The sequence below is a fragment of the Magnolia sinica genome, chromosome 15, assembly GCF_029962835.1.
Source record: "Magnolia sinica isolate HGM2019 chromosome 15, MsV1, whole genome shotgun sequence".
NCBI classification, from domain to species: Eukaryota; Viridiplantae; Streptophyta; class Magnoliopsida; order Magnoliales; family Magnoliaceae; genus Magnolia; species Magnolia sinica.
In genome coordinates this window covers 17,952,152-18,024,240 of record NC_080587.1, presented here as the reverse complement: position 1 = coordinate 18,024,240, position 72,089 = coordinate 17,952,152, and the positions used below count along the sequence as shown (strand labels likewise).

At 40.3% G+C, this 72,089-nt stretch overlaps 1 protein-coding gene across 1 annotated transcript; it reads left to right on the top strand.

The window, feature by feature from the left end:
- Positions 1 to 29,858: 29,858 nt before the first annotated feature.
- On the top strand, positions 29,859 to 71,758 carry LOC131227515 (65-kDa microtubule-associated protein 5). Its single transcript, XM_058223297.1, has 11 exons — positions 29,859 to 30,316; positions 32,004 to 32,207; positions 36,427 to 36,681; positions 36,780 to 36,995; positions 39,381 to 39,536; positions 39,643 to 39,802; positions 40,525 to 40,676; positions 52,962 to 53,049; positions 55,988 to 56,061; positions 56,157 to 56,231; positions 71,312 to 71,758. Exons 1-11 carry the CDS (start codon positions 30,242 to 30,244, stop codon positions 71,603 to 71,605), a joined length of 1,749 nt encoding a protein of 582 aa, XP_058079280.1. The 5' UTR covers positions 29,859 to 30,241; the 3' UTR covers positions 71,606 to 71,758.
- The last annotated feature ends 331 nt before the right edge of the window (positions 71,759 to 72,089 follow it).

Here is a 72,089-nt window from a genome sequence, read left to right as displayed (position 1 = left end):
CGACCTCACGTCCTTCCCTACATCACTCTCTCTCACTGGAGTTTGATCTTCCCTATTTTGTACAATATTTTGTATTTGCCTGTGTTATAAATTGTAATCAATATAAAAGCCTCACAATTAGTGATACATTTAGATAATTAGTTTATTCTCTAAATAGTATTAGAGCAGGTGTTATGTGGATCTCACTCATAAAAAAGAGAAGAATCAAATCCACTCAACTGTTGTGCACCTTTGATTATTTGTGGTTCATCTGAGTTGATCTGTTAGGCTATCCAAAGCTTTGAACTAGGTTGAATAGATCAGTTTCTCCTTATTCAACTGACCAACTTGATCACCCCTTCTCTGCTGCTTCATTTTGATCGGTCGACCTCCACACGCTTCCTGATTCGATTGCCTGAGTTTCCTGTGTCGTTCAGCACTACCCAACTTGATCAGTTGAGTTCCCTGTTCCCTGTGTTGATTGGCTTCCCATATGCTACACAATTCAATCATTCGTGATCATTTGCATTTGCATTTGCATTTATGACTTTGTGATCTCGTTGCTCGACGCAGTGTCGTGTATCATCTCCCGTCCATCTCTTTGTGTGGTGTCTCCACAGTAGTCTGCATTATCTTTGACAAACTGTCTTGGACTAATCTTACTATCATTGCTGTGACATCTAATAACAAGTTGCCCTCATTTGAATCTCTCAATGGTAATACTTCTCAGTCGAGAGAAGCGCTTGGAGCTATATCATCAACCCTCTCCAGATCACGCCCGTCATGCCTTTATCACATCTCAGAGCAGAGGACATTGTCAACCCCAAGGCTCTGAACAAGGTAGTAGTTATGGAAATGATTGAGGCAATACCCCAGGTGGTGGTCCTGGCAATCAAAAGGGTGGTTCAACTAGCTTGTGTGACAAACGTCTATGTATGTTAGATTTGTAGCAAAGCAGGTCACAGTGTCCTGAAATGTAAGCATTGTCATAACTATTCTTATCAACCAGATGATCTTCCTGTTGCCTTCTCAGCCATGAACATCTCCTCCAATCTGTAAGATAACACATGGTTTTAAAGCCCCTTGATATGCATTGATATGCCATCCTCAACGGCTTGAGCTTTTTGAGGAAGTGGTTACTTAACATGATATCAGAGCAGAAGGTCTTATATTCGAATCTCTGAGAGCAGAGCGAAAGTTTCACCCCACACGTATGTGACATGTGATGAACCTCACCTGAGAATTTACTGATACTGGATAAAACCAGCTAATACAACCGTTTGGACAGGCCCGATAAACAGAAACCGGACCTCACCTATAACAAAAAACCTAGCCCACACGGGAAATAAACAAATACTTGTTAGAAACAACAAGCACTGGACCAAAAACCACCCCATCCGGACAAATCATGCTGGACCAACCAGAGGGGCACTATCCAAGCTTCAAGGCCCAGCTGCCAAGGCTGCCCCAAAACCAAACCAACATGATGCCTACTAATTACAGCACCTGAAACAGACCCAGCCGCTCCAAAGTTGAACAGCCCCTAGCGCAGAGGCAGATGAATAGCATGCAGCACCAGCAACTTGAGCAGAAACGCTACGAAAAGCCCAAATCCCTCCACAAAGCCAAAACCATGAGGTATCCCCAATGCACACTTTTACCATGTAGCCTCACACAACTCAACTAAACAACCCAACACTACCAACCCCACCTCTGATCCAAGATTCGAAGCTCCAATGCAAGCCCCGTGACGGAGGGATGGATGTGATGAGGTCGATCACCAACTTCCTCAAGGGGAAAATTACTCCGAATCTACAGAGCTTCTCTGAACTCCTCAGAGAGATTCCTCGAATCTGCGAGGGAAAATAGGAAAATAGAAATATATTCTAAAAATTTGAAATTTTAATTGATTGATGATAAAAACAAATTTACTTCCTTTAAGTGGTAATAACAAACATAGGAAGAAGTTTCAGAATCAAACTCCCTAAAATTTGTGACTTAATATTTTATAGATAGTCATGATTCCTACTAGACTACATGGTTTTCAGCCAAAAATAGTAAGTGTCCGATTTGGCCAAGCCACGTTATTTTACTAATATTTCTAAGCCCTTTTCATGTTGGACATGACTCCTAAAGCACAAAGGATCAAGAGTCATGATCGAACTAAAACTTACTATAAATAGTAAAAACGAAATTAAAAAGGATTTTCGACAGTTGATCTGATGGAATCTCGCAAATTCTGTAAGTAGCTTCTCCTATCCCAAAATCATATATGGTACATCAAATAGCTTATTTTGGTTTGCGAGATATGCTTGTTTTAGGATTCTGACGGTCTTGATCACTTCTGCTTTCGATCGGACCCTCTCTGGTCCATCTTGGACATGAAAGTGTCCGCGACCCTCTCTACATCACCCGGCCTGAGAAAGTCGCATAAATTCCAGATAACCAAGACAAACAAAGAAACCTATAAGCCATCAAAGTTTATAACAAATCACCCAAGCCTCCACCTCAGCCCATGCGACCTCACTGGGAGAAGACTTAATCTGAGAACACATTTAGCTAGGATACCCTTCATAGGCAATGGACCCTGTTGTGCAGAAGGCTGGTAGAATACAATGAAGGATAATTTAAACTGAACCCTCTGATAACAGTTGCTAATGATAACATTCTTCCTATTCTAGTACTAGCGGTATGCATTTATCTACATATTCCTCTACCTTTCCATTGAAGGATACTGTTACATGTGCTGTAACTTCAAGCCAACCTTATGGGTCATTTGGATGCATGTATATTTGATGTAGAGTGGGTCGCGGACAGTTACATGGCCAGGATGGATCAGAAAAGGCCCGGTCAACGACAGAAGTAATCTAGACCATTGGACCTTAAATCAGGCGTATCTCACAATCCGGAATGAGTTATCTTATGTGAAATATATGATTTTGGGGTAGAACGAGCTACTTTATCCAACCAACCCTGCTATGCTGGGTTGCCCAAGCTGGATTTGTGAAATACCGCCAGATCGACGGTCATTTCCCTATTTTAATTTCGTTTTTACTATAAATAGTAAGTTTTAGTTTGATTATAACTCTTCATCCGTTGGGCTTTAGGAGTTGCGTCCAACATGAAAAGAGCTTAGAAAAATCAGGAGAACGGTTTGGTGAAGCCAAACAGGACACTAACTATTTTTGGCCGAAAACCTTGCGCACTAGTAGACATCATAGCTGTCTATAAATAGTAAGTTTACCATTTATAGTAAGTCTCGAATTCTAGGAGTTTTAGCTGTAGTTTGATTCTGATTTCTTTCCCATTGCTTAGTACCCCTATTTAAAGGGTTGTGAACTCGTTTTTATTAATTCATTAATCAATTTCAAATTTATTAGAATTTATTTCTATTTCCTGTTTTCCTTCCTCATGGATTCGAGAAGTCTCTGTGAGGAGTCCAGAGAAGTACCGTGGATTCGGAATAGTTATCCTCTTGAGGATGACGGTGCTCGACCTCACGTCCTCCCCCTACATCAATATTGGGCTAGCTGTAAATGAAATACAAGTAAATGATTTATAGGCAGTGTTTGGATGTTGAAAATGCATGTAAATCATTTGTAGCTTTTAGTTGCAAATGAATTCCTTTTGAATAGGTGTAATTTCATTTACCTGCAAATCATTTACAACCTAAGGGCTCCCTATAAAGAGTCTTTTGGATGCCTGTAAAATCCTTAAATTGTAAAGGGATTACAGCTAATCCGATTACAACACATGTTTGGATGCATGTATTTGCCAATAAAGCTATGAAAAGTTTAGCTGGGACATGATTAGCTACTGAATCGATAGTAGCTTCATCTTGCTATCAAAGTGGTGTCACCATGTTATGTGGGCCCCACCATGATGTGTGTATTGTATCTACACCATCCATCCATTTGCAGAGATTATTTTAGGGTATGGGTCAAAGAATGAGGGAGATCCAAAGTTCAAGTGGACCCCATCACAGAAAAAAGTGGGGATAGTGACGCCCACCGTTGAAACCTTCTTATGGCCCACGATGATGTTTGTTTGAGATCCAACCTGTTTACACGTTAACATATACATGAAATGATGAAAAACAAAAATATCAGCTTGATCGAAAACTTCTGTGTTCCAAAGAATTTTTTAATGGTAGGCGTTAAATCCCCACAGTTTTTTGTGGTGGGGTCCACATGAGATTTGGATTTGACTTATTCTTTGCCTCACTCTCTAAAATGATCTCTCCAAATGGATAGACGCTGTGGATACAACACATACATCATGTTGGGGCCCACAGAATATGGTGACATCTACTGTCTAGTCGAGTAGCTAATCCTCCTCAATTTGGTTGTAATCATAACCTTATCAAAAAGCCATTTTGATTACAGGTAAGGTCTTTATATCTAAAAAGGTATTATACATATTAGAATACAATGGTTGATATGCACTCCACACTCGTGATTAATGAGCCTCACCATAATGTGTGTTGATGCAAAAACTGGTGCGTCTCCTTCCGTCGTCTCACCTGCATAAGAAGGAGACAAAGGAGACCCTGGCTAGAGCTGGGGAACCTCCAATGCTTAAGTCAGAATGATGGACGTAGTAGGAGGTTTTTAAGAGAGTTTTCTGCATACCTTTCACCTTGGAGATCTCCTATATTTATAGGAATGGGAGGGTCCCGGCGTGCAGGGATTCTTCTCCTGATTTCTCGAAAATTTAGTGTCAATCCGTTTTTGGACTCCATCCGATCCCGAGATCTTCAGGATTAAGGATCCTTTTACTAGATTTCCAGGACGGTATTTCCATTTACACCATCTTTTCCTTGCTTGGCTCGGTCCTAACCGACTCTGCTGACGAGTGGGCCTCGGCTGGCTACAAGGATAAAACTATTTGCCTTCTATCGAATGAAATGGAACAGATCCGTAATCGATATCCTTTCTTAATCCGATAGCCGACTCTGTAACCGACCCAAACATGGGTCGGTTTTATAGTCGATCAGGTGGCTTCTAAGCTTTGAGCCTTGATCGGCCTCTTTAGATGTTGCTTCCTCGTTTGCCGAGTCAACTTTATGCATCTTATGTACTTCGCTTTGATGGCTCATGACTTTGTAAGCCTCGGCCAGGATTCGTTTCCCACAACCGAGCTAAGTCTCTCCTTTAGGCGTTTAGTTTACTTACCTCGGTCCGGCTTATTGCCTCGGATTCTTGGGCAGTATCAGTAGAGTTGGTCCATTCCATAGCTGAGCCTTCAGACTTGTGTTATTTTTTCCCCAATAATGTGTATGGGACATCTAATCTATTCATCATGTACTTCCTTAATGCTCTCTTATGACTTTAAAAAAAAAAAAGCCATTGATTATCAACTGGACCATACGAGAGAATGATGGGACATCCACCATTAAAAACTTCTAAATTACATCTGGGGCAGACAATATTGATGGGTGGAAGACATCCAATCTGTTTAGTGTGACCACATGAGGGAAAGATGGGACGTCTGCCGTTAAAAACTTACCTATTGCATTTGGACTTCTTGTCCTTTTAGTGTGCGCATGTTTTAATGCTCTCTTAGAGCCTTAAAAAACCATGTCCTTTTTATGTGGTTTGTAGGTTTTGGAAGGTTCATCACCCCAACTCTATGGTATGAATACCTACTTTATCCATTGTAAACACTTTACAAGCTAGCTAAACACACAGCCACACAATTTGTTTGCATGTAAACATATTACCATTTAAAAGTCAAACAGAATAGCTTGTAAACCGCTTACAATTAAAACTCTTTTAAGGAGTTGTTGTACCATATTTTTGGCAATTCTGAGAGAGCCAGTAGGAGGGTGACATGTGGCATTGTATGATGATTAAGAAGTGGATAAAAAGATTTTTAAAGATTTGGAGCATTTTTTATTTTTTATTTTTAGGTGTATAGCTAGCATAAGTTTAGTTCTAGACATCAGTTGATGGTTGTCGGAGTAATGCGGTCGATATACAAGAAGCACAGTCGAGTTGTTTAAGATATAAAAAGTAACCAAAGGCAACCAAAACAAAACCTTGATTGACATAAGTGAAGTAAGTGGCCAAGAGATGTTCGGAAGAGGAATCATTGTAAGTGGAACCATCGCAAAGAGATATGCACTGAAAAAAGTTCTAAAAAAAAAATCTACAAAGGATTTTGGATTGTTGTAACCATTATAGCAATTAAAGAAGAATCTGAAGGAATAAGCTACAACAGAATTCTATAGATAGCAGAGGAAATCAATAGAGAAATGAGTCTTACACCAATCAAACCAAACAAACAAATCTATCAATTTACTTTATCTCAGCTTATCCTAAGAGTACCAGTAATTCTTAGCTATAATCTTTAGTTGTAATCCAAGTCTACACTCATATGATGGATTCGATCTTTATCCAATATCAAACAGTTCTTTCAAGAGACGCATTCTTGCAGTTGCTCTTAGTGACCAATTATGAGTTTTTTCTTTCATTTGATTTATACAGGTATTCTAAAAGTCCTTCCTTGTGAAAGGCACAAAGTAATACATCTTTGGATGAAGAACCCCACCCTCTAATTATCGCTTGATTGTTATAAATTTCTGCAAGTGGCTAAGTAAGTGACCGATCTTCTAAGAATTTAGACATATACGTTCATATTAGATGTATCTACTTATTTTAGTGCTTGGGGTCAAAGTTGATCGATTTGGATCGAGCCATTGTATCGATTCTAACATGCCCACATATTTGAAAACAAACCGAGTAGCCAACATTTATTGGCATGCCTAGTTGGACTAAAAAAAAAACTACTTAGTTGCTGAAAATATTCACTAAACACCAATCGTGCAATAATTTTGGCAAGTAACCAACATTTTTTGGCATGCCCGGTGGGACTACAAGCTATTTAGTTGCTATAACATTTAGTTAACTCAAGTATATTTTCCAGTGCAGTAATCATTCAGAATCATGAGCCGAATGAGTGGTCATAATACTTCGACATCCGTTGTTGTGGCTAATCCTACTCAGAAGGAGGAGGTGCAAGTCCAACAAGTGTCTGAGAAAGGTGATCCACCACCTAGTCTGATGCCTGTTCCTCCAAATTTGGACAGACCATTGACATCTCAGGTTGAACCTCTTGATATTATGTCAACCGGGATGGTTGATATGCAAAAAGAATTTCAACACATTGTAGAGCTATCTTGAGTTCAAGCAGAACACTCACGAGTTCAGGCTGAGGCTTTGATGGTCATCAACACCGAGAGCATGAATCGATCGGTGGCTTTGTTCATTGATAGAGCACTTATTGCACCTCAGCAACAAGTTGATGTAAGTTCTGTTGGAAATCATGCAATTATACCACTAGTCCAGCCAATGCCACGAATAATTCCATTACAGTGAAACACACAACTTATTCCTATCCCTGGACCAATTCAGGATGGGTGGAATTCACCGATATCGGTAGATTTCAAATGTCCTGAACGTATTCCTATCCAGGACATGCGAAATTCACCACCACCAGTAGATTTCATATGTCCTGAGCGTGAAAATAAGAACATAATTTATGAAGTCATGAATCAAGGGATGCCTTATGGCACCCCTTACCTAGAAATCAACCATATAATGAAGAACAGTAACAGGATAGTCTTAAAGTACCTCAAGTACTTCACAACAATACTGGGAGCATAACCAAATTGTTCAACTAGCTAAGCAGGCCAAGTTCTTGGATAAACTACTACTCCAGTTTGTCATAAGCCATATCTTGATTAGATCGACCAACAATATCCATTGTCGAGGAACTGTCCACCTGACTTTACATTGTTTACAGGTGATACAAGCCAATCGACCGTAGAATACATAGGTCATTATACAATGTAGATAATTAGCCAATAATGAGTACTATAAATTACAATTATTCAACCATTCACTCATCATGATAGCCTTTACTTGGTATTTCAATTTTCTATCGAATTCTATATAAAACTAGCAAGAAATGGAAGAAAAATTTTCATGCTCAGTTCTTTTATAAGGATAAAGAAAATTCATGGTCGATCTTATGTGCTTTGGTAATTACCAAGGGAATTGATCAAGAATTACATTGCTCAATTTAAAAGATGAAAAATCCTATGCAAGGTAGTTACAACCCGGGAAGAATTTGTCCAGTTGGCCCAAGATGGCATAGAATTCAAGCTTCGAAAGAAATTTATCGGAACTAAATTCACAGATCTTTACAATCTGATCAGGAAAGTATCTCGATATGAGGCCTGAGCACTTGACCCCCCATGACCGTTCACCCAATGGGGAATAGACATCATCGATCCATTGCCAATGGGTAAAAGTCAAACCAAGTTTGTCGTCGTTATCGACTACTTCACCAAATGGGCTAAGGCCGAGCTGCTAGCCAAGATTACTGAGAAAAAGATCACTAATTTCATCTGAAAAAATATCATTTGTCGATACGGGATTCCGTATACAATTATCTCGAACAATAGTAAACAGTTTGATAATGATCAATTCTAAGGCATGTGTGAGAGGCTCAGAATTCGTAACGCTTATTCGTCACCTCAACACCCTCAAGCTAACGGCCAAGTAGAGGCTATCAACAAGATCATTAAGAACCACCTTAGGACTAGGCTCAAAAAGGCTTAAGGGGCTTGGGCTGAGGAGCTTCCTTATGTCCTCTAGGCTTACCGAACTACTTCTCGGACGTCTACAGGAGAGACTCCATTTTCCATGGCCTTCAAGGCATAGGACATTATTCCCATCGAGATAGGGCTCCCCACAGCACAAATCCGATCATACAACGAAGTTCAGAATGTCGAACAAATGGCATTGAGTCTTAATCTGCTACAAGGGGAGAGGGAATGAGCACAACTGAAGATTTCGACTCGCCGGCAGCAAGTCGCCCAATTCTACAACGCTCAGGTTAAGGTGAGGAGATTCCGGGTGGAAGACCTGGTCCTCCTTGAAACCTTTCAGAATACCAAAGAGCTCGGTTTGGGAACCTTTATGGCTGAACTATGAAGGGCCCTACAGGATACAGGATAACGGGTAACACCCGACCAGGAACATATTGACTTGAAGATATGGATGGATGACCTCCACCACACTCGTGGCATGCGGAACACCTGAAGATCTACTATCTGTGAAGCTTGATCAGGTCTCAGATCAGGAGTGATCGGCATATTGGGCCAAGAACGTCTTGTTTATCCACTCCACAGAATCTAAAATAAAATTTCTTGAGGTCGGGAATTTAAATTTCTACTTGTTTTAGCTACTCGGACTACATGACCTACTGTGAGGGTTCCCTGAGGAGGTTGCTCGATTTCTTGCGGAATCGATTCCTCGGTAGCCATGTCTTCTAGGCCGCTCAAGTCAAGATCATGGTATTTCCCTTTGATATCCTCGAGGCATTTATCATAGCCATAGCTATAATATACCTCTAGTTCGTCTGCTCTCTCCTTCGAGGCCTTGAATTCCTCCGCCGTCGTTGCTCGAGGCAATGGGATGGACGCCTCGACCTCGGCCAACTTTACTGTTGAGCTAGCCAACTTCACTGCCAAGCTAACCTTCAACTCAGCCGGTTTGGCCTCTAGCTTTGAGGCCTTTACCTCCGCCGAGTTAAGGTGAGACCACTTCACCTCCAGCTCGGCCTCCACCTAGGCTGCCCTCTTCTAGGCCCCCTCCATCTGGATCTTCAGAGTTGTCTACTCTTCCTAAGATTTCTGCAACGCAAGTCGAAACTTATTGGCCTCGACAGTCTTGGCTTAAAGCTTCGCCTATGATTCCTCGCATTCCTCCCCGACACGTATCATTGCTCGACAAGCGGATAAAATAACATGGGTGAACTGAAGTGAAAAACAAAGACGTGCATTAGATGGCATCAAATTACGAAAGCAAGTATAATGTAAGGAAAGAGCTCTACCTTATAAAAAGTCACGGCCACCTCACCTAGAAAGGTGACCAGATGAGTCTTCATCAAGGATGTAATGGTGGCCTCAGGAATGTGTCGAGCCACCCAGGGTTGAGACTCTGGGTGTAGTACTCCTGTGGAAAAGGGCCCTCCTAAGCTTCACCCGCCTGTTGACCAGACAAGCTATCCTCCTGAACCTGGGCCGTGGGGGGCTGACTAGACCCCGACATCAACCTCCCTTCCACGAATGTGGAAGAGCTCGCCCTCTTGGCTGGAGGTACAACCACCCTCATCTTCAAAGATGTTTTCTTCTAGGCCAGTTCGACCTCTGAAGGGGCATGACTCCTTTTGCTATGGCAAGGGAGGTTAGCTATTCCTGCGCAACAACAAATACCGATCAAAAATAAAAAGAAAAGCTACACGAGTTCAAAAAAGTCAATATGTTTACCTGTAACACCCCGAACGTTTCAATACCCGAGTATTGAAAGTCCTTGAGTGTTACCATAGAATTTGACTTAACATGTACACGTGCATAATACCAACCTAGCTATCCTAACCTTACATCTATTCTCCAACGCGAATATGACCATTGGGAATAATCTCCATTCATAGATCAGGTCATCCGACCATTGATTTTAAGACTAAACCATCCATCATGTGATTCGATATAGATTTAGATATATATATATATATATATATATGTATGTATGTATGTATAGTGGTGAATAATTGTCGAATAATTCTCTATCCATAATGATTTAGATGTAAGCCCTTTTGTAAGGATGGTTTAGGAATGTGCATGTAACCATGTAGGACCACTAGGTCTGAGATCGGCAATAATTATGGAAATGCCATTAACCTATACCCTTAAATCCCAAATCACATAGTTCTCCTGATCCGTTTCATGCGAAATTATATATCAGGCCTAATTATCATAAATTAACCATACACGTCAAATTCCAGCCCTTGAATCAGCAAGATCAATGGCTAAAACAAACATTCACCTAAGATGACCCACTTAAGAGTTGCATCCGCTGCATACTCTGATGTGGGCCCTGATCTGAGCTGAAAAAATTATTGAACGGAGTAGATTTATCCTGAATATCATGTGGACCCCACATCAAGACAGTGCGTGTGCACAGTGAGTGCACACCCGCACCGCACCCAAACCCAAGGCGCGGTCAAATGTTGTTTGACTGGACCCCTCCTAATCTCTCCCTCCTTTCACGTTCCCGCGCAGGGAAATTCGAATCCAAACCGCAACTGTGGATGGAGATGGGACCCACCACCAAAGGACGATGGGTGGATCTGAACCATCCATCAGAAGTAGACCCCGCAATAATTCAAAACCTATCGAACCTCACCAAAAACGAATTGGAAACATGCCCGCCCATTCGGGCGATTAGTGTCACGCCTCAAACCTGAAAATCGGGCTCACAAAATTCTCGATCACTGAATCCGGTGCCGACAGCCTCCGTAGTATCCCATTCTCGGCTACCAATGTGTATATGCCAGATTCCGATCCTAGGATCCTACGAGGAGGATTTTTCAACGTACATTTAACTCATAATGAGCATAACCACAACTTTACCCAAATCACAAAGGCAACATCATCATCATATATCCACTAATATAAATGTTTAAATACAATGCTGAAAGGGAAATACATATATCGAAATCAAAGCTCCCGAAGACAGTTGCATGCTCCAAGCTCAACGCTATTGGGACCTAACGCCACCTGCACGCATCTATCGTGCATAAGTTTATAGAAAGCTTAGAGGGTGGTGAAAGGGTGTGTGCGAGATAAGTATCAAGCATACAAATACAATGGCATAATCATACAATGTCGAAAATTCTGGCAAGATCATGAATCATACGATATCAGAGTAAGCGAAAACATACTGGTAAGTCCATGAGTCATAAAATATCAGAGTACGGAATGCAAATCAAAATGAGCTAAATATCAGATGCCGAGTATGTAATACAATATGCAAATCCTGACGAGCCACGAATACCCTCAACCTCATCTAAGCCATATAAATGCAGAAATATAGTATCCCAAAATATTAAATGTTGCTAATGCAATGCAATATGCAGTGTGAATGAAATGACTAAGCTGGAGTGAAGTCGGGATGATAGTACGTAGTATCGCAGGCTATGGGGTCCATCACAAGGGACTTCTATCCAAACCAGTCCCATACCTAAATTTGGATAGCCGGACTCAATGTGGTAAACCTCTGACCTCAGGTTAGTCGCGTGCCCCAACTGAAATTCTTACCATTGTGAAGGTACACAACAATTAGTTGCGCACCACCAGCCCGAGTAGATAGTGAATGAATGAATGAATGAGTATGCAACTTCTGTTCAATAAGTCCACGTATCAGTACTGTACATTTTTGGGATCATCACCGGGGTCTAGTACACTCCAAGCTGGCTACCGCCCCGACTGGCCGCGTAGCCCAGCGAGTGGAAAAGACCTCACTACCCGCTTGCTAGTAGTATACCAATGCCTACCCGGCTCGTCGATAGTGGACCCATTTGGGAGTTGGTCAAACTCAGCCTAGCTAACAGCCCCCTCACTCGGGCAGATAAGGCCACATCCCCTCCCAACCGACCACGACATAGTTGGAGACGTGACCTACTGGTATTCGGTACTCGGGCGCTCATGCATCCATTCGGTCTAGACATTGAGATGTCTCCTGGCCACAGAGGTTAAGAGACTTTCACCCACGGACATCCAAAGTGTCCAGATGCTTGAACTAAATATTTTCGGTGTCCCATCTAGCTATCCACGACATGCCTGTGGAGGCTACGACCCTGATGTCGCTAGGGCGTACAGTAATCACAACACACAATATAAGGTGCATGAGTCATACAATCTAGTCATGCATCAATCTTGCGCATACCATGCGCTCATGTGAGACAATCTCGGCCCATCAGGGAGTCTCATAACAACCTGCCCAATGACATATGTAATGGTCAACCACATCTCATAATAAACATGCAGATGATGCGTATGGGCATGTACATGATGCTATGCTATCACATACTCATAATCGGTATTGACAATTGACACTGATAATTGGCATCAATAATCAGCCTCGACAATCGGGATCAACCTCCATAATCAGAATCGGCCTCAACAATCGGAATAAACCTCGATAATCGGAATCAGCCTAACAAAGGGCTTAAGGGAAGGTCACAATGAGGACATTAAACCATCATTGTCCATTAATGTGGACATTTAACCAACATTGCTCCCAAGGAGTAGCCCACATAAACATCATTACATACATTATAGTGAAATTACATATTACATCGATCCGCACATTCATCGCCTTGGGCCTCACTCATGGACCTCATGTACATCACGATGGGCCGAAAAATACATCTCATTGGGCCTTACTAAATGGGCCGAAAATACATCACAATGGGCCTCATCGTATGAGCCGGAAATATATCACTAGAGCTGTTCACGAGTCGAGCTAGCTCGAATAACTCGCTCGACTCGGCTCGAGTCAGCTCGGATTGACTCGGCTTGAATGACTGAGTTGGGCCGAGTCAAGCTGAAATACTGTAGCTCGAGGTGAGTACGAGCCGAGTTCGACCATGACCCATTTTAACTCGACTCGACTCGAACTCGAACTCGTGCTCAACTCGGCTCGTTAGAAATAGGTTTATATATATATATATATATATATATATATATATATATATAATCGTAAAAATTAAAAACCCTACCTCACGTCCCCACCCCACCCGCAACTGCCTCCCTTTCTGTTTCTCCCTATTCTAATTTTCTTCTCTTTCTCATCTCTACCCCACGGTCCCCACCCAGCCCGCTGCCCCTGCTCGCCGCACGCCCACCCGACCAACATCATTAAGGTGAGTTCTTCTTCTTCTTCTTTTTTCCTCTTTCTTGATTCCGTTGGAGAATGGGGTCCACCTGATGAGTGGCTTGGATCTCAAATCGGGTTCTGTGATGGCCCGCCTGATGAGTGGATGGATTAGATCTCTCATGTATCTGCCTAGCGTAGCGTGGGTATAAGAACAATGGTAGGATGTAGGAGGTTGGAGGTGAAAAGGATGGAATGGATTGGCTACTCCCCGGAGAATAGGGATGCAGGATAGGGATGCAGGTTTTTTTTTTTTCAGAGAACGGGATACGGATTGGCTACTCCCCCTGACACGAGCCCCAGAGGTGGTGGTGGGTGCTCTATGGGCCCCACCATGATGTATAAGTTTCATCCATTCTGTTTGTCCATTTTTAAATATCATTTTAGGTTTTCATCCCAGAAATTAGGGGATATAAATTTCAAGTGGACCACACCATAGGAAAACAACATTGATTGGATATCCATCATTTAAATCCTCCTAAGGCCCACTGTACTGTTTATTTGACATCCCATCTGTTGATTAGGTCATAAAGACCCAGATGAAGGGAAAAAACAAAGATCAACTTAATCCACTACTTTTATGGCCCTGAAAAGGTTTTTAATGGTCGAAGTTCATTCAACACTGTTTCTTGTAATGTGGTCCACTTGAGACCGGGATGTATCTCATTTTTTGTGTATTACCATAAATTAATCTAGAAAAATAGATGGATGGAATGGATGAAACACATACCTCATGATGGGGCCCACAGAGCACCGACCACGAGTAGCCCATCTATTTCAAAATAAGTCAAAAAGAGATCTGTCGAAATGTCATCTCAAGCATGGCTGTGAAGCTCCTCCTTGGAATCTACGCTAGAGGAAAGGATTTTGTGTGCCCAGTGGTTGGTGCTACTTGGGGCCCACCATGATGTATGTGTTTTATCTATGCCGTCCATCCATTTTGAAATATAAATTTAGGGCTTGACCACAAAATTGAGGTAGATATAAATCTCAGGTGGACCACACCGTGGGAAAACAGTAGTGATTGAACTACACCATTAAAAATCTCCTTGAGCCAACTGTAATGGTTATTTGACATTTAATCCGTTGATTAGGTAATAAAGACTTGGAAGAAGGGAAAAAATATTTATCAGCTTGATCCAAAACTTTTGTGGCTCCCACAGGGTTTTTAATGGTGGGCGTTCAATCAACACTGTGCGGTCCACTTGAGATTTGGATCAAACTCATTTTTGGGCTTATATCATAAAATGATCTGAAAGAATGGGTGGACCGTATGGATGAAACACATACATCATGGTGGGGCCCAGAGTGCTTGGGCTCCACAACCTACCATTATATTAATATGCCTGGATCTCTCACCGAGAAACACCTTTGATACTCTGGCGAAGTATCATAGACGATACGCATGCACTTGAGACATGCATACATGGCATAAAATTAGTTCAAATTAAATCGTCTGAATTATGGGTATCAGTTTATATTTAGGAAAAAATTATGCCCATTTGATCATCTAATATCAAATTTATGAAAAAATATTAGACAGTTAGAAATTAATCCTATCATATGGTTTGATTTCAATAAACAAGTGTTTACCACTCAGAGGTTATGATTTTTTAAGATACGGTGGATTCTGTAATTTAATTTGTTTAATTTGAGTTAATATATTCTAAAATATACCATTTTTAAGTGACTGCATATCAAGCGTCATAGGTAGGCAAGTAGAGTATCAAGTAATTTCCCATCTCTCTCTCTCTCTCTCTCCGAGTTTACATTGGTATACAAATAATTCAAATGAAACCATTCAAATATTGGGTACTGGATTTTATGTATCATGGATCCAAAATTGAGATTATTAGATAATCTAACAAGTGTTTAAGAATCAAAGGCCAGGATTGTTCAACTAATCTGATTTTTGGATGGTAACTCAATGAGGGTGGATCTTACGAGGAAAAACCAACTGTACAGGTGATGATTTCTCTTTCATCCACGACGCACACTTACATTGATATACAGTGCCCAAATCACGGCCCCCAATAGTCACATTGATCAAATGGTCCTGATTATCTAAGTATGGCCACCAAATGGACGGTTAAAAAGATGATCATCTATGGTCCAAACCTTATAGGTAAGGCCGTATCCTAAGTGAGCTATTTTGGATGGTCGGGATTAACAGACATGCATGCCACTTACATGGTTAATAAGTCATCAATATTTAAACAATTGTACAAAAAGTACACAGGAAGGTAGCTATGTTGGCAGTAATTGACTTAATTAGAATTACCGGCTGTAAGATATCATAAAAATATAATAATTACAAATTACCATCTCTCTTTGATTTATTTATTTATTTATTTATTTTAACGTAACTTGACTAACCATTTTTATATTTGAATATAAGTGGTAAAATCATAATAATAATATTTTTACATTACTAAAATATTAAATTAATATAAAAAATATTATACAAATTATTTTTTTTCATACAATACAATATAAAATTATGATGATCACAAATATCTTTTAAAGTCCACTTGATGAATTACATGTGACTGTGGCAACTAATTAGTATCGAATTTTACATATATTCGGAGAATATAGGGAGGTGCTGCCGATATTGTTTGTATTATATATTTATACTTGTTAACTTTTGATTTTTAGATGACTACTGAAGAAAACTCAAGTACTCCTGGCCCTGGTGCGTCAATCAATTTTCCTTTTTCTGTGGATGAAGAAAAATTAGATAATAAAGTTGAAACAGCTTCAGGTTCTGTAAAAGGGAAAAAAAGATCGGCAATTTGGGAATCTTTTGATGAGATCACGCAACCAGATGGTTCTGTCAAGATTAGATGCAAGTTTTGTAAGATTCTTTACAGCAAGCATTCTGGTTCTTCTACAACTCACTATCAGAGGCATCTAGATAGATGTGTGAAAAGACCAAGAACATCGAAGGGTGGATTGCAGCAACTGCTTTCATTTAATATTTCTGAAGATGATAACTCTAAAGCTACACTGTCAACGTATAAGTATGACCCGAATAAATTAAATGAGTGGTTTGCGAGGTTAGTGATAATCAATGAGAAGCCATTCAACATGGTGGAAAGTAAGGTTTTCATGGGATTTTGTAAATTTCTAAATCCCAGATGTGAGAAGGCCTCTCGATCTACTGTGAAAAGAGAGTGCATGAAGATGTATGCTGTTGAGAAAATTAACTTGAAAGCTCTCCTTGAATCTGTATCCAGAATAAGCTTGACATCTGATATGTGGACGGCCTCAAATCAGAGAAAAGGATATATGTGATTAACCGCACACTTCGTGGATGTGGATTGGAAATTACAAAAGAGGATTTTAAACTTCCGTCATGTTCCTCCTCCTCATACCGGTGTGGTACTGTCTGATTGTATTTACAATTGTCTTGTTGAGTGGGGCATTGAAAAGAAAATTTCTTCAATTACTTTAGATAATGTCTTGTCTAACGATACGTTGATTTCTTTCTTACGTACTCAGTTCAAGGCTGCTGGAAATTTATTATTCGAAGGTAAAATATTTCAAGTTAGATGTTGTGCTCACATACTCAACTTGATTGTGCAACAAGGGCTTAAAGCAATTGATTCAACGATTGCAAACATACGAGATAGCGTTAAATATATAAGGGGGTCACCTTCAAGAATGAGTACGTGGAATGACATAATCCAACGTTTGGATTTGAAATCTAAACAGCAGTTGAAGTTAGATGTCTGCACTTGCTGGAATTCCACTTATGAAATGTTGGATACGGCTACACAATTTAAAGTTGCATTCCCTGAACTTGCGGCGTGTGATAAAATGTACGCATATGTGCCAAGTGATGAAGATTAGAAGAAAGCTGAAGATGTTCATCGGTTTCTCAAAATTTTTTATGACTGCACGAAGATTTTTTCAGGAAATAAGTATCCTACGGCAAATCTATTTCTTCCTGAAATTATTTTCATTATGAACGCGCTTAAAAAATGTGCTGCTGATGATCCGAAATTTTTAAAAGTGATGGCTCTAGGAATGCAGATGAAATTTGATAAGCATTGGGCTGAATGCCACTTGTTAATGGCTATTGCAGTTGTCCTGGATCCACGATATAAGATAGCAATGGTTAGATTTGTTTTCAGATCGCTTTATTTCAGTTCTGAAAGAGTTTCAGCGGAGACCGCCATTATTAATGCTGCAATTGAAGAGCTGTTCGCATCATATGTTGATAATTCGGCCGATCCATCAAGTGTAATAGGTGCTTCTCAAATTGCGAATAGTTCTTCTACTGCGAGTGAGCGACTTCATGACTTTATGTCTTTTTTAGACGAAGAAGAAACGGAGACGCAGAAAACTGAATCCGAAGTGGACAAGTATTTAAAAGAACCGGTCATAAGGATAAAAGATAATGATTTCGATGTTTTGCAATGGTGGAAGTCTCGAGCTCGTGAATACCCTAGACTTTTTTTGATGGCACGAGACATTTTATCAATTCTAATTTCGACCGTGGCATCAGAATCAGCTTTTAGCACTGGCAGCAGGGTAGTTAGCAAGTATCGAAGCTCACTCGCCTCGAATACAGTTGAAGCACTGATATGTACGCAAGATTGGTTACATCCAGTTTAGGGCGGTAGCAGTTTCGATATTGAAGAATATGAAGAGGACAATGAAATTGAAAGCGTGGGCCAGAATACTTGAAGGAATGAAAGCTTTAAAAATTTTCATGAACGGATTTATAATTTTTAATATATTTTAACTATTTTGAATTGATGTTGATGTTGATTGTTGAGGACAAATTATGTTTTTGTGGTATGATATTGATAGTATCTAGAGGTTTATCATTTATGTCTTAGTAATATGGCATTTAATATATATTTTTTAGCCAAAATTTTAATAACTTAACCTATGATGAATGATATGAACAAGCTCAAGCTCGACTCGAGGTAAACTCGACTCGACTCGAACCACTAGCTCGACTCGAACTCGACTCGATAGCTTTGGCAAACAAGCCAAGCTTCAATGTTGAGCTCGAGGCCGAGCTCGAGCTCGAGCTCGAACTCGAGTACACCATGGACAAGCCAAGCCAAGCTTAGCCCAGCTCGACTCGGCTCGGCTCGATGCCCACCTCTATATATCACAGTGGGCCACTCATACGAGCCTAAAATACATCTCCATGGGCCTTAACAAATGGGCCGAAAATACATCAAAATGGGCCACGACATATAGGCCTAAAATACATCTTCATGGGCCTTACCAAATGGCTGGAAATACATCAAAATGGGCCACGACATATAGGCTTAAAATATATCTCCATGGGCCTTACCAAATGGGCCGGAAATGCATCAAAATGGGCCTCGACATATAGGCTTAAAATACATCTCCATGGGTCTTACCAAATGGGCCGGAAATACATCAAAATGGGCCACGACATATAGGCCTAAAATACATCTCCATGGGCCACGACCCATGGGCCTCAGTACATCATGATGGGTTACAACCCATGTGCCAGTGGGCCGCATCGATGGACCGCACCAATGGGCCTGATATACACAATAAGTGGGCCCTGTACATGGGCCTTAAATATATAACATGTGGGAGCTACACATGGGTCTCATATGCATCAAATGGGCTACATATCTGGGCCTCGAATACATTAAAAGGGTCACGCATCATGGGCCTAATACATATCACAATGGGCCTTGCCCATAGGCCACGAATACATCACAATGGGCCTTGGCCATAGGCCTTAGATTCAAGCAAGTGGGCCCCATCATATGGGCCTTAAATATACATCATGATGGGCCTCATGGATGGGCCACACCAATGGGCCTCATATATATATATATATATATATATATATATATATATATATATATATATATATATATATATATATATATATATATATATCTCATTGGGCCTCAACAACGGACCTTATACATTCCCCAAAAAATGAATGATATTGAAGGATCATCTAGACCATACAACAACTAGCAGTGGAGATAATGATTTCCACCGTTTAAAATCCTACAGGGGCCATCACAGATAACCGTGGGAGCAGCCACACCAACCGTTGAAACATTTATAGGACCCATCGTTATGTATTTTTTGGGATCCGACCTATTCACAAGTTAACATGGAGATAGATGAACTGAAAACACAAACATCAGCTTAATTGGAACTATCGTGGCCCTTTAGAAGTTTTGGACGATGGATGTCACCGTCCTCGCTATTTTCAATGGTGGGGTCCACTTGAATTATAGATCTGTCTCATTTTAGTCTCAAGCCTTAAGACAAGCTCACCAATTGGATGGACGGTGTTGGTGAAACACATATATCACGGTGGGGTCCACATCAAATGGTTGGACGGTATAGATGAAACACATACATCGGTGGCATTCCACCATCCAAACGGCTGGACAGTGTGGATATAATATACACATCAAGGTGGGCCTACCCATCCAGCACATGGACATTGTGGATAACACATATATCATGTGTGGGACCCACAGGTCTAGATGATGTCACTTCAGCAGCTGATCAGCGGTGTGGACGCACCAACCAATTCGTTTCCAATCTAAGTGGGTCCCAAGTGGGGCCCACCATAATGTTTATTTTCCATCCCATCTGTACATAAGGTCATAAAGACCTGAATAAAGAGGAAAAACAAATTTCATATTTATCCAAAACTTCGGGGACCCAAAAAGGGATTCAATGGTAGATGTTCAATCCTCTACTGTTTTGATGGTGCAGACCACCTGAGTGCCGTGAACGGCTGATCTTTGGAGGATCTCAATTCCCAAAGGGGACCCATCAAATACACGGTGTAGATGTACAACATATATCATGGTGGGGCATGTGGTGGGACCCATGGTTCCACCTGTCAAAGGCAGTAAGGACGCTGCTTGTTGCAGCGTCCCAACGCATTTTTCTTATTTTGATTTGTAGTGGATTTTTTTATAGGTGGGGCCCACATCAAGAGAATCTACCCTGTCGGTTGGATTCTATAGCTCGTAATAGACCCAACGAGCCCAATATTCAACATGTTTTGACATGAAGAAATATTACAATGGGCCTTAACGGATTTTTAACCATAAAATTTTTGTTTTAGATGGTGTGGCCTACTAGAGTTTCGGATTAGCTTCGTTTTTCGACTCAACGCCTAAAATGAGCTGGGAAATAGGGTGGACGGTGAGGATTAAATACATGCATCATGTGTGGGGCCCATAGAACTTACAGACGTTAATACAACAACTTTATTGCTGTTGTACTCGTACGCCAGCCAATTTGCTGCAGGCTGTGGGTCCTACATGACCATGCCTCACGGTGGAGTCCACACACGTGTGGGGCCATGTTGGTGGGCAGCACGGATAAAATACATATATCATGGGTGGGCCACACAGAATTTACTGACATCAATACCACAATTATATAACTGTGGTCTCCACCGTCAACCAACACAAACTAGGTGGGCCACGATCAAACACAAAAAGAGAGAGAGGGAGAGAAAACGAGTGGAGGAGAGGCCCGTCACTATGGGCCCCTCAATACAGAGCATACATCAAGACGGGTCCCACCACAAGTGGGCCCTCAAATCATCAAATCTAAACAAAATCACGCACCTTTGATCTTCTTGGACTCCTCCTTCCATTAATGCATCCTAGAGCTCCAAGGGATGCATTTCAACGGTGGAGATGGTCTTTGCATGGTGGGATTGAGTGGTAGGGAGGTGAGCCACACTAGCTTCTCCTCTCTCCCATGGAAATGTTGGACGTGGGTTGCTTGGAGAATGAAGGAGAGAGATGAGAGAAAGAAGGTTGTAAGAGAGAGAGTGATGGGTGAGTGATGGGGAGTGATGGGTGAAGAGAGAGAGAGAGAGATAGTTGACTTTGGGGATGGGTAGTTGTACTTAGGGATGGGTGTGAGTGATGAGAGTGATGTGTACTTGATTGAATGATTGATGGGATTGATGTGATGGATTTTCTTGGGATTAGCAACACGCGGCGTATTCCTCGAACTGAACGCGAGCCCACATCTCCTAGCCCGAGTATCGCCTTAGCGTGCGAGATGCAGCATCGAAACCGCGGCAACGGCGCGGTCGTAGGGATATAAGTCTCGGGTCGAGCCGACTCTGATACACGAGACACGACTCAGGATTGCGTGCAAACGCCGATAATAGATTGCGGGTCGCCGGTATTCGACCGGGGGGATCGCGGAAGCATACGGAACGGTACGAGCTAGGATACGGGTCTCACAATTAGGATCTCACGCCAAAGAAAACTGTAAAAGATGGGAAGCTTCTGACCGTTGCACAACTCTGATCAAAGGCGATCCAAACCATCCAATCTCTAAGAATGACCATTCCGACCACTCAAGAGATCCCGGAAGGATCGGAAGGAAATCCCATCATGACAGAAATTCTGAATTTCCTGGATGTCCGCAGAAACTACAGGATGAACATCTCGTAAAACTCATCAACATGAGACGTCCAAAACTCCGGTTTCTGGGGCCCACGAGCTCCCTGGACCCATTCAAGTACACTTCGATCAACAGGTCAATAGATGACATCCCAGCTAATGACCCATCACTAGATCAGACCGCCTCCTTCGTCCGAGAAATCGTTTCCACCGCACAGACCATCACATTACGTAATAGATCAAAAATGGAGGATAATCTGGATCCACCCCAATTTGGAAAGAAAGAAAGAAGAATCGAGGCAGGTTTCGTAAGAGCCATCTGCGTACGCTTCCTCCCAGTTACGCAGTCCACGAACGCCCTCTCCAAGTTACGCGAGAATCACCTAGAAGCTGAAAACAGTATAAAGCTACACCATCCGTTGCGGGATGAATGTAGCATAAGAGAGCCCTGCCGAACCGAGAGAAGGGAAGGAGAAAGGAGACAGCGGTGGTGCAAGTCAGCCGTTGCACTCGTGCTCGAGTCAGGCCAAGCCACGAGATGGGCTTGATGTGTCTGACCTCCTAAATAGATAGAGGAAGAAAAAGAAGGAGAAGAGAGGAGTGAAGGATGTCGTTTCCCTTCATGAGGTCGCTGCTGAGTCGGCTCATGGACTCGGGCAGGGTGAATTGCTGACTCGTTTGGGGTCGCTCAAACCCAGCCGAAAGAAGGCCCAAGTTGGCTGGACTCACCAGCAATGAAGAGAAATAAAAAGAAAGAGAAAGGAAAAGAAAAAAGAAAGAGAAAGAAAAGAAAAGAAAAGAAAGAAAGAAAGAGAAAGAGAAGAAGAGAAAGGAAGGAGTGAATGCATTCAAGTCTGGTTTAACTCCAACAAAGGAAGAAAGAGAAGTCTGTGTAATTGCCACCTGAAATCCAGTTTAGATCTTAACTCTCCTTTTTCTTTTCTTCCCTCTCTTTTCAAATCAAATCTATCTCTCAACAATAGAATTCCATTACATCCAACCAAGTCGATTCAATGGTAGGATGGGCCTAAACACGATAAGTTAAAAACTTATCAACTTAGGCAACACGTAACTCGTCTAAGGTATAGTTTAAGTCGAGTTCTCCTCAACCCTAATCTGACATCTAACTTAATCAATTCAAATCAGGTAGATTATAGTAGAATCTGATCTTAAAGTATACCTCAGAGCATTTAACTTAGTAAGAGACGACACCACCACCTAGGGGTGTACACGAACCGAGCTAGCTCGGTTAGCTCGCTCGACTCGACTCGAAAATGCTCGGTTCAACTCAGTTCGAAGTTGAGTTCGAGCCGAGTCAAGCTGATTTTTTTAGCTCAAAAATGAGTTCGAGCCAAGTTCGAGCAGGCCCCAGCTCGACTCAACTCGAATCGAATCCAGCTTGAAATCGAACTCGGATCGAACTAGTTCGGTGGCTCAGTTACTTTGCCATTGATGTTGCTCACCAAGTGTTTGATAAAATGATTCAACGAAGTGTGGTAGGTGATAAGAAAGGTATGTACATGAAACAAATATCATTTTTTTTAGGTGTTTGATAAAATACCTATAAAACTATTATTTCTGTTTCACATACAGAGGGATTTTGAAGGTGCAGTCTAGGTGTTTGTGGAAATGCCGCACAGAAAAACTTGACTCAATCTTGGCTCGAACTCGACCAAAACTGGCCCGAGTTGCTTACTGAACTGAGCTGAACTGGCCAGTCAGGCTCGAGGACCGAGCCGAGACGAGTTCGAGCTAAGGTTAGCTAGTGGCCATGCTGAGTGGAGCTAAGGCCAGCTCGACTCGATTCGACTTGATGTACACCCCTACCACCACCCGAGGTGAGGGTTTTTCCTTTAAGCTTACCTTAATTTAAGATGATATGATTATTCTTGCCTTTTACTTGCTTTTATATTACTATGATTTTCTCTCTGCAATTGTTTAGTTTACCGTCAACACTTTTTTACCCTTTTGAGAATTATGATATGATATTAATTACGAATGATCTTTATGAATTTATATGGGGCGATGGATATAAGCCTTGCCTCTGCCTTTATCAATTTTGTTGAGTTAACCCTTGCTACTCTCCTCTTTGTTGACTTGGCCATTGCCACTCTCCTCTTTCTTGAGTTAGCCATTGCCACTCTCCTCTTTGTTGAGTTAGTCATTGCTACTATCCTCTGTTGAGTTAGTCATTGTTACTCTTCTCTTTATTATATTAGCCTCGTGCTACTTTCTTTTTAAGCTTAGGCATGTGTCTTGGATTTTCAAAATCCTCATAATTCAATTTATTCCTTTATTAGTGCAAGTGATGTGTTAAGAGGTATCACAATTAGTGATTCAGATATTTATCGTGGATGCAATGCATTACGGGTAGCGGCGCTCTTGGTCGGCACGTGATTATATGAGTTAGTTGGCGTGGTGCATAATCGATGAAAGTAAATCGCTATACGTGTTACATCACTTTTCAGATTGGATATCACAAATAGTCGTTCAATGAACACATGTGTTATGTAAATCTCTCAATTACGTTGTTGTGTCGCATTGAGATGGTCGCATAAATCCACGTTAATGTTGGACACGTCGGCGAATATCTGTAGTTATGGGATGTGGGTTGAGTCTGGTTTTCTATGAATTATATTCCACATTGTGATGATCACTATGTTGATGAGCCGCACACACTTTGCTAGGCATGCATTTCATGTAGGTTGTTTGTGCATACTGATACCCCTTATAGTAGTGGAATATGAGACGTATCAGAACCTTTACATTACTTTTATGAATCTCTTAAATTATTGTTAATCTTAAAGGATAACCTTCACCATGAGTAGGGCATTGACCCTCCCCAACCATACAAATGATGCAGGTGATGTACATATTGAAGACCTAAAGAACCATCTCTCAAAGGAGGATTATACTGATTGAATAAGAAGATAGTTTTATGTTTTCGCTGCAAACTCAATAATGTAATAAGCTCCCATTGAGAGGACAGTTGATAACTTGTTGAACTCTTTTACTTTAATAAAATAATGAATACAATTGATCTTATTCTTGTGGATGGTTACCTTTGTAAATGTAACTGAATGTTATCTAAATGAAAAAAATAAGGTGCGATTTTTTGAAGCATCTAATTTGTACATTATTAACACTCGCTTCTCTTGGACATGAGTATAAACTCTGGCCGTGAAAATTCAGGATGTTACATTACCTCTCGAGACGAACGGGGCGAGGTCGAATGGGTGAAGAAGTTCCGAAGTAATCAAATGCTTCCAAGACCTCTCGGAAGCTTCCACTAACCGTGCACGGTTAATTCGACGTTACTCCGACTTAGATATCAGAGCAGGTCACTTTTGCAGAACTGCAAAAGATTACTTCTATTATTAGCAAATAAAAGAGCAGAATGTAACGCTACAAGGTTTATAGTTCGGATATATCTGACCTGAGTTGACAAATCGGGTAAGGACCTGAGGTTGAAAATTGGCCACGTCAACTGCCAGGGCTTCCCAATCTCCATATGCCCAAAACTACTTGTTCTTTCAATTTTTGTTAGAGGATGGGTTATCTGTAATAAGGCCTTGACCCTTGTTTAGCCAAGCTAAAAAGTAATATTAATTCGTATGCTTAGGGTTGACCTTCATCTGGTAGAGGTGAAGGAACTCATCGGTGGTTGGCTTAGTATTCCTGAGCTAAAACCACAATATATAAGCCCCCCAGTAGAGCCCTCCAAGCGTTCGGGATTATCTGACCAGGGATCAGCCTCAAGTGAGATGTGACCTCCCTAACAATGCGGTGAAGGGGGAGTCTTAGGCCACATTGCAAGGCGACCAAATATACGGCCACTTTGACCTCGTGAGGGTCTCCTGGAATCTCATCAAGTCCAGGAGATTGGAGCACCACATGATCAGGAATGTGGTACTCCAACCGATCTAAACCAGGTCAGACTCCTTGAGCCTCGACTCGAACGAGCCTATCTCTGTGGGTTGCTCTATGGAAGATTGAGATATTGCCCTCTCCACTGAGGCGGATCCGACCTCCGCATGTACAGGCCGCTACATAGAGGATTGGTTCATTACCCTCTCTGTCGAGGAAAACATGGTCTCGCTATTGCGCCACAGCGGATTCAAAGAGAGCCCCCAACCGAGAATCCCAACTCTCTAGCCTGAAATCACCCTGGAAAGTTGCAGGTTCATCCCATTCATTCGACATATCTGACATTTCTGACTAGAAAGAGGCCGGGAAGTAAAAGCAGAGAAGAAAAAATGAAAAAAAGAAGGAAAATGAAGAAGATTTGAAGAAACAGAGCTCGTTGGAGAAGAGATTTTCAACTTAGAGAAAATCGCCGAGTCTGGTAAGTCTGGGAGGGGTGGTAAAGGCAAATGGCCAAAACTGATAGGGTTTCCCCCTTTTCATAGGGAATCTCGGCCGCAGGTAATTAATGCCTGCATTTAATGTAGCAAACGAAGAGACACCGCCTCACGCAAGTCTTGCCACGTGACGACTTCCTATTGAGTGAACGACTTGACTTCCGAAACAACACCACGTGTGCGCGTCCCATAAGCTAAAATCCGAAAGACGCCTTGCCAGCGCACGCCACCTCGAGTGCACCATCATTATCATTGTAGATCTCCCTCGATATTCACACTAGCCGCCTCTCTCCTCAATAATGGCAATTGGCTCGACCTCCCATACAAAAAACACCATGAATCTGACCACATTACATCGACTTACTTCCCAAGCTTACGTAATAAGCTCGGAAGTAGGGGGGCTACTGTTATGAGTAAATATGAATTGGTCAGAGGGATGAGGTCGGCTTGAGTATCTGTGCACGTTGCATGGTCGACTAGTGTCGATCATGACCAAGGAACTCCTTAATGGTCAGATCCACTCCGAGTAGATCTGCCTGCCCGATGGCTTCATCCGTCAGAAGATGAAGTACCTTCGCTTCCTTCGAAAGAGGAAGAACACCGAGCTCTCTCACGGTTCCATACATTTCTGTACTCCTGCTGAGCTCCTACTAAGATCCGCTGGGGGACATATGAGTCATGATCCCATGCAAGGCCAAACGCGGGGCTATACGGCTCAAAACTTATAAGGAAGTCTTTACACTGTATGATAAGATGAAGGAAATGGTCACCCTTGGTGCCTTCAAGACACCATTAAGATCCCAAAGGAAGGCAGCCCAACTCTGTTGCTCGGACATTTGGCCACAACCCAAGAATTCGACAAGAGACTGAAGATATATTGAAAGAAGAATCGACCACAGCCAACTGAGCACCCGGAGGTCGTCGTTAGAACGACCCTAGGTTTAAATCCTAAGGTTAGCTCGAATGGTCGACCTCGGCCACCAACCTCATATGTTTTCAGAGCTCGACCACTTGATCTTATCATCAACGGGGATCTCGTGAAACGGTTAAGAAACGACTGCTAAATGCATGCCTATAATTTTGGAAGCGTTTCTATCAATGTAACCAACTCTTGGCCTATAAATAGATGACCAATCTATAATGAAAGGTATGCCCGATTTACCCCAAAAACCTACTAAACCCAATTCCTTCGAGGTTTCTGACTTAGGTATCGGAGGGTCTTTTTGACTTAGGCATTGAAGGGTTTCCTTGCCATAGCTAAGGTCTCTTTTGTCACTCGTTGTGTTGTAGGTACTCAAAAGTCTTGTTAGGGTGAACTGAATTTCTGCATCAACACCAATAATTTGAAACATTGTTTTTAAGTTTCAAATTATATATGCATTTTTAGCTGTAAAAACTTAACCTATAACATGAAACATGGGTTTTAAGTTTCAAATTACATACGAAAGCTATAACCTGTTTAATGCCTGTAAAGCCTTTACAAACGACCCTCGTTGTCAACTTACCTGTAATCCTTTTACAGCTAAACGACTTTACGGGCATCCAAATGTCCCTTGGCTAACGCGGAGTGTGTGTACAGACATGGGTGTGTACTAACAAGCTAAACCCCTACATTGGTAAATATCTGCGAAGGGGTAATAAATACTTCCTCATGCATTTACAACATTTTCACCCGTATTTGATTTAGCTACCTACTTTTTGGACACTAGAACCGAGAACATTGCAAAATATATGTGGGTCTCATTGTGGTGCGTTTCACTTATCCACATCGTTCATCTATTATGCCACTGAATTTATAGCATGAGCTAAAAAGATGAGGCATATCCAATACTCAAGTGGACCACGCCATACGAAAAAGGGAATCAAATACTTGCCATTAAAAATCTCTTGGGGCCAATGTTTCTTTGGGTGTGGGCCACTTGAGTATTGGATCTGTGTCATTTTTTGTCTCATGCTTCAAAATATTGTAGTAAAATAGATAGACAGAAATGATATATCATATACCTCATTGTTGGGTCCAAAAAAATTAAACTAACTCTCTTGAGCCGGATTCTCGTGCAGGAATTTGGATGAATTTGCAAACGGGTGAAAGAGTAATAAATATTTATTTGCAGGGTATTTACACCCGGTTTGAAAGATCAAACAGGCCCTAAGGTTTGTATCTGATTCGTTTTTTGGATCATGGTAAAATGTGCCATCATGGATGGACGGAGTGGTTGTAAGGTACCTCGGTCACCGTGGGCCCCTCAGCCAGGGATCCACCGATGCTGCGCCCCGTCGGACCATCGATTGGAGGCAAAAATTTCCTAAATTGGTAATTGATTGGCCCCACCGTTTCGAAGGTCCATAAAAACGTGAACAGCAAGGAAGGCCGGGCCCCGGCCTCGCACGAGCGCGAGACGAGGCACGTGTCTCAGGACACGAGGCGGGCTTTCTGAAACCGCACACAATCGAGTGTCGGGAGGAGCCATTGCGTTTCTCGAAACAGATAACCTTCCTTTACAAAATTCCCATCGGTTTTGGCGCCACCGTTTTAAAATAAAAAACCCTTTGCGTGACTCTCTTACACAAACAGCCAGTGTGACTTTCGCTTACGTGGACAGAATTACTTCATCTGTGTTAGATCCACACCGTTCATCAGATGAACCACAATGTTCTTGGACTGAATACAAAAAATAATTCTGATTTAGAACTCGTGTGAATTATACCATGGGAAACAGCTGAGATGGGAAGTATCACCATTAAAATTATCCAAATTTTTTCTATAGTTCAAAGTAAGTTTATAAAAGATCCAATCCATTCATCTGGAATTAAAAACAAGGATGAATGGATTACAAGGAAATTAGAACATTAAATCATTAATGTGGGCCACACTACTTAAATTTAGAGGTTTTAGGAATGAGTTTACACCTATTATCATTTGTTTTAGCCAATATAAGTTTTAAATTCTAGTTTTAATGGTATTAATATGGATTTTCACTAGATGAACGGAACAGATCTTAAGAATTTATCCCATTTAACCCTCGGTTTGCACAAGTCAGGTCGTCCGTGTTATCATGCAGGTCGGGCCAGAGCAGTACGTTTCAAATCCCACCGAAGCCAAACCCTCCCAACCCCTCTGAGTGATATCGTACTCAGGCTGCGTATTACGCATGATACTCAGGCACTCAGGCATGCAAGCGTGTCAAACATTTACTTCATGAAACCAACTAAATAGCAGACTGTCCATATATCACAGTTTCAAGATCATTTTAGTTGAGCAATCCTAAACTGCTGATTCGTGCACACTTATTGTAAAATCATAACCGTCGGATAATTTCCATTCTTACATCCATTAAATGTCCACCAATCATATAGTAAAAAAACGAAAATAATAAAAATTTTGGTTCATGATATGTCTCAACTAGGAATATAATTTGGATAATTTAATTTGACTTGTTTGTATGTAAGTATACAATTTCTGAGTAATTTTTAAGTAGCCGTGTATAATACTAGACACTCTGCCCGAGTATAAAAGTTCTTCTCTGGTTTCTTCTTTCCAAACTCGCCTCCCGTAATTCCTCCCGCGAATCCCTCTCTCTCTAACAAAAAATAAAATCCCTGTCATTCTCGTATCATTTTCTTCCCAAATGGAAAGGGCTTTTTTCTAGGGTTTCCAAATTGCTGAAATTCTTCCTTCTTTTTTTTTTTTTTTCTTGAAATGTCTCCTTATCAACAAATGCCACTGCGTTCTCTTTCAGAGACTACCTGTGGCTCTCTTCTTCAAGAACTGCAGGCAAGCTCTCTCTCTCTCTCACTCTCCATTTCTTTTATTTCCTGCTCCCATTTTCACTTTCTATCCTTACTTTTTTTTTTCTCTATGAATTTTATGGTGATTTTGTGAAAATGATGAGAATTCGTTCAGATTCTAGGGTTTTGGATTGATTTCGTGTTGAAAGGGTTTTCGATTTATGCTTTGATGGTAAAATGCATGATGTATTACATCTTTAGGTGATATGTACATGGTGAAAGGTTGATTGACTGTCTCTCACACGTGTTAAATATGATTATTATTTTTATTATTTTTTTTGGAAAATCGGAACCGTTCATCCGAATCGCCATCATGAGAAACATATTGATGAAATTTCAAGCCCGTTGGATGCTTCAGTGGGCCAGCGTTTCATATTTAACCTGTTGGTATGCTTCTTGTAGGTACTGATGCTTGAGAGAGAAATGCAATTGAAAGCATGTTTAGTGGCATCCAAACGCGTTTTTAGATTTTGGATTTATGTCTTCTTGTCATGATGATCTTGTGTAAGTGATTGTCGGATGCAATCTGGATTATTAGATTTGTATGGCTTCTCTTCCTTTTTTTTTTTTTTTTTTTTGAAGGAGGGGACATGTAACAATGCTCAGCTTGGTCAGCAAGCATTTTCATTTTTCATCCCGATCAGCATTAGTCTGCACAGGTGGGGTCTGCCTTTTGAACACTATCCACATCAGCAGGCGTTCTGCTGAATGAGAGAAAAACACAAAATGTGTGGTGTGGCTTACTGACATTGCATGCAGGCCAGCTCCATGTTATGCTAGTGGGGCCAACCTTTTGGCTCTGTCCTTCTCATCTTATAGGGGCCTACTGTGGGTGGTTGATGATGGGATAAATTGCTGGCATTACGACTCTGTATGAGTTGGGTCCATCTTGTGGTGATCCAGAGTCCAAGACCATTCATCTGGATGCCACACTGTGGAGGCAAATGGTAGACAAAAGTCACCCATTGAACAAACCCGGCCATTTGATAGTTGGTGTGTGAATGAGCAGTTAAAATGAAGTAACAGCCACAATTCATTCATCGCAGTAAATGTCCACCTATCAGGCAGCTAGAATTGCCTGATGCTTGATATTTTTGGCCCATTGCACATCCCACATGGGGCCCACTACGTTAATGATCTCTATCTCTGTAAGTGGACCAGTATGGAATGCTTGGTTTAGCTAAGAGCTGGAAATTCAGCCTGTGGATGGTTTAATCATCATACCTCATGGATAAAGCAGCCTTGTGGGACTATCCTAGCCATCTGTCTGTTGGCCTACAAATGGATGGTCAAAATAAGCAACTTATCACTCAAGGTCCATATGCAGGATAGAAGTTTTGTCCACCAATCTTTTGACTGGGTTTTTGTTATTAGAGGATCTTTTTCGTACCTTTACCATCCATGGTGAGGTCCTGCTAGAAACGAGGGACTAATTGTATGGAATGCTGGGGCAAACTAAAATCTCTTTAACTTGGACAACATTTTTTCAATCTCTCTATTTCTTGATTGCCACATGTTTTTCTTTTGTTTTATTTTCCTCATTTGTGAAGATGACTTCTCCATCTTTGTTTTTTCGGTTTTTTTTTTTTTTTTTTTTTGCATCATTATTGAACATAATGTAGCTAGCTGCAATGGTAATGGTGGTGATGATCATTTTTGACTTGGTAACTCAGAAAATATGGGATGAAATTGGGGAAAATGACAACGAAAGGGACAAGATGCTGCTGCAACTTGAGCAAGAATGCCTTGATGTGTACAGAAGGAAGGTTCAGAACGCTAGCAGGTACAAGGCTGAGTTGCATCGGGCACTGGCTGATGCAGAAGCTGAAGCTGCCCAGCTTGTCTCTGCCCTTGGAGAACGTGCCTTGTCTGTCTGGGTTGGTTTCTCGATTGTAGTACTACTACCCTTTTCAGTTGAGGCATAAAATTCTTTGCATGAATTACTAGCATTTTCACTTGGCCAGTATTTTGTATAGGTGGAGCCAACCTCTAAGTTATCCAGACCTTTCATCTGTTGGGCCCCATCATGGCTTGATGATGTGGTGAAAATCTTCTTCCGCTGGACAATCCTAGCTATCTGTTCATTGTCCTGCAGTTCAAATGGATGGTTGAAAGAGATATTCCCAACAGTTGTTGGTTGCAGCCTATTAGATACCAGGGATTGTTTGATGAGTAGATTTTTGGTCCACTATCCACCTGTTGCAAGGTCCACCAGACGAATGATCTGGATCACCGGTAACTGTGCCCAACCCAGCTGTAGGAATGCTGTCCTGGATGAGGACACCAATGATTCAGTATTCCTACTTTAGGTCTCCTCCTTTACGCTGTTGCTTTTGCCTCATAAACAAGGTGTGATGTAACGGTAATGATGGCAACTGATAGGTGTTACAGGGTTGTAATGGCTGTTACAGAAAAAAATAAAGACCTGTAATGACCATCACAGCCTTGTAACAGCTCGTTACAACCCTCGTAAAGCTCCATTATGGAGCCCATACGGTTCTCCCCCCCCCCCCCTCTTTAATAGACCATAACGGCCGTTATGGCCCATATTCATAATGTTAATGGTGGTGGCCTTGGGTTGGGATCAACCTGAACTCGACTGACCCAACATGAGTTTGGGTTGGGTTGGGTATAAGCACATAAATTTGGGTCGGGTCAGGTGAGGTCGGCCTGGGGTTGAGCATAGAGGAATTAGAGTTGGGCACCTTGGGTTGGAATTTGGGTCGGGTTAGACCGCAGGTTGGGTCTTCTTGAGGTCGGATCATGCTTGAGTTGTCTCTCAATCCGACCCAACAAGGTTTTCAATTGGTTGGATTTGGGTTGGGTCCTATGGCTAATGGCACCCATAACCAGGTTGGTTTCGGTCTTGCCATGTGTCTAGTTCTTGAATACTAGGACTTAGTTCTGATCGTGTTTGGGTACCTGCCTGATTCCATCAGGTCTTTGGATCTAGGATTTGAGTTAAGTTTGGTAAAAATAAGAGCATTTACATGGCTGCGCCCATGGTTCGCAAACTGGACAAGTTGTCACGGGACTTGACAAAGTCAACCTGGCCTGGTCACTGGGTCAAGAGAACCAGGGCTGTCTGGTACTTGGGCCTGGTTTCATGGGTTGATATGTGAAATGACTTAGTTGACTAGGTTGAGTAAAAATGGGTCGGACGAGTATAGTAAGGGCACTCTCTCTCTCAAAATTAACGGCCATTTTATTAAGCAAGCGCCGAGAAAGTGCCATAGCTAGAAACGGAAAACGAAACAAGCCTAAAGTAAAAGAAAATTACAGTCTTCCAACATCAAAATATGGGCAGCCCATTCCACCACTTGAAGCTTGGCCTTGGTCAACACCTCGTTAACTGCCATGTGCATATTCTGAAAGCATCTCCCATTCCTCTCACCCCACAATGTCCAAAGGCCAGCCAATAATGCCAATTTCCAGCATGCCCTCCTATTTTGCTTGAGTCCGACCCCATGCCAAGCCAAAAGGAAATCCCTAATTGACTCTAGCATCGGCCATTAGATATTGAATTTGCTAAGGAATGTAGCCCACATCTTTTGGCATAACTACAATGAAGGAAGAGGTGGTTTACTGTTTCCACATTTGCATAGCACATCATGCAAATATTGGGTAGCACCATTGATATTTTCTACAGATTGTTTCCACATTTGCATTGCACATCACACAGATATTGGTTGGGTAGCACCATTGATTTTTTCTGCAAATTGTCCACAATCAACACCCTTTTCCTCCCCACTAGTCAAGCAAACACCACCGCTTTTGGGAGAGTACCGTAAGCCCAGGCAAGAGATGTACAAGCCGCCTCTCATCTAGTGCCAAGGTTGGAGCATGTGATAAAGTGAACTGAGAAGCAGCCCAAATTTCCCCTCACCCACTCCATTTTATCCTGCTTTCCCATGTTTGGTGGGCAGCTCTGAAGGAGGCCCTGGTGCTTCACAAAGTCCTCATTTTATTCCCCCCGCAAGGTTCCTTTGGCATGGGGACGTCCAAACAATCACATTGCCTACCCTGGAAAAGCATTGGGATATAGTAAATTAGTAATGTTTTTCTCCGTTTTTAGATTTGCCAATCACGGAAATATCTCTTTAAGCTCTGTCTCCTATCCAAATATCCTCCTAAAACTGTACGCGGTCACCTTTGCCAACTGCAAATCTGATTCCTTCACAAAAATTGTTCTTTAAGGCCGCAATTGATTTTTGATGTATAAAAATGAGTTTCGGGCCCACCATCCTCCTTCCTGGCAATCATGTTTTTGTTCAATGACTTTTCTTTACAATGATTCTTTTTTTGCCTCATCTCTAGATCCGCTTTCATGTTAAAGCTAACCATCTCCAAATTTCGAATGATGGCCCCTCCCTCATATGGCCTATATATATCTCCTCCCACCTAACCAAGTGGAAATTCTCCTTATGTTCCATTCATTTCCAAAGGAAATCCCCCCTCAGCCATTCCAATTTATGCAACTCAGAATTGGGGCATTTGAACAAGGGCACTCTGACAACCTAAAACACAAAAATAGCCCCTTTTCCTACTCATTCATTACCTCTTCTCTATTTTTCCAATTTCAATCTGCCCTCTCCTCTTGGGTAGGGGATTCATTGAAGGAGGACAAGGAGAATAAAGATGTAAAGAAAAGTATTTTTTTAGTTTCTTTTTCTACTTTTGTTATGAAGCGTTGATTGTTTTTATTCTATTTGTTGTAAGATGAAGTAAGGAAAAAGGAAATTTTCCAATTTTCTCTTTTTTCTTGTCAATTAATTTTATGATTACTTCTCCCTTTTTTTTTTAATAGAAAAAGAAAAGATGAAAAGAAGAGGAGAAGAAAAATAAGAAGGGAACACCAAAAGAATCCTTTTTTCCATTAGATTACCTTTTTTATTTTTTATTCATTTTTATAGAAAAAGATGGAGAATAAGAAGACGAGAAGAAAAATAAGAAGGGACTACCGGAAGAATCCTTTTTCCATTAAAGACTGAATTTTTTCCTTCTTTTTTTTGTCAATTGTTTTTCTCTCTTTTTTTGTCAATTATTTTTCTGTTTATTTCTCTGCCTTTTATGATTTCTTTATTTTTAAAACAACAATATTGACTTCATGATGTTACAAATTTTGGATTTTTATAGTTGCTAATATGTTCTTCTTATTATTAATTTTTAAATTTAACTTTTACTGAGTCTTGGGTTAATGCAGACCCAGTGACTGACCTACTCCGAGCCAAGTCCTGGTTGGCAAACTATGGTTGGACCCAACCAATGAATGGATTAGATAACACATCAATGTGCCACTTTGACATGTGTATGGTGTGTAAATGGGCTCTCTTGCATGTATGTGGCTTAGGAAGCCTCATTTTGTTGCTAAAACCACCAATTTATATTCGGAACCAACCCAACCCTACTTTAATCGGGTCCATCACATGGACCCGACTAGGCCCAAATTTTAACCAGGTCCAGAAGGTGAGACTTGAACCAAATCCAAAACCGACTAGATCCGATTTTTAGCCAGGTCCAAAAGGTGAGACTTGAACCCGACCTGATTTCTCAGCGGGTCCAAAAGATGGGACCAAGACCCATTAAAATAGGGTGGAGCCCATTGGGTACCCGTGGGTATAGGTACCCATTGACGGCCCTAGACCCAACCTGCCTGAGTTGCATCCCTAATCCCATCATCATAGTGAGACAGACTTGATGCGTGGATCAATGGCATACACAAAACACGGTGGAGCCCATACAGATGGTTGAATGACATTACATGTATGTGAATTAGTTCCACAAATGTTGAGTAACTTTTACATGCATGTTAATAACCTTTCCACGCAGGTAAATAAGAAATGTAGAAAAAACTTTTTCTACATACATATTTAAAGGATCCAGCCTCCACCAATCATTTGGCTCTCACTGTCCTATAGCCTTGATTTTTTTGGTTATAGTCCTTCTACAGGATGGCCCATCAAATCAACTGTCCTGATCACCATACACACATCACATGCAAAGTGGAGATGTTTTGGTTGTAGCTTCACAGAGTTCCATGAACCATACTCATCATGGTGGTTTTTCTTTTTCATTCATTTTGGGTTTCTTGTGTAGTCAGAGAAGGTGAAGGGCACACTTAAGGAGCAGGTATCTACGATAAAACCTGTGTTGGATGACTTGAGGCGGATGAAAGAAGAACGTGTCAAGGAATTTTCAGATATTCAGTCACAGATTGTCCAGATATGTGCGGAAATAGCAGGTGATTTCCAACGCAGCAATGCTGCCGCTCCTCAAGTAGATGAGAGGGACTTGACAGTGAAGAAGCTTGGAGAGCTAAAATTGCACTTGCAGGAGCTTCAAAGAGAAAAGGTTGACTTAATGGGTCTGCGGCATGAAATAATTGAATAATGGTCAAAATTATGTTGACAATTAAGCATGTTCTTTGTTTGTTCTGTTTTATTTTGCAGAGGCTTCGGTTGCAGAAGGTTGATGGCCATGTTAGTTCTATACATGAGCTATCAGTCGTGATGTTTACCGACTTTTATAATGTAATGAGTGAAGTTCACCCAACCTTGGTTGATTCTGCAAATAGGCAGTCAAAGAGCATTAGCAATGACACCCTTGCCAGGTTGGCCGGAACAGCTCATTCACTAAAGCAAGAGAAACAGCAAAGACTACAGAAGGTGCAGCAAACATGAACTCTTTTGGTTAGTTATGCACAGTTTTTTCATGTAACCTTATATTATCTATTTCAAATGGCCATTTGAGTAGCATTAGATGTTATAAATTTGATCTGGTTTAACTTAGTGGGTAAAACATGGTTAGTTTTCAAATGGAAAGGACAAAATTTGTATTACATACTTGAATTGACTATCCTAATTCTTGTCATGGACTGCTAATTGGAGCAAGTTGGAAATGTTTTCAACATACAAAAGTTCAACTGTAAAAGACAAGATGGTAGTTATTCGCTTGAGTCAGTGGGCCAATGGTACATATCTGAGAAACTCATGATTTCATGGATATTGAGTGTTAGAGCAATTGTAATCTTGATAAAATATTTTTTAGTTCCAGTTGATTGGTCCAGCTGTAAGCAAGTACTATATTTTCTTCCTCTACCTTGGATGTCACATGCATGTGGCATTTTTCTGTAGGATGCACAATGAACCTTTTAGTTGATGCATAGATGTGTTGGATAATCTCAACGTCTTTGAATGAAGCCCATAAGATATATTTTAGGGGCCTGATTATCAACTGGATAGGTTTGGGGTTGATGTAGGCCCCAAGCCCACCATGAGGATCAACATGTGTTCAATTTTTGGCCCTAAATTTGAGGGCTACAATTGCTATTTTGGATGATTTTTTTTTTTTTTTTTGCTGATTCTTTGAAGATCCTGGGGCTTGACTCTCTAGATTTGCATACACTGCTTTTGGGCCATTACATTTTGGCAAAAACTTTGTAGATTCATTTGTTGCTGTTTTGGATATTTGATTTATGTGGAATCAATCGAACAATTGAAGAATCTTGTTAATGATTTAGTAAGGATTTTAGGAGGTGTCTTTAGGTCCTATGAATAGGTGTCTGTTCTAGTAGGTGGAGGCATTACACTTTTTCTGAGTTTCGTGAGGCTGTTATAAAAGTACTCGTGCAAGACTTTGATATTAATAAGTTGTTTCTTTCTTAAATAGTTTTGTGTGGTGTTTGTTCTTCATCTATTTTAGCGGTTCATGTGTTGAAATCTCATTTATCCAATGACTGGATTGCATTATCTATTATAAGTGTGGGTGATCGTTGATGGATTGAAACTCTATATCATGTCTTAGTAGCTTCGAAGGGGGCGAAACATGAAAAATTATGCACAAGAAACCCAGCTGATTTGTGCCTCATAGAACAGTGGTAGATCAAGTTACAGATATGGTGGGTGATCTCACTGAGCTAGTGAGAGAGCTCTGGCATATGAAGGAAACCTGAAGACTTGAGTTGAAGCATGAATTGAAGACATGCAGGGAAGGTCCCCATCATGGTCCTAACTCCCTAACCAACAACGGGTTGTCCTGTCTAGTGAAAACACTAATGAAGAAATTCTTTAATTGTTGGAATGTAACCAAGAGCCCAGAATTATGATAGAAGTCTGAAATTTAATAGAGCCAAGGTAATGTTAAATTATTAGGCAAGAAAGTTTTATTTACTTGTTAGCTTAGTGGGACAATACCCAATCCAAACAAATTCTAAGTTAAGTAGAAAGTAGCTTCTTAGGAAAAGATGAAGATATAAAAAGGAAGTTTCTATCCACGATTTGTGCTAGTACTCTATCAAAGATATGGCAAACTACATCAAGGGAAACTAAGAGAATGATAATATAAGCACCTGTTTGTGGACTTCCAATACTGCAATTTCTTTTCAGCCAATATGTCACGTTTGTAGAATATCTAATCTGTGCAAAAATGGAGCACAACATAATGGTCACTTCACGTGGTATGAGAATCATGCCAATCCACTCATTGAGTGGGACACAATTTCAAAATCATTGGACAACCGATGCTACACCTCAATGTATGGGTGTGGCTCACCAATAAGTTGATTGGCCCAATTTTTGTACCGAGCAATCACCATGGTGTGTCACTCCTTTTGCATGATTGGATATTCTACATATGACCCGTTGGCAGGAAAGAAGTGGCTGTATGTGAAAGTTCATATCCAGCTTTGGTATGTGACCATTAAATGGGTCATATTTTCTGACTAGAGCCCAACCTGAAACCTGATCAACTAGACCCAACCCAACTTCTAGCGGGTCAGATTTGTTAGCCTGTTTGCCTATCTTACTCATTACTAGTTCTAGTCAGTCTCCCTTGCTCTCTCACACTGTTAACCTTGGATTACTATTAAATTTTTAGTTGCCATCATGTAGTACTAAAGTATGTAGTCAATTTTTCTTTCTGCTCATTTGCCATGGGTAAAATTCTGGTGCTAAATTTGCTGAAATTATGTGCTGGTTTTATGTGACTAGAATTGTTAGGCTAAAATGAACATGCTTTTCCATGACCGAAGGCCTCCTTCATTTCTATTGTAGCTTCAAGATCTAGGTAGTACGCTCATGGAGTTGTGGAATCTCATGGACATTCCAGTGGATGAGCAAAAAAGATTTGATCATGTAACTCGCTTAATTTCTGCTAATGTTGATGAGGTGTCAGGGAAAGGACTCCTTGCTGTGGATGTCATTGAGCAGGTGATGATCCTTCTCATTTTGTCTTTGGAAAATTTTATGTATTGTAAGATTTTCCTTATAATTAGCTTGATTTCTTTCTCATCTCTCTTTCCCTTTTTACTGCTAGACTGAATCTGAAATCCAGAAGTTGAATACTCTGAAAGCTAGTAAGATGAAGGAGCTGGTTTTCAAGAAGCAACAAGAGCTTGAAGAAATCTATAGGGGGGTTCATATGGATGTCGATAGTGAGGCTGCAAGGCAGATTCTCCTCAGTCTTATAAATTCTGGTTTGCCTCAATTCACAGTTGTTTTTAGTTTCCTTATCTAAACGTTGGCAGATATCAAATGGTTAGGTACTCTGGAGTGTTCTGCTTCCTTGGATCTGCATCTGTATTAATAAATACATTCAGACAACTGTTTCCCCTCTTTTCTTATCTGTACCTTCTGTTGAAACTTGAATCAAGCTTCTTATCCATTTCTGGTCTCTGTTCTCTATTTTTCTTGATTGAGGATCAGGATGTTAAATTTGTTTTTCCTTTAATTTTCTTCACTAATTTATTTCTCAATCCCTCATAAACTTTTTATGATTTCATATGCTGTTCAGTTAGAATTGCTTATATTCTGTTAGTCTGTTCTCAGCAACATAAAAAGTAACAATATTATATTAGTAGTCTCTCCCTCTGTGCAAATGGAAACTTCACTTCAAGCCATATGTCTGATGCTGCCAATTAATGATTCAGTCCTTTCCTGCCCTTTTCTTTTTCTGGATGTAAGAATATCTGAGTTGGCACCTTCTTTCATGTACACTGTTTTTCAGCAAATACTTCTGGTTAGAAGTTCCCATTTTCTGTTAGGTCTCGTGGGATTTTGTTTCATGTTAATCAAAGCATTTTATGTCTGTGACATGTGCAAGCCAATGATTTATTTATTTTTTCCTGGAAGGTGCCAATGCTTGAAATTTGACTTGGAAAGTTTAATAAGCTCTGCTTTATTTAAATTGATTTTGCAGGGAATGTAGATATTTCTGAGCTGCTTACTGGCATGGATGATCAGATTAGAAAAGCTAAAGAGCAAGCTCTTAGCAGAAAGGACATTTTGGACAAGGTGGAGAAATGGACATTTGCTTCTGAGGAAGAGAACTGGCTGGATGACTATGAAAGGGTAATTTGAAGTAATAGGTTCATAAAAAAATATTCTTGGCCTTATGGAGTATTGATTACCTTTGAGCTTCCAATATGTGCTTGTAGATGCCTTCATAGAGGATTCTTGGTCTTCTGTTGTAAATGCCTTCACAGAGTTTCCAATATGTGCTTGGAAGAAGAATGAACAAGGTGATAATATAGGATATAATACTTGAATATCTCAATCAAACAAAACAGATAGACCAGAAATTGTGTATTTGATCTTATAATTGCATAAAAAATGGGCAAGATCCCTTATCATATGCTATGTAAAAAAGCTCAAAAGTGCTGCATGAGTAACTCTCTTTTACATTAAAAAAAAAACTCTAATGCTCTAACACTAACTAAAGATGCCTGATGAGAAGAAGGTTGGGTCGAAATCAGCAGGAAGAAGAGGACGAAAATGGTGGGTAATTCTATTAACTCCCTAACAAGAGGATTTATAGTCTTTGCTCTGGACTTTTGGTGAGGTGAGAGAAGCCTTTGTTGCTAGGATGCAAAGAGACTTCAATTGAGGGGTTTTGCATCTGTCTGGTACAGAACTTGGGTGGAAGCCGAAAAGGCTATTCTGGAAATGAATTGCAACACCTGTGGAATCTCTGAAGTTTGGTTGGAATCAAATGAGGCAGCTGATGGACTAGTCTTAATAGAAAAGAGGTACAACTGAAAAATCCATCCACATGAACCCATGTTGGCAAATGAAGCTGTGGTGCATCCTATAGGTGCTTCCTGAGTGATTGTTGAAGAAACACATTCCCTAAAGTTGTCTCTATTATAGAGTGCAGAGATGGGGAATGTTGGGAAATTGAGAGGAGGAATCCTTTTTGGTTGTCGTTATGGGAGAAGCCATGCAAAATAAGTCTACAATGGAGCAGGAGGTACGGATTTGTGTGAGGAATGTTGTAGCATATGAAAGGATCTCTTCTTGAGGTGAGCATGGTTCTGTTAGGACTTAGGAAGGAGGCTGGCAGATTGTTGGTGGTACTGAATAAACTTGCATGCTTCCTTCAAGCCTCCGGAGACCTTCATGGCTTGGTATACAATCTGGGCTAATGTTGTAGATGGACCTTAAGGCTATCATTGGAAAGATTTTGGAGCTTTCTACAGTAATAGTTGCCTCTGCTATGGGAGTCCCCCCATTAAGAAATAAATGGGGGTAAGGGTTAGATGGATTTTGTATCCACTTTGGGTGATGCCCCTAATGGGTGTTGGTTGCAGGTGAGGAACTTTAGCGTTAGTAGTGGTAGGAAGGAGAAGATGTGACACGTTGCGCTAGTAGATCAAAGGAGATGTTGGCTGACGTGTTGGTGACTCAATTGATTATACTTTTATGGAGGCAATGGTTAGACAGATTTGTATCCACTTTGGGTGATGCCTCTAATGGGTGTTGGTTCCAAAGGCAAGGAACTTTAGCGTTGGTGGTAGGAAGGAGATGTGACATGCTGTGCTAGTAGATCAAAGGAGATGTTGGCTGATGCGTTGGTGACTCAATTGATTATGCTTGTCTTCTCATGGAGTTTGACTGGTCATTTAATCCATGATTGGCATTTGTGATCAAAGAGTGCCATCGGATGCTCACAACTGTAGCTGGATTAGAAGGAAAGTGGGCTGGGTGCCACTTGATTTCAAAATTTGAATCAGCCATTGAGTATGATGTCATCCACTCCTCAGCTGCGGAGAATCTACATCATAATGGTTGTGATATTTATTGGTGGGATTGGGAATAATGTTTTGACTCGGAAAATTGCTGAACCATAAAAATGTCATATTGTGAGATGTTTTATGTGGAGAGATGAGACAAGCAATGGTTTGTTCTCTCAAGATGAAGATTTGCTTCAACATCCAATGGACGAGGTTAGAGGTGAGATTGTTAGGAAAATGGGCATATGCCCATAGACTAGAAAAGAGGCATCAATTAAAACTTAAAAGTTAAAGCCCTTTTAGGTGTTTTCGTTCAGGTCCTAATCCATCCACTTATCAGGTGCTCTAATCGTTGGACCATTGAGGGGCCCTCTCTCTCATTTAATAAGTGGGTGGTTTCTGGGCCTGTTGAAGTTGAGAGGGAGCATACGGTGGAGGATGGTGCCATTTGGTATCATTTGTGGTTTGTGGTTGGAGAGAGCTTGAAGAATCTTCGAAAACATGCAAGCATTGTTTGATTCAATTGTTAGGCAGTCTCTCCCAAGGCCTCCAGTTTAGGGGATATTCTTTCTAGGAGTTTTTGAGGGACTAGAAGATGATGATTCAAGTTGGAGTTTGTTTGATCAACAAATATGGTCATTTTGTTTTCTCTTGCATTTGTTCTTTATGAGGTTATGAATTGGGACTGTTTTAGGTTAGTGTCTGAGTTAGCAATGACAATCGCTATTACGGGCACAAATCAGTTGGGTCGGGTTGAGGGGAGTACCAGACCTGACCCATTTAATGTAGGATGAGTTTGCGTCCGGTCCAAGTAAAAAAAAAATGCTGACTTATTTATGTAATGCGTCAAGTCTAGGTCCTCATATACCTAAACCTGACCCATTGATCTCATGGGTTAGGTGGTCTAAACATTACAAGTGAGTTCACCATTATCACCGAAGCCTTATCCCAATTACTTGGGGTTGAATCAGATAAATAATGCTCCAAATATGTTGGTTCTATTGAGGTTTTAATCAATGTGCTCTAAGAGCAATGGTCCTATGTTATCTTAGATAATTGGAAAGAATCTAAGCAAGAAAATCCAATTATAAATTGTCTTTAATAAACTAATCCCTCCCTACAGGTAAAAAATCCATGAAAAAAATGTGTATTTCAAATTCCAGCTTAGGATGGATTTAATATTGACCATTGGATCTCATTTAAGGGTTCTTAATTACCCATTTTCCATAGGTATTTTTATTTAATTAATCAAACTTTTGATTTTCTTGTACTTGCATTATAACTACTCTTTTGGGTGTGGGTCTCAATCGGTATGGGTAGGTCCATGAAGGATTGTCCAAATTGGATCGACTTAAAAACTGGGTTTGGGTCGTGTTAATTTGAGAGTATCTAGACTCGACCCTTTTAGTAATTCAGTTTGAACTTTTGGGTTCAGACAGTGTTCTAAGTATCAATATCGCTACAAGTTTCGCAAGCCCAAGATATGGAAACAATATCGATATCACCGATAATTGGAAATATAGGGAAACATGGGGAAAATTGTGAATTTTTTCGGTGAGACCTTAGGAGAAGCTAAAATACATATATTTATATATTTAGGAATAAAAATTTGCAAAAAAGAATGCATACATAATAAGTTTCCATTTAATAGGGGTCTAAAAGCATGTGTTGTCATAAGAAACCATTCCAACAATCCCATGATTCCTATCCATCCAACCATCTGTCCAACCTTCCATCCAAATATTTATTGATATTTTAGAATATCGACAACACATGATATTTCGCCTAGAAATTGTCGATAATTGGAAAGGAAATGAAAGACTGTGGTCTTGATATCACCCATGTTGTGATAATGATAATATTGCAATATGATCGATATTATGGTCGACAATTTGAACACCGTATATAGCCATGCCCCCATTAAAAAAATTTGATATGAAATTTTTTTTTTATATATGTATTTTTGGAGATATCGATACATTAGCAATATTATCGAAATACCACTGATACATTGGCGATACAAGCTACACCTAGAATTTACATGGTCAAAATTCTTGGCGATATCAATACATTAGCGATATTATCGAAATATCACTGATACACTAGCGATACAAGCAACACCTAGAATTTACATAGTAAAAAACCTTGGCGATATCAAAACATTGGTGATACAATTGACACGGAGAATTTACACAGTCGAAAATATTGGCGATACACTGGCGATATTGATACATTGGTGATAATTAACGATACATCGACGATACCTGAAATTTCTAAGACTACTGGTGTTATCGTTATGGCTACCAATGTTATTGGTATCGTTGAGTTGGAGATAGGGATGATATCGAGGATATTTTGATAATATTGAGGGTACTTTGAACAATAGGTCTAGATATGTTCCATGGGTCCAAATTTTAGACCTAAACCCAGTTATTTAACTACTGTTTTGGGTTTGGGTCGCAATTGGTCTTTGTTAGGTCCATTTAGGATGGTCCAAATTAGATCGACTTAACGACTTTGTTTGGGTCGGGTTAATTTGGAGAGGTTCTAGACTTGATTCGTTGTTTGAGTTTTTGGTTCTAGATCTGTTCTATGGCTCCAAATTTTAGACCTGAACCCAGTTATTGTCGGGTTGGGTCCAATGACTGTTAACCCAGTATTGTAACCCAACCAATGTTCGAAATATCGGTATCACATTACGTATTGCACCCTTGGGATATAGATACGTATCGGTTATTGCATGGGATATATCGTTTGTATTGGGTAGTTTATCGCACCTATTGGGAAACATGGTGAAACATTGGGAAAATGGTTGAATTTTTCAATGAAACTTCAAGGATTGTTAAAAAAAGACCTTAATACACTTTTAAATCATAACATATCAAAAAGGAAGAGCACGTAATAGGTTTCTTTTGTACAGGGTCCTAAGCCATGCATTGTCTGATTGAACTAATGCAACTATGTTCAAATTGAATGCATAACATTTAGAGTATGCGTGATGATCATTTCATCAAATACTCCAAAATATTTCGAAATTAGTCTCAATTGACAGCTAGTTGAAGGGAAATTTCGAAAAAAAATATTTTAATATTTTTAATTAAAAATGATATTTATTTATTGAAAATTGACAAGGACCTAACAAATTATTAGATCAACCCTCATACATGCTTGATTTCATGTTTGGAGTGTAACATTGCAAGCAATTTCGGAGAAATTGGGGAAATTTCGAAATTGCTCCAAAATTTCCCAAATCGGACTACCTACACTCAAATTTCGAAATTAGAGTGTATGTGATGACCATTTCATCAAATATTCCTAAATACTTCGAAATTAGTCTCAATTGGCATCTAGTTGAAGGAAATTTTTGAAAAAAAATGGAGAACATGAAGAACCAATAGATATCAAAATCAAAGCTTTAACTTTTATGATTTTTCATGCAAAACATGAAGAACCAATGGATTTGTTACCTTTTGGTGCCGATTTAACATAATTTCAACAAAAGAAAGGATCATAAATTGAAAATGTTCATCAGATCGAACATGTGGGATATATCGACACTACCTGTGCGTTTCGTATCGTATCGCACAGGTGGGATATAAGATATATCGCTGGGTATATCGGCCGATTTCGTCGATAGTTAAGACAGTGAACCCAAGTTTGTTAACCCTGACCTATTTTCTTGTACTTAGTATCCCCTAGTCACTATCATAAAGCTTACACTCATATCCGTCGTCTTTATTCTTGTTAGAAAAATTTGTCATCGTTGTAAGAAGGAAACTATGTTGGTACGGGGCGAAGAAATTACAAGTGGGTCGATATGTTGCTAAGACGGGCTTTGGAAGGGATAAATTATTATCTAGAGCAATGATGATTTGAAGGCTAACGCCACCAAGGTGGGAGGGTTCTAGATGTCTTTTTGAAATAAGAATTTAAATGGATCCTCACTACCATGTATGAGCGTTTAGAAAAGAAACTTAAGGCAATACCCTGATTTGAACTAGATGATATCAATGGACAACTATAACTTCGAAGGTGTTTGGGAGGTTGCATTGAGTAAAGAATTCCACCATGGGCATTTAGATTAGATTCCAGCAAATTAAGATTTATTTTTAATTTTGTGTGTTGGGTAGAGTTGGGTTGAATGGTTGGAGTTGTCACTATAAGAAGGGCTTTTAAGCCAGATGAAAAACTACAATGTGATGGGGACATCATGCGCACGTGCATGCCCCCCACCCTACGCATGTACTCAAGCAGGAGGAAGCCCCCACTATCGATCTGGATCGACGATGACATCTATGGAGGACCTCTTAGCTAAGGGGCCGTGCTATGGAGCATTGGAGTGGATCCGATCATCATGAGGATTCCACCATTAAGATCTCATGATCGTGGCCTATTACCCTAGATGATCTAGGATTTTGAGTTTTGGTTATTATCGTTATTAGAAATATCATGAACGGTTTTGATTGCATTGATTTGTTGCTATTTTTGTTACTTTGACTCTAAGTAATAGTGTGCGTAGATGGCGCAACTTTTGGGGTATAGAGTTTTTCTTATAAATAGGCAATCCCATGTAGGTTTTTTTTCATTGAAGTTTACAAATAAAATTCTGCGTTTTTTCTTCTCTATCCCTCTGAGTTGAAGAAGCTAATTGGGTGCGAAACCCTCCCTTCCTTGAAGGGCTAACTAACGTGGTGCGAAGCCACAACTATCCCAAATCATCCCAATCTCTTCCACCGCACATCCCTTATCTCCCACAGCCATCCCCATCTTTAGATTTATCCTTTTTTGGAACTCAAATTCTCTTCGACAGCAGATTTCCAGATTCTGGCCCACCAGGGGGCTAAAACTTTGACGGAGTACCACGCACTAACCGTACATCGGATCGGCTTGAAATTTGGCGTGAGAGAGGACCTCCTCTGGTTGACAAGACCCAAGCTGGACGTTTCCAGTTTCGTGGGCCCCACACACGTGCGGACAGAGGTCCACGCACATGCGTCTGGGCGGGCCGCTATCCGCGGGCGCGGATTGTCTCAGGTTCTGGATTTTTTCTATCTTCTCTCATTTTTCGCCTTAAATCCCAAACCCTAATCCTAAATAATCCCCAAATCTCAAGTTTTTTTTTTTTTTTTCCACTTTTGCAAACCCTAGACTTTCCCCGAATTGAAACATGGTGAATCTCTTGAATTGGGGAACAATCCTTTACAAGAGTAGATAAATCTTACAATCCTTCGGGCATTGTTTGGTTTATAATTTTATTTGATCCAGCCCTAAATGTGTGTAGGCTTGGACTCCTGTAGATTCCCCTTGTTGAATGTTTGATCGTATGTGGGACGTGAAATTTTGTGAGTGTTTAAAATTAGTATGATCTAAAGCTTGAAATCTTGCATGTCATATTTAATTTCATGTCCTGCATCACAATGCACTAAAATCTTTGACTTCAATAGATAAGATAGTCAAAAGTGTTTCTGCTTTCCAAATGTGATTCTAAATTCAAGAAAGGTAACAAGAAAATAAATTATTAAGGATGCTTCTATGTTTTTTAAGGAAAATTTCTTGAAAGATAAGAATCCTTTAACATTATCATGACATGGTATTACTTGGTGCATATTAATGGCAAAAGGATGATTGCTAAGTTTTTATTTTTATTTTTCTGATTTATTTATAATTTTCATATTTTTAAGAAAATGATAAAAAATCTTACAATTTACAATATGATTTGCGATTTGGTATGATTCAACCCCTATTACGATTTGCGATACGATAATTTTTTGACAACATTGGAGACAAGCATTAAAAGGAGGTATATTTGTTTGTAGGATGATAAGTACGAGCATGTTTACCTCTCCTCAAGGCAATGGGAACAAGATATGGTGGATGACACACCATGGTTGGCTGTACTATCTCTATGTTTTCATTGTGAGGAGACTTGCAACAGAGGCATATTGCGAATGGTGGAATCAAAGGGAGGAGAACGGATTATATCTTCTTCAATTGGAACAATTACAAGCACAACTTCCACATCAAGAGATTTATTGTCCTTCGAGAAGAACAAAGTGGAAATCATATTGTCTTCGAAGAGGACCATAACAACGACAACCTCTGTGTCCATAGTACTAAAGAAAAGAAACATTTAATAGCTTTATGATCTAATTTATAATGGCCTGATTCTAATTAATGGACAAATCATATGCATCCAAAAACTTTTGGGGGAGAAGAAAACAATGGAGTATTTGGCAGTAAAATTTAATGTGGTGGTTGATCCATTAGAATGTTTGAGGGCATTCAATTTATTAGAAGACATGCTGTGAGCATCATACCACTCCAAAAACTTTTGGGAACATTCATATGAAGTAATAGAGCATGACTCACCTCAAGTAGGTGGTGATTTTTTATTTTTATTTTTTTTTAATATTTTGCAACACTGTTTTGTTGTGGAATGTGGGCATAAGATTTTGATTAAGGATTCCTGTTTCAGAAAAATACTGGTTAAATGCTTGTGACAGATATTCCTTAGCATTATCGGAATGAAACACAAACACTTCTGAATTAAATTGATTTTGTGCTTCCATGCAAAAAAGTCTTAAAAATAGAATATTTCAGATCTGTCTTTCATTAAATAAATCCAAGTCATTTGTGAGAAATTATCAACAAAGGTAATGAAATACTTGTACCTTGGCCTACTGGAGATTTTAATTGGTCCGCAAACATTTGAATGAATTAAATAAAAAGGAACTAAACTATGCTTTTCCACACGTGGTGAGAAAGTAGCATGATGATGTATACTCAATTAACACACTTCACACTTCAGACTTGTCACAGACAACTAGAGGTGTACATGAGTCGATCCAAGTCGAGCTTGGCACAACTCGACTCGGCTCGGCCACAGGCTAACCCCAGCTCAAACTCGGCTCGGCTTGGTCCTCGAGCTTGACTAGCCAGCTCGGCTCGGTTCGGTCAGTAGCTTGGGCCAGTTCGAGCCGAGTTCGAGCCAAGATCGAGCCGAGTTCGCCTGTGCAGCATTTTCACAAACACATGGATTACACCTTCAAAATCTCACTGTATATAAAACAGCAGCAGCGGTTTTACAAGTATTTCATCAAACACCTTGTAGGCAACATCAAGATTAAGAAAAAAGGTATTTGTTTCATATACATACCTTCCTTGCCACCAGCCGACACTTCGTTGAGTCATTTCGTTAAACACTTGGTGAGCAACATCAATATCAAAGTAAACGAGTCCATGAATTGGTTTAATCCGAGTTTGATTTGAGCTGGGGTTCGATCCGAGTTGAGTCGCGCTCGGCCAAGCTCGAACTCAGTTCGAAACTTTTTCGAGCTAAAAAAATCAGCTCAACTCGGCTCAAACTCAGTTTCGAACCGAGTCGAATCGAGCTTTTTCAAGTCGAGTTGAGCGAGCGAATCGCGCGAAATGGGTTCGTGTACAGCCCTACAGACAACGAGGAAGGAATAACACTTTTAAGAACATTCAAGGATGGATGATCGAGACGGCAGTGCCATTGGTAAGGAGAGATGTTATTTTGTACTTTTACACCAACAATGTTATGATTAAAATGGTGCAATTGATGATGTTTATGTCCTCCATCAATCGTCTTTTTCGTCTGTAGATCTTGAAAAACATAATTCAAGGGATAAAAGATCACAAAGCAGTTAGGAGATTTGGTGAGTTTTATAATAGATATGAGACTCGAGGAAAATGTAGGAACATAAAGGACAAATGTTAATAAAAGGAAAGAACTAGGTTAAACAATATCAATTCCACCCACTCTAGATTGGGTACCTAATGTGGGGGCATTTTCACACCGGGATTGAGTGAGGTGGCTTGTGAGATACAGGGGCACACTCGAGGTGGGAGGCCTACGGAACCCATGGATTTGGGGCCCACGAGGGGGCAAAACTTATGGATTTGGGGTTCACGAGGAGGGTTCGGCCGAGGACCTCACATATGGATTTGGGGCCTGGGCTATGAGGTAAATGGATTAATTCACCATGCTCTATATGTTTGAGCTTTGAGAGAAAGTGGTTTATTGTCCTGCATCAAATTGGTATTAGAGCAGTGAGGTCTCGTGTTCGAGACTCCTCATCGGGGGTGATTAATGCGAGGACATTTTCACATCAGGCTCGAGTGGGGTGGCCCGTGGGATGCGGGGGCACACTTAAGGCGGGTGGCTCGCGGAACCTATGGATTTGGGGCCTGTGTGAGGTGGAACCCATGGACTTGAGGCCCACGAGGAGGGTTTGGCCGAGGACCTAACCCATGGATTTGGGGCCTGGGCTATGAGATAAAGGGATTAATTCACCATGCTCTATCAGTTAGAGCTTTTAGAGCAAGTGGTTAATTGTCCTGCATCAATACCATCTACCAAAATGATAGATGAACCCATTAACAATGTATTAATGGATGAAAATACACTGCACTCACCTATCATATGGTTAGATGCTCTAGAGTCAATGACCCATAGAGCAGGGACTTGGAACCTAAACAAGCCATGCTTGAGGTCACAAATATAACAATAGGGGTAGAAGTAGTTCTAGAAGTAGCAGGAGCAGGTTGGTTTTGCAGATTTTTCAGCAACGTGGAATACTATTGAGTCAGAGTAGTCTTCTCTCGTGACTATTGAGTTATATGTGTAGAATTAGCCGGAGAAGCCCCATTGTTCTCTCTAACGCAGATGCCTGATGAGCCCATGTCGGCTTCCCCATGAGGATTTCAACATTTTTTAATAGTGATTTGTGAGCCCATAATGCGTGCACTTTCTAAGACTACAACCTCTACCACAACCTCCTTCTAATTTACCACGACCACCTTGATTACCTTTGCCACCGTGGCCTCGACTGGTAAAGGATGCTGAAGTAGAGTTGTCATTGGCTAAATCCAACAGATATTTGTTGGAGGCAAACATACACCTCATTCAGAGGTGGCACATCCATGCCACCCAATATTTGTGCACTACTCATGTTTCAAACCAGATAAGAACTTGGCTACATGAAACTCCTCTTGTTGCTAATGTAGCTTTTCCAAATAAGTAGTAAGGGTTAATACAAATTCGACTCATTTAATTTTGGAATAATATTCACCTAGCATTCTGTTGCCTTGTTGGAGTTAAATTCTTCATATAATTGATACATACGGGAGATATTTTTGGTAGATGAATATGTCTCTTATAATGCATCCTACACTTCCTTTGCAGTATCCAAAAACATTACATTAGCATCGATGGGTGATTCCATACTATTTCACAATGATGTCATAGTTTGAGCATTCTCCTGTAACTCTAATTGGGTTGCTCCGTGGTCAAGTATTTCCAAAAAGAAAAAAAGAAAAAAAAAGGTATTTCAATTTTCCTTTCGTTACAAGTATTTGAATGGACTTAGACTATTGGAGATAGTTTATTACATTTAATTTAATAGAGGTTATCTGGACTATAAAAAAATCAGCTGGATTTATGAATCTTGTTCTCGAATCACTTCTCACTTCCATCTAGGATGAGATTAGAATATATAACGCAAGCTTATATGAACATGGGCTGACCTTTCACGATTAACAAACACTTGTATGCTTCACACGGTATGCACACCACACCTGAAGAGAATAACCAGCCTGCACGTCCACATGTTCCAACCAATCATGAGGGTTGATGATCATGAACACGGCAATTGACAAAGGCAACCGGCCCATACATTCACACATCTCACAAGAGACGATGATCATGAAAACTACATCCCCTTCTCATGCACGGGCCATTACAAAGGCCCGACACAACGAAAAGAGCAAAAATCCTAGGTTTCTTAAAAGATTTTCAACACGAGGGGCGATAAAGCCCAAAAATAAAAGAAAAAAATAAGGATAGGTAAATGGGGGAATATCGATTAGATTAGAAAAAGAAGGCTTCGATACCGTGTAGGACAATTTGCTTGTTACTATAGCATGATACTATAGCACAGTACTGTAGCAAGTGAAAGAAGAGAAGAAAAGAGAGGAGAAGAGAAAAGCCCCAATTGAGTTGGACCTCCACCTCTCCTTATTTATAACTAAACAAATCCAATATGACAAACATATCCTTCAAGTAACAAAAGCAAAAATATTCAGCATATCCTAATTAACATAAACAAAAGATAATAAGATAATAAGAGATGTGGGCCTACATGGGCCATATCCACTTTTGTTAAAACAAACAAAGTCAATTATCCGGCACACTTGGTTTACTTGATCGGAACTCTGTAAGTGGTGAGCAATATATCTTTGCACGCTGGATAGTTTTTTTTTCTTTTTCCGGTCATTCCCTCTTGCATGTGCTTTCTTGGAAGCTCTCCTCTCTGATCATTCTCCAATTATTTGGTTTTAAGGCATAATCTAAGGCAAACATAGTAAAATGTTCCAAGAGATAATTTTCATTTTCAGACTTTATAGGCATTGAGCAATTTGGAATAAAATATTGTTTATATTTCTGCCTCATATTCAATTTTTGTTAGGATTCTCGTCTTATTCTAAAAATTTGGGAACCTTTGTCTGTATTGGAAGCTCAAAGATATTATAGTTCTTTCTTTTCAATCGTGCATTTGCTTGTATATTTTAGTTGAATGGTGACTTAGTATGGTTTTTACAGGACCAAAACCGCTATAGTGCTGGTAGAGGAGCACACAAAAACCTGAAGCGTGCAGAGAAAGCAAGGATACTGGTCAGCAAAATACAATGTGAGCCTGTACAACTGTTGCAAGCTAAATAAGATGAAGTAACTTGCTAAGTAATCCTTCTCCTTGGTCTATCAGCATTTATTCATTTATCATTGTTAAGGGAAGAAAAAAAAAAAAAAAAACTCATGTATATTTCTAAAACAAAAACTCATGCATATTTCTGAATTTCCTGAAGCTGGGACTGTGGTGTGAGAGAATAGGTGTAAGGGACAGGGAAGGGTCTGTTTGGAGCTGAGCTTCTCAATCTTTTCAGATTATCCGAAAGGATTTGGATCTGAATATTTTGGACATTTGGTTTTTCCAAATCCTCTTGGGCCAAAGCAGAATCATGTTAAGATTACTGCTTTTTCCCATTTGTTTCTTCCTTTTGTCGTCCGTTTGAAATGGAACAGTTATGGATATCCTGTCCAATTGAATTGGTTCGCCCCTAGATGCAAACGTGCCCAATTAGCTGAAGCAGGATACAACTAGTTCAAAAGCATGTCAGTGCCATTACTGAAGAATAGTCCCCAGCGCTATTTGCCTTTCAGATTTTCAGAGATTCTAGAATCTTCAACACCTTATTGGAAGTCCACTAACAGGTGAACCCCCTCAATGCAATAATCTCTTCCTTCAGTCATTTTCATATTTTCTGCTCGTTGAGGACTTGCATGATATGTTGGTCTGTGTCATCTTGAGAGGCTCCTCTGTATCTCTACAGGTGCTTAGATGCCCTCAGTGTAGCAGATTAATATTCAGCTAAGCTCTCCCCACAGCCATGGGATTCTGACATCTGGCATGCACTGCACTGATGTAGTTGCTCCGGCAGATTGACTCTTAGGATCTGGCTGATTTTTATCGTTTTGCCGAGAAACAGTAAATACCCTAGAAATGGCTTATTATTACTGTGTCACCTGTTTGGATATTCATGGCAATTTCATTCTTAAAAACTGAGTCAAAAGTAGTAGCGGCTATTTTAGGACCCCATCTTGATGTATATGACATATCTATTTAGTCTATCCATTTTAACACAATATTTTGAGATATAAGAAGAATAATGAGGTTGATCTAAGACTCAACTGGCCCGTACCAAAAGAAACGATGGCCTCAGGAAGTTTTTAATGGTAAATATTTGATTCACATTTTTCTATGGCGTGGTACACTTGAGCTTTGGATATGCGTCATTGTTCGGCTTATATTATAAATTCATCTGACATAATAGATGAACAGTGAAAATATATGATATGCATCACAGTGGGACCTACAAATATTTCACAATATTTGCCCTTTTTACACCCAAAAAGTAAGTTGTCAAATCAATTATGGGGAAGAGTACAGCAACTAAGGAGGGAAATATTTATTACCATTCATGGGGCATTTCCCTGGGAATTGCTCCGGCAGATTGACTCTTAGGATCTGGCCATATTTCGTATGCCCTACTTGAATAACTGAAACAACAGGCAATCTTAAAGGGAGGTCTGCCCTTCGTTGCATGATCCTTCTAACCAGGTGCCACTCCTGCTTCGAGTTGATTGCCCAACTTGTGCTCCCGGTTCTGCTTCCTAGCTGGTTATACTTGCTAATGTTTTGAAACTCATGAATCCCCTCTCCTGCACCCCCGATTCTGTTCCTTCGCTACTCTATGCAACTAATCTGCCAATCAATAGGAGCATGTATAGCACTTGTGGCAGGTTGGCATATGTGGTGAATATCTAGGCCATCCATCAAGTTGGCTTACCATGTAGATTCCTTGACCCAAAAATCAGCTGCCAACTCATTAGGTTTGGTACAGTGTATGGGATAATTTGATGGCTTGAAAAGCACTTATTTTCTATATTCTCTTATTTTGTACACTGGCCCACCTGATCATGCATGGTTTTTGGACCATGGCCACCTGATGGAGGGATCATCAACAACCTGCCTGTAGATGGACTCAGCTATATATTACCAAACCTGCTGAAAGGTAACTGTAACCATTTTAGTGTCAATTTCTCAAATTTAAGTGGTTCTATAATTAGTAGGATCCTGCTAATGTAGAAGCAGATATGTAGGCCAAGGTTTTGTTCTGATCTTAATGATCAACTTCCTTTCTTTGTTCAAGGTCCCCATTGCCATTATGTGACCAAAATGGACTTTGTTATTTTCCTTGACTTCTTGGGTCTTATTTTGATGTGATCTCTTTACCTTCTCTGAGGATAGCCAACTATTAAAATGGTTATTTTGATTGTTGGTAGGCATTTATTATCTCAAGTATCTTTGATAACAGCTCGTCATTTCCCTGATTAGTGAGGATGCTGCTAACGTCGATACTATATATTTTAGGCACGAAGTTTTTTATTTTTATTTTTCTGTTATTAGTTCTCTATCAGCAACGAGCTTTTCGTTTTCGTGAAAGTATCCACTAGTAGCTTATAAATGGCAATATAACATGCAATCTCTATTTGAAACTAACCTGGTGTTGTTCTCCAACTGTGTGACAAAAGCAGGGTGCAAAGTTACACTCTTGTAACAATAATCATACTTGGATATTGTAGCAGGAAATGCAATTATTTCTTTTTTGTTTTTCTAAATATTTCTCACTTGAAATTTTTTATGGCAACATTAAAGTAGTAATTTCGAACAAAAGGTTCATAGTAGGAATTATACAATTAGCAAGAAACTGTTGTGAATGATTTCTTACTTGATTTGGTAACTTCCTTTATTGGAAAACATCTCTAATATCTGATGACATAATGGTTCTAGAGAATGAAGTATCCCAAAACAGTATTGTTGAGGCCAAATATCCGTGGGGCATTTCCATGGGATTGGATTAACTTTAACAGTATCATATACACATTCTCTTGCCAATGGTCATGCATTTTTGATCATTTATGCTTGCATCTGTTGATGCACTCACATTATGTTCTTTGCTGAGATATTGTCTGACAGTTGGGGGTCTTTGAAACTTGTTGCTATTTAGCTCTTGTAGAGAATCTGACTGCAAAAGTCAAAGCATGGGAAGAAGAGAACGGCATGCCATTCTTATATCACAAGGTGTAAATCTAGCTATTCACCTATCTTTTTTCCGTAGTCTATAAAAATGTGTGCTTGCAGTACTGCTAAGTCTTGACTGTGATATTTAAATTCAGCTGCGTTTGCTAGAGACCTTGGAAGAATACACCATACTCCGACAAGATAGAGAAGAGGAGAAACGGAGATCTCGGGTGGGTCTACTTTCTCTTTGTTTTGCTTTTAATGGTGCTATATGTGGTCATGATTTTATTTGAAAGCTTGGAAATTTTCAATCACCGGCTGTTTTAGATGGGAAATGTTCTATGTTAAAGGGGAAATCCGGATCAGTGTTCGAATTATCTCCGATATTATCTTTATCTCTAGCTCAGTGATACCGATAACACTGGTAGCGATACTGATACCGATAACGCTGGTAGTATCAGAAATTTCAGGTATTTGCAATGTATCGCTAAGTATCGCCAATGTATCAATACCGCTGATGTAATCACCAATATTTTCAACTATGTAAATTCTAGGTGTCGCTTGTATTGCCAATGCGTCAATATCACCAATATATCACTAATATTTTTGACTATGTAAATTCTAGGTTATGCTTATATCAAAGGTGTATCAAAGATATTTCAATAATATCGCCATCGCCAATGTATTGATATCATCAAAATTTTGTTTATTAGAAAAAAATTATTTGAAATTTTTTTCATGGGCACATGGTTGTATGTAGTGTTCAATTTGTCATTGATAATATTGAGAATATCTCGATATTATCGATATCGCAACATGTGCAATATTGAGACCGCAATCTTTCGTTTCCTTTACAATTGTTGATGATTTTTTGGTGAAATACCATGTGTTGTTGATATTTTGCAATATCGATGGATGTTTGGATGGCGTTAAATAAGCCAGATGGGATGGTCGGACTGATTTCTGACAACAGGACATGCTTTTAAGCGCCCATTAAATGGAAACTTGTTATGTATGCATTCTTTTTGCAATTTGTTTATTTCTAAATATGCAAATATGTACATTTTAACTTCTCCTAAAGTTTCACTGAAAATTCCACCATTTTCCCCATGTTTCCCCGCATTTCCGGTTATCAGTGATATCGATATTGTTTCTGTATCCTTGGCCAACAAAACTTGTAGCGATACCAATACTTCAAACACTGATCTAGATTAGGTTGCATTTAGCTATACCATCAAATTGTTGTTTGCAGTGCTTCCCTAGCTTACTTTTTATGATTGGTGTTTGGGATGGCACTGAAAAAGTAACCCGCATTGTGTGGGCTTCTATTCACCTCCTAATGCTGCCTTGATACATGATTTAGATAAGAACTGGAACTCCCAAACATAATCTTAATGTGTCCGTGAACAATTTATAGTCGCTGTTTTGAACTTTCTCTTCATGCATTTTGCTGTTGCTCCAATCAAGAGTCTTCTTTTTCTTCTTCAAGAATCTTCTTCTTCTTCTTCTTCTTCTTCTTTTTTTTTTTTTTTTTCCGGAGATGGTTTGCCTTCTCAAATGAAATGTAGACCACAGAGTTATGATATGAGTAACAAAAATGGTTTTTTGTTTTTTCTGGAGATGATTGCCTTCTCGAATGAAATGTAGATTGCAGAGTTGTGATATACGTAACAGAAATGGTTTTTCGTATTAGTTGCAGTCCTTTTGTTTTAAAAAAATTCAACAAGTTTGATTAGTTGGGCGTGCTCTTGATGGAGATAGAAAATAACTACTTAAAATATCATCCATGCTTCTGTTTAATACTTTAAGGTTCATACATGTTAATATCTTGGATTGATGGTGCTAATCTGTTGGCCCATGTGCCTATGTACATGCAAGTTGGTTTTACATCTTATGTATTAGTTATACTGTATTCTTGCGTGTATGCAACACATGTGCTTATATCTGTTATGCAAAGCCTTCGTGTTTTTATTACATGCATATACATGTGTGCATACACTACACGATTCAACCTACACGTAGACAGAGATACCTCGTTTCAACCCCCCCAATTATGTATATCTTTAATTTATGCATATATGAGAGCACAAGTGTTCATATGTGTGTATGGACCAATACACATACAACTCATATTCTATAAGTAGATACTAGTAAACATAAGATGGATTATCTTGTACATAAATAACATTATTATATTACGCTTGCATGTATAACTGGATATGCTCATTATATCTGTACCATACATATGCAATGCCTTTGTGTTTTTATTACATGCATATACATGTGTGCATACATGACGCAGGGAGGGACGTGATGAGATCGATCACCGTCTTCCTCTGGGAGTAACTACTCCGAATCCACGGAGCTCTCTGGATTCCTCACAGAGCTTCCTCGAATCCACAAGTAGGGGTGTACATCGAGTCGAACTGAGTCGAGCTGGCCTCAGCTCGACTCGGCTCGACCACTGGTTGACCTCAGCTCAAACTCATCTCGGCTTGGTTTGGTTAGCAGCTCGGTCCGAGCTCGAGCCAAGATCGAGCCGAGTTCGCCATTGAGGCATTTCCACAAACACCTGAACTGCAACTTCAAATTCCCACTGTTTTACAAACAGAGGTAATGGTTTTACAGGTATTTTATCAAACACCTTCTAAGCAACATAAAAACCAAGAAAAACAAAGAGAAAAAGGGTATTTGTTTCATGTACATACCTTCCTTGCCACCATCGAACCCAAAGAGGAGCAGGATCTGGCTGCAGCCTTGAAATGGTGCTTCCCTGAAGGCATAGACATCTACTTTGAAAATGTGGGTGGATGCATGCTTGATGCAGTTTTGTTGAACATGAAAGTCTACAGACGGATTGTTGTTTGTGGGTTGATATCTCAATACAATCTCACCCAACAAGAGGGTATACACAACTTGTTCTGCCTGGTAACAAAGCGCATCGGGATGCAAGGATTCATCGAGCCCGATTATTAGCACATGTACCCTCAGTTCCTTGAGCTTGTGATTCAGTACATTAGGGAAAAAAATACCTTCCTTGCCACCAGCCACCTTTCGTTGAGTCATTTTATCAAACAGTTGGTGAGCAACATCAATGGCAAAGTAACCGAGTCACCGAACTGGTTCGATCCGAGTTCGATTTGAGCTGGATTCGATTCGAGTTGAGTCGCGCTAGGGCGTGCTCGAACTCGGCTCGAACTCATTTTCAAGCTTAAAAAATCAGCTCGACTCGGCTTGAACTCAGCTTTGAACCGAGTCGAATTGAGCTTTTTCGAGTCGAGTTGAGCGAGCTAACCGAGCTAGCTCGGTTCGTGCACACCCCTATCCACGAGGGATAAAAATAGAAATAATTTCTAATAATTTCGAAATAAATTGATTGATGATAAAAATCGAAATTACAATCGTTTAAATAATGAGCTCAAACCTAGGATGGAGTTTTAGACTCAAACTCCAAAACAAACACCCTAAAAACATGAATTACTATAAATAGTAAACTTACTATTTATAGACGATCACCATTCCTACTAAAATTCATGGTTTTCGGCCAAAAATAATAAGTGTCTAATTTGGCTTAACCACATTATTCTCTTAATTTTTCTAAGCCCTTTTCATGTTGCGTGTGACTTCTACAACTCAAAGGATCAAAAGTTACAATCAAACTAAAACTTACTATTTATAGTAAAAACGAAAATAAATTGGACTTTCGACCATTGATCTGATGGAATCTCGCAAATCCGGCGTGTGCAACATGGCGTAGCAGGTTGGTTGGCTAAAGTAGCTTCTCCTACCTCAAATTCATATATGATATGTTGAAAAAATCATCCCGGTTTGCGAGATATGATTGTTTTAAAGTTTTGACGGTCCGGATCATTTCTGCCTCCGATCGGCCCTTCTCTGGTCCATCTTTGCCATGACAGTGTTTGCGATATGCTATACGTCTTTCCCCTCCACTTCAAAAGAACTTGACTTAGAGTTCTTGTCTAGCTTTGGTTCATGATACTCGGTTAGGTCCGCAACGTTGAAAGTACACGAGATCTCCATGTCATCTAGAAGATCAACAATGTAAGCCTTGCCATTAATATTTAGATGATCGGTACCGGTTCAATCTTCTTGTTGTTTAATTTGTTGTAGGTGCCGGTCGGAAATCTCTCTTTGCGTAGATGCACCAGAACAGGGTCGCCCCACCTCGAGCACCTTTTGTTGCCAATGCTTGTCGGCTTGCTCCTTGTACTTGTTGTTCGAAGCTTGTAACTTGGTTTGCACATCCACATGAATGCCCACAATTCGGTCCGCCATATGTTCTGCTATAATGCTCATGCCTGGGAGCTTAGGCAAATGGACCAAGTCAAGTGTGTGGCGAGGCACTCGACTATAAACAATCTGGAACAGGGATTTCCCTATCAAACGGTTCACTATGTTGTTGAATGCAAACTCCACTTAAGACAAGGCCAAATCACATTGCTTCGGTTTGTCACCTGAAATACATCGGAGTGGGTTTCTCAACTTGTGATTCACAAGTTAAGTCTGCCCATCGGTTTGTGGGTGGTAGGCACCACCGAGCTGAAGTTGCGTACCGAATTGATTCCACAAAGTCCGCCAGAAGTGGCTAATGAACTTCGTGTCACGGACGCCCGTAATGGTCTTGGAAATCCTGTGTAGCCGCACTACCTCTCTGAAGAATAAATTCGCTACGTGTGTTGCATCGAAGGCTTCGTACATGGGATAAAGTGTGCCATATTTGAGAAACGATCTACCACCATGAACAACGAATCCATGCCCCGTTGCGTTCGTGGGAGACCAAACGCGAAGTCTATAGATAAGTCCTCACACCTCACAAGGGTCGTCAGGCATAAGTAACAGGGTGTAGAGGCCCGTATTTTGAGACTACCCCCTGGAGTTCTGAAAAACATGACAACGCTGCATTGCTTTACTCACGTCACGTACCAATTGTGGGTAGCAACATCATTCCTCATCAAGAGCCTGCGACTTGTCTTGTCCAAGGTGTCCACCAAGGCCACCTCCATGTAGCTCTTGGATAATAAGCTCCCTAAGAGAACTTTGGGGGATGCACGGTTGATTACCTTTGAAGAGGAAACCATCTTGCATATGTAGGTCATTAGGATGACTCTCTTGGAACCTCACCCATGCATCCTTGAAGTCCTCGTTCTCGGTATACAACTCCTTGAGACAGTCGAAGCCGACTACCTTATTGCTCATCGTAACAAGTAGTGATGCATGACGGCTAAGTGCATCATCCACATTGTACTGCTGCCCTGACTTATGCTTCAGAAAGAACGTGGATTTATGCAAAAATGCAACCCCATCTATCATGCACACGATTCACGTTAGCTTGACTATTAATAAACTTTTAGACTTGATGGTCAATGTAAAGAACAAACTCTCTCTAAACCAGATAATGTTGCAGTGCTTGAACCACTGGCTACAACTCAAGCTCATATGTCAACCATTTCTTTCAGGCATTGCTAGAGTTGGGCAGGGGACGACTCGACTCGTCCGACTCGGTCAGATCCGACTTGACCCGAACCAAATGGCAGAGTCGGGTTCAGATCGAGTAGCCCTATCCTGATCCGAAACCCGACCGAGTCGAGTTTGAGTTACATAGTAACTGGACTCGGCTAGATCCGACTTGAACCGAACCAAATGACAGAATCAGGTTCGGGTCGAGTAGCCCTATCCCTATCTGAAACTTGACTCGAAGCAGCCCGTGCTGCACCCAACCCGATCCAAGAACCCTACTTTGGTGGAGCCACCCGTTCGACCACCCTCTATCAGCGAGCTCTTCCTCTCTCTCTCTCTCCTCCACTCGTCTGCACAACAACACCCGTCCGGGCAGCGACCACCCATTCGAGGCTTTGAGCTCCTCTCTCTATCTCCTCCACCCGTCACACAACAACACCCGTCCAGCTCTATTTCAAGTATTATTTCTTTCTTTTTTATTGTTTTAATAAGATAAATCATTAAATGGAGTGACTTGGAACCGTTGTGGTGCGTCCGGGCTGACTCGGAAGTGGCCTGGGCTCGTTGTGGTGTGTCCAGGCTTGCTCGTGTCAGGTGTGTTGTGCCTAGCCTGGCTCGGGTGCGGTGAGGTAGGGCTCACTGTGGCCTGGCTCGGGTGTGGTGTGGCGGGGCTCGCTGTGGTGCATCTGGCCTGGCTCGGGTGCGGCTGGGCTAACCGTAAACCCTAACCCTAACCCTAAAACCTAACCCTAAACCTAAAACCCAACCCCAACCCTAAATCCAAACCTGAAATACTAAACCCTAAACCCTAAACCTTAAGACCTAAATGGCTAAACCTAATCCTTAAACCCTAAATCCTAAATTGCTAATGTGTTTTATTTATTTGAATTAAACAATTAGTGGTTAATTTTTTTGAAATTATGGTTTACATTGCTTATTGCTTACCTTATTATTATGCATTAGATAGTTAGCTTAATATGTATAAATTACGTTGCTTTTTTGCTTAGCTTATTACTGTGCATTATATTTATATAGTTAGCTTAATATGTATGGATTACAATTACATTGCTTTTTCTTAGCTTATTATTGTGACTTGTGAGTTAGATAATTAGTTGCCCATTTGAGGATTTCTATGTGGCCAAACATAGATATAGTGTGTTTTTAGTGGCATATAAATTGCTTAAATTGTCCCATTTTGGATAGTTCAAGGTTAGATAGTATGCTTTCATATAACTTATTTAAATGTTCATGCTTGATGTGCGCTTCATCTCCCCATTTCTCTTTGGATATGTTTCTTCTTTTTCATATTTTGTCAAATATCTTCACATTGCTTAGATATTTGGCATCAGAATGTAATAGAAGATCAACTTATCTGGAGAGACATCGGGAGATGCTGTCGGATTTTCAGAGTGGGCATTTAAATGAGAATATGAAAGTATTACAATCTATCCAACCTTGGATGAGTGACTAATTTAAGGTTTAGTGCATTAGAGTGCTAGTGCTAAACTGATTTAGTATCTTTCAACTATTAGATGGCTAGTGAGGAAATTTCCAGTACCCCGACGATTTGTCGGTTACATCGTCGATGATCTTGGAGGATAAAGGATTAGGTATAGAAGATGAAGCGGTGCCCATTGATATTAATACCTCACAGTCACAGATTACAGGAAAAGTGAAAAAAAGATTGGTAGTGTGGGAAGATCTTGACGAAGTAACCCTGAAAAACGGCACGGTGAAGATACAATGCAAGTACTGCAAGGCTTAATATGCTAAACAAGTAGATGGGTTGACCACGACTCTTAAGAAACACATTTCGAAGTGTCATAAAGAAGTGAGAAGTCAGACCTCAAGGTAATAGACACTTTCATTTACCCACTCTTTAGTGGGTCCGTCATAAGGGACATTGTCCATCTATAAGTATAATAGAGAACATGTGAACCAGTTGTCGGCCGGATTTATTATTTCCAATGAAAGACCGTTTTAGATGGTAGAGAGTCATTTTTTTAATCGAATTAGCCAGAGGCCTTAATGCAGATACGAGAAGTTCACCTATACAACAATAAAGAGAGTGTATATGAAGATGTATGTGAGCAAGAATCTTAAGTTAAAAGGATAGTTGGAATCGGTTTCCCAAATCTGCCTGACATTAGATTTGTGGACGACATTCAATCAACGAAAGGGATATATGTTACTAACTGCCTATAATGTTAATGCCAAATGGAGGCTCTACAAAAGAATTATAAACTTTCGTTATCTTGCTCCTCACACTTGATTGATGATTTCAGATTGCATCTATAGATGTCTTGTGGAGTGAGGTATTGAGAAGAAAATCTCCTCAATAACTTTAGCCAATTCCTTTGCAAATGATAGTGTGATAACGAATTTGCGGAACCAATTTAGAGCCACTAGTGACTTGTATTTTGGTGGAAAGATATTTCATGTTAGGTGTTGTGCTCACATCCTAAACTTCATTGTACAAGATGACCTTAAAACAATTGAGCCAATGATCGAGAACATAAGAGAGTGCGAAGTACATACAGGGGTCACCTTCACAATTATATACATGATATGAGATCGTGAAACGGTTGAATTTGTTATCTCAGAGAACGATGAAGCTAGATGTCATGACACGTTGGAATTCAACTTTTGAAATGTTGGATTCAGCAATAGCTTTTAAAGATGTATTCTCTCACTATGCGGAGCATGATAGTGCGTATCTTTGGTTGCCTTCTAATGATGATTGGTCAAGAGTTGAATCAGTTCGCAAGTTCCTTTCTGTTTTTTACGACACAACGAAGAAATTTTCAGGAAGCAAGTATCCAACAACAAATATATTTATGCTAGAACTTTGGAGGGTAAAAGATGTTTTGTAAAGAAGTTGTAGTGGACCAAACTTTTTACAATTAATGACCATGGGTATGCAGTTTAAGTTTGATAAGTATTGGTGTGAGTGCAGTCTCATAATAGCAGTTGCAGTTGTTCTTGATCCTTGATACAAGATGGTCATGATTGTATTCATCTTTAATAAGTTATATGGTGAGAAGAGTGTCATTGAGGTCAATAAGATTCATGATGCAGTTGATGATTTGTACAATTTCTATGTACAAACTTTGGGCGCTGTAAGAGATAATACTACAGCAGCAGGCCTGAGTACTCCTGAAGTGAGTTCTAGTTCTACTATTGATGAAGAGTGAAACACGATCGTTGATTTCATGTCTTTCCTGGCACAGGTTCATACTCAAACGCAGACAACCTACTCAGAACTTGACCACTATCTCAAGGAGCCACTTGTAAAGTACGAAGGCGAAGAATTTGATGTTTTAGAATGGTGGAAGTCGAAATCTCGTGATTCACAATACCATGTGCTCTCGTTAATGGCACGAGATATATTATCAATTCCAATTTCAACCGTGGTGTCAGAATCTGCTTTTAGTATGGGGAGTAGGGTCATGAACAAGTATCAGAGCTCACTTACACCGAAATCAGTTGAAGCGCTCATTTGTACACAAGATTAGTTGGTCTAATCTGGGGGAAAGGGAACTCTATTGATGAGGAGTTCGAGGAAAAGGATAGTGACAAGCAAGATGAGACAATACCTACGACAATTGCATGAAATAGGCTGCGGAATAAGACACTGCCTTCTGTTTCTCTTGCATTTGCTTACAAGCTGCAACAAGATTTTGACAATTATTTTTTGTGGACCTAATTTGTAATATTTGATGGATGCATGGATATTTTTCTTTTTTCGTTTATACTTTTAAATTAGTTAATGTTGATTAAATCTCATATGGTTGACTGATTGCGTTGCCTTTATTTATCTACATTCCTTAATTATTTATGTTGCCTTAACCTAACTAAATATTTTTCTTTCAAAATAAACACTTATAGATATGTCATTGAAAGATGATCCATCGGTAGATATTTGGGATTATGTAGCTCAAGTCTACTCCCAGGACGGAAAGATAAAGTTACAATGCAAGTTGCGTGGAAAATAATTTGTAAACAAAATAAATCGGTTTAAATTACATTTGGCTTATCGAGGAGGAGACACTGCACCATGTAGTAAAGCTCCTAAGGAAGTCCGGGATTTATTTTGAGCCATTCTCGACTCAAATGCAAAGACTTTCTCCACCCATTCCCCTACAACTAGAACCACTACAACCAGCCATAGAAGATATAAAAGTAGGCCTATTATAATTGAAGAACGGTTAAGCAGAGGACCTGCCTCCACAATTAGTAGAGAAGAACAAGAGAGACTTTTAAGGGAACAAGAAGAACAACATTATAAAGATGCCGTAAAAGAAAACTTGAAAATGGCATCCAGGACCAGACAACAACATCAACCCCCTCTGAGACAATATGATGCTGAATCAAGCATGAGTAAATAATCAAAGTTTCTTAAAAGTCTCGCAGCATTCTATAGGCAGTTGAGAATCCCATACAAATCGGATCATAAAAAGCGACTGAAAAAATTTGTTTAATCTATGAATAAGGACGATGGAAAGGAATCTCCACCATCTGATTCAATAGAGGTAAACAACCATCTTTTGGATACCTCCAGCTCGGAGTCAGCTTAGAGTTCTCCCGCAGTTGAAGCCGTAAAAAGAGGACCAAATGATGATTTTGGCGACGAAGGTGGAGGGGGTTACGATTATGGACAAGGTTACTCAGGTTGCATGCCACAAAGGCATTCATCATACAGAGGATATTGAATGAATGGTGGTTTTATTGGTCTGTATGTGGACGTGGTTTATTTACTTTTGATTTTTGATAATGTTTATTTACTTTGTTCGTTTTATGGACATGCTTCATTTACTTTGGATGAAATGAATATATAAAAATCACAAGCATGCCACACTGCACTAACCTATCAGTATTGGGAGCAATTTTTTATTGTTTCCATTGGTGTGGCACATATGAGTTTTTAATTGGGGTTATCTTTTATATGAATGGTCCAAGCAATGGTTCTAACCTAACGGATAGTGTGGATTTTATGTATACAATTTGGGTGAAACGAGGGTCTTTTGTGTGCTTGGGGAAATAAGCTCTGATTGTGGGACCTATGTGAAATCAACTTCATCTATCATGTGAGATCCCTTATGTTAGCCATAAATACAACTGATCATCTTGATAAAAATATCATATGAGCCATACCAATGAAAAAAATTGATCCTAAAAACCCTACTTTTGAGCAGCGTGGCCCATCTGAGTGTTTGATGAGGCTAATTTTTGTATTTTTGCATTTATTCTTCTAAGAGACCTTATAAATGAGTTTGATGAAAGGTGGCCCCACATTGGTGTCCATTTCCATCTTTTCCTTTAGTGTGGCCCACCTGAGTCGTAGACCTGGCTGATTTTTATAACTTAGCCTGATGACTCGATCCGACTCGATACCAACTCGATTCGACTCGGTATTTCTAACCGGGTTGGACTCTATTTGGATTAGCTGAGCCCATACCTGGATCAAGTTAGGCATGCTGGACTTGGTATGGAGTCAGGTCGAGTTTGGGTCAGGCATATTTCAAAACCGGATCGAGTCGGGTCAGCCCTAACTTGGTTTGACTCGACTCGATGCTCACCTCTAGGCTTTGCTCAGCCGAGCTTCTCGCTGTAGATGGTTACCGGCCTGCCTTCCTGTGATAAGACTCATCCAATTTCGACATATGAGGCGTCACACTCAACCTCAAACAACTTATCGAAACTGGGAAGATTAAGATCAGTGTTGTGGACAATCGATGCTTGATTTCACCAAAGCTCTTGTCAGCCTCATCGGTCCATTGAAATGGGCATTTTTTTTCATGCAATCTGTAATAGGTGCGACTATAGTGCTAAAATTTTGCATGAATTGATGATAGAATGTTGCCAACCTATGGAAACTCCTCACTTCATGAATGTTCGTCGGAATCGGCCATTCCCTGGCTCACACCTTTTCATCGTCCACACGGATGCCCATGGACGTCACAACAAATCCTAAGAACAACAGGCTAGCCCCAGGAAGAGGTTTATGTGATGTTGGATGTCCCGCGTGGGGCGCAATCCATCGGGTAACTCTTCAGGCCAGATTTTTTTAAATTTGTTTAGCAACGGCCTTAAACTTGGAGAAATGTCTTTGGGCTCCGATTCATCGCACTTTGCTACCACGGTGTACACCTCGTTGGTTTCCTTGGAATTCTCCATGAAGTCCCGAATGGTCAGGAGGGAGCTCTCCTTCACTTTAGAAGCTTCAGGGTGGTTCTTTGATACCATAGGGTCATCTTTTGACTGTCCTTGACGAAAACGTAAACATTGTTTCATCCTTGGTGGGTCGCGTAGCACGGTCCGATTGCCATGGTCAACCGAGTAACATATGACATGCTTCTATGTCGACCATGCCACAAAATAATCGGTTTTTATAATTCCTAACAATTGAAAACAAGAAAGTGCATTGTTCAGTTATCTTGGTGTGGTTCACCTTTTTTATCCAGCCAATTGAGTAAGGGGAAGGATGCTTTGTCATAAGTAGTCACAACTTGTTTACCATCACTTCGAGACGATGTTTTCACTACTGCCACTATCTATGATTACATCACAGACCTTGCCAATGACGGTACACTACATACGGAATATATCGTGTCGCTGCGGGTGCACTTCCTTACTTGGAGTGTACAATAATCACCTCACAACCAAGGATTCGCCATGATCCTCGACCAACCATTCTTTGTCACTAGCTCCTTGAGCGGCTTGTTCATCTTCATCAAATCCAGGGCCTTCTTCCGCTGCCTCACCTTCAGTGCCCCCTTTGTTAATGGCCAAGTGAGTTACGGGGCGTTGAGGGCAGGTCTTTGATAAGTGGCCTGGTTGGCCAGAGCGGTAAAAATTGTTTGGCCTTGGTTGACTATAAGGATTTGGAATCCTACTCGAACCCATTGTTTTTGGTGCTGCATGTTAAGGCTTAGATGGACCACTCCTTGTGTCACGGTTTATGATTGTAGGAGGTTGAGGACGCCTTCTTACTGGTTCCTTTCCTTTAGCTAGTGTTGAGTCATGCGTGGCACCTATCATGGGGGGTCGAGTCGAAAGATAAGGTCGAGTATATACTCTTACAAGCTGCATTTCCGCACTACCTGCCAACCGAACTGCTTCATCCACGATCTCAACCGGGTGCATCTGAACTTGATCCCAAATTGTCGGTCGTAAACTGCCTATGAACCATGCTATCTTTTGTGATTTGGTCTCTGACAAATCATTCCGCGTGACCATCGCTAGAATTCTTCTGTGCAATCCGTGATGGTTCAATTCCCCTGCCGACAATTTTAGTATTGCTGGAACAATACATGCTTGTAATCACTGGGGAGGAATCGTGATCAAAGAAGGCATCTCATCCGCGGCCATGATCGGATGGACCCCTTGTTCTGTTTGGCACGTGAGAGTTGTAATTGCTCCCACTATGTAAAAGCATCGGATTTTAATTTGAACGCAAGGCGTCTCATCCGCGGCCATGATCGGATGGATACCTTGTTCTGTCTGACACGTGAGAGTTGTAATTGCTCCCAACATGCAGAAGCATTATATTTTAATTTGAACGCAACTAATTTTATTTTTTTATGTTCAGGCATGTCCATGTAATCAAAATACTGCTCTACTTTGGCTAACCAATCGAGGAAGCCTTCTATACATAATAAGCCATTAAAACTTGAAGAGGCATGCACCTCATATGTGTGAATATGTGTGCATAGTAGTTTCATTCCATAGGTGTGGTCATGGTTTTAAAACTCACTGAGTCGACTCAAAACTGGACCAAGTGAACTTGATCCTGTTGATTGTAGCCTAAGATGAATAGGTTCGGGTTACATATATATACTAGGGTAGTCCCCACACTGATCAACTAATGGTGGGCGTTTCCATTGGGTTGGAATTTATTCATATTTGTCCCTTATGTGCTGCTCAGTAAGTAGTAGTTAGATACGTTCCTGCTATGCCTAGGCATAGTCAGGCTAGCAGGGTTCATTTGAAATTTTTTGGAAAGGGATTAGAAAGCCTTAAGAGTAACATGTTAATGAGTTTCTTTGGCAAGTTGAGTTTGTTCGAGACGCAGCGAGGGACGTGATGAGATCGATCATCGTCTTCCTCAGGGAATAACTACTCCGAATCCACGGAGCTCTCTGTACTTCTCACAGAGCTTCATCGAATCCACGAGGGATAAAAATAGAAATAATTTCTGATAAATTCTAAATAAATTGATTGATGATGAAAAAACAAAATTACAATCCTTTAAATAATGAGCTCAAACCTAGGATGGAGTTTTAGATTTAAACTCCAACTCAAACACCCTAAAAACTAGACTTACTATAAATAGTAACACCATTCGTACTAGACTTCTATTCTCCTAAGTTTTCTAAGCCCTTTTCATGTTGGGCATGACTTCTACAACTCAAAGGATCAAAAGTAATACTTAAACTAAAACATACTATTTATAGTATAAATGAAAATAAATTAGACTTTCGACCATTGATCTGATGGAATCTTGCAAATCCGGCGTGGGCAACCCGGCATAGCGGGTTGGTTGGCTAAAGTAGCTTCTCCTACCCCAAAATCATCTATGATATGTCAAAAAACTCATCCTTGTTTGTGAAATACGACTGTTTTAAAGTTTTGACGGTCCAGATCATTTCCGCCTCCGATCGGGCCTTCTCTCGTTCGTGGAAAATTTTTGCCATGAAAGTGTTTGCGACCCACTCTACATCAATATGCTACATGAATGAACCTACACGCACACATAGATTGAAATTTTTTCCAATTAAGGATGTGTATCTTTAATTTATGCATATATGAGAGCATGTATATGTGCATAGAGAGCACAAGTGTTCATATGTGTGTATGGACCAATACATATACAACTCATATTCTTATAAGTAGATACTAGTATACATAAGATGGATAATCTTGCACATAAATGCACTTATTATATTACTCTTGCATGTATAACTAGACTTGTGCATTATATCTGTACCATACATCTATAAGTTTGCTGCCTATGCCTTGGTACAAATTTGTTTTCATTTTGGAAGATCCTGGTTCCCTAGGCTGATACAATGGGGTAGCATCAAAATTCAAGTGAGATATGCTGTGGATCTTCCTGTATGTTTCTTGTAACTTGGGTCAGAAAAGAGGGTAAATGGAAACCCCTTTATGTAGATTCCATTTCATCTCCAGCACAAAGACAAGCCGACCTTGTAGGCTCTGATGTTGCCTACCATGCTTTGGTGATTCATCCAAGTATGCACCCTCAGAACTTGTTCGCATTCAATGGTTAAAAAAAAAATAAAATTGAACCTTTACGGGTTCAATGCCTGAAGATATGAGGACTGGGGTTCCATGTTATCAAACCCTTGTCATCAAGACTCTCTAATGTGATGGATTTTGTTTTGTTGGGGGTGCCAAAACAAAATAGTTTGCAATCATGGAGCCTCTTTGAAGAAATTGACCAAGGGTTTGATGACATAGAGTCCTGGGTTCCACTTCTTTTACCCTGTTGGAAACCTAAACCGATGAAGATCCTTATGAATTATCCAACGCAAACAGGTCCTAAGATATTCAAAGTTGAACATGTTTTGTTGGTACATCCAAACATGCACCTAAGATATTCAACTTCAGCATTCTTGCATGCCATGCCTGAAATATTTATTGAGCTGCATGCATGCAATTTCCATACTAGGACGCATATTATATAATGCAGTTGAGAAGAGTAATAACTCTGACATATATTTTGTGCAGGCATACATATAATGTCATGTATTCCTACTTGTTGAACAACTTCAGCGACTCATTTTGCTTGACCCATTTTGCTATACAGGAGCAGAAACGGCTGCAAGGGCAGCATGCTACCGCGCAAGAGGCAATGTTTGGTTCAAGGCCGACCGCATTGAGGCCTTTGACAATGAAGAAATCGTCAAGCAATAATGTGAATACAGCAGGGGGAACTCCCACAAGCCGGAGTGTCACAACGCCTTCGTCCCGACATGGAATTTCTGGTGGCAAGGACCAGAAGGATGGCAGCAAGGTTGGTGCAGTAATACCTGTGAACTATGTAGCTCTTGCTAAGGATGATCATGCCTCTTGCAACAGTTCAGCCATTGTATTTCCTTAAAGGGTATCTCTTTTCTGTTTCTTATTTCCTGTTTTCATAGTATTGATTTACAAAGATTAGGCAGTGATCACAGTTAGAGTTATGACTAACAAGGAAAGACCCTTATAAATTTTATTATTATTTTTTTCTTTTGTAGCATTTATCCTTCTTAAACTCTGTTCATGTGGGGTTTTGATTCAGTATGGATTTTTTTTTTTTTTTTGGTGAGAATTGATTCAGTATGAAAAGCTGAGATAAGAAATGTTTAGAAATAGGAAGACCATGTGAGATCAGCTCGGTGTCCCTCGGGGATTCCTTAGACTGAATCCTAATCGTCGCCTTTATTCACGTGACCTTCCTTATAAAATGAACTACTCATCTGGTGCCCCTGACATCGATGGATCACTCTAAAAAAAGTACACCAAGCAGGTGGCCTTAGCTCTTTGGTCAGAAGTTTACCCATGGAATGTTAATGGTCAGCAATTGTTTTTTTTTTTTTTTTAAA

Bases quoted from the DNA above. Each gene is read 5' to 3' on its own strand.
- LOC131227515 (XM_058223297.1), top strand. From the start codon at position 30,242: ATGTCTCCTTATCAACAAATGCCACTGCGTTCTCTTTCAGAGACTACC. The intron at 32,208-36,426 runs GTTGGTTTCTCG...TTTCTTGTGTAG, and splicing joins AACGTGCCTTGTCTGTCTGG to TCAGAGAAGGTGAAGGGCAC. The intron at 39,803-40,524 runs GTTTGCCTCAAT...TTGATTTTGCAG, and splicing joins CCTCAGTCTTATAAATTCTG to GGAATGTAGATATTTCTGAG.